This window comes from Silene latifolia, chromosome 3 (genome assembly GCF_048544455.1).
Source record: "Silene latifolia isolate original U9 population chromosome 3, ASM4854445v1, whole genome shotgun sequence".
Lineage (NCBI taxonomy): Eukaryota > Viridiplantae > Streptophyta > Magnoliopsida > Caryophyllales > Caryophyllaceae > Silene > Silene latifolia.
The window spans coordinates 28,435,645-28,507,733 of NC_133528.1; the positions used below are offsets into that span (position 1 = coordinate 28,435,645).

General features: G+C 36.5%; 1 long non-coding RNA gene across 1 annotated transcript; it reads left to right on the forward strand.

Annotated features, from left to right (window-relative positions):
• The first annotated feature begins 40,236 nt into the window (after positions 1-40,236).
• On the forward strand, positions 40,237-41,826 carry LOC141646011 (uncharacterized). The gene is made up of 2 exons (XR_012545274.1): positions 40,237-40,747; positions 41,448-41,826. It is a non-coding gene; the product is annotated as an uncharacterized LOC141646011 (long non-coding RNA).
• The last annotated feature ends 30,263 nt before the right edge of the window (positions 41,827-72,089 follow it).

The window sequence follows — 72,089 nt, forward strand, 5'->3', positions numbered from 1 at the left end:
CGGGCCATGTTGCTTTAGACAACATGCGGTTTACTACGCTCCTACAAGCATTGGGGAACAACCGTCTAATCAAACAAGACCAAGGTTTTTGAAAAGGTTTTGACTCAAAAGAAGTAAAAACAAACTCGAAAATTACAACTCGATAAACAAACTATGAATTACAAGCTACAAAACAAACAAAGAACGAATGATAAACAAGGAAAGAGAAACGAAATAAGAAAGACAAAACACACGGCCCAAACCAACGGCCACCCTCACGGCCAAGACAAGGCCAACCTAGTTCCTAAGTTAGATTCATTGGTTAGATCGAATGATTGCGAAAAGGGATAAGAAACAAGTTAGAAAACGAGTTAGAAACGATGTTGATTGATTGTCGCGCAAGGGTGTGTTCTACACGGCCTAAAGGGTCTAATTAGGTTAGATATAATAAGATTAAAGCTTACTCGTCGAGTGTTAATAGGAAGGTGCTAATCACGCACTCCTATGCTAGCGAGAAATCAAGTGATAAGAAAGATGCGTTCAATTGTTTACAGAATCGTCGATTGATTTTATAACTTACGTCGAAGCCACCTATCGTGTCTAATTAGGTTATTGAATTAAATTAATGTCATCTAAATATGTCATAGGTTAACAATCAGAGGTTAAACTAACATACAACGGGTCCTAGGGTATGTCGATTTGGCCGAAATAACAAAGGGGTCAAAAGCGAAGAGCGAAGTTAGATAATTGTTTTATTTATGCCCTACCTTGAACACGAGGATATGTAAATGAGACGGGGGGTGTACGACCGACTGAAGTAGCGGTTTATTTTCCCATCTCAAGTCAACGCGGGTGTTCATGGCGGTACTTTAACTCATACTCGGACTAACTAATTTCATAGTTAATTAAAACAAACGATAAACAAAACGAAAACAAACAAAAAACAAACTATAAAAAAAAGCATAAAAAAACGAAATAAAAAAAAGGAGAGAGAAAGGGATTTGATGCACCCTCAACCTACATGTATCGTTGACACCGTCTTGGGTCGTAATCGATGGTAGATTTTATCTCGAGAGGCCGTCGTCGACGAAGAATAAAGCAAACACGCGTTTTGGAAACTTTCTGGACAGCGATTTTAAAACAGTGATATCTCCCTCGTTTCACGACGAAAATTCGATTTAAAAGATGTTTTGGAAACTAGAAAGAGAGGAGAACAGGGATCTTAAAGCAACCCCTGCTCGTTTTGGGTTATTGGGCACGAAAAACGAGCACAAACAGAACTGGACAGACAAGAAGAAACCGCGAAAACAGAGTGTTATTTCACTCTGTTTTTCGAGGGATTTCGTGTACTCTCAAGGGCAATTTGGCTCGTAAATCTTTGTCTAATGTGTAGATGGATGTTATGTGGTTAATTAGGAATAAGAAACTCGAGTTTTTATGGAGGTTTGATGGAGGAACGAATGGGTTTTCGAAGAGGACACACAAACAGTTTCAGTTTGTGTGTCGGTTTTGTTTAGGGTTTTTGAAGGATGTTTAGGGTTTGTTTCTGAGGTTTAAAGCTTGTGGGTGATGGTTGGATGTATGGAGAACTTAGAGGAATGAATGTATGGTGAAGGGGTGGTATTTATAAGGAGTTAAAGTAGGGTAAAAGAGAGGGAGAGGCAGTCGGGCCTGCTCACGCATAGCTGCTGTCCAGCAGCTTTTGTGAGGGTTTGAGAGGGGTTTTCTTGGTGATTAAGCTAGGGTAATATGGGTAGGATACTAGGGTATGGGTTAGGGTTAATGGGTACGGGTCTTGGTAGTGTTTGGAGCGGGTTTTGGGCTCGAGATTGAGCTGCCAAAACAGGGGGCTGCTCGGTTTAGTGCGGGCTGTTTGGGGCCTGTTTTGGACGAGAATTTGGGCCGTGGTTAGGGGGTTCGAACAAGGGTGGATGGGTAGAGGCTTGGGTTGGTTAGTGTACTCGAGATTCGTGCCAATTCGTAAAAGAAACGGGCTCAAAAACCGAGCTAAAATCGAGCTCAAAAACAAGTGTTCAAAACGAGTTCTTTTCGATTTTTCAAATCAATTAACCCATTAAAGTAAATGACTTTTCAAATCAAATATACTCATAAAATGATTTTTCAAATCAATTATTTATTTTATTTTCAATAAAATAAACTTGGGAAAATAAATTCAAAATAAAACAAAATAAATTGAATTCACCTCAAAAAAACCACAATTTAAATATCATTTAAAATAACAAAATGAACTCACTAAAAAAAACATTAATTTAAAAATCATTTAAATTAATAAAATGAACTTACTAAAAAAAACATTAATTTAAATATCATTTAAATTAATAAAATACTTCATCGACGACGCCCATTCTACCTCGTAAAACGAGCTCCAAATAATGACAATGACAACTAAAGAATACATGTGTCCTATCATCATCGGGTGTTTGTCGGGTTCTCTATAAATTCCAATATCGACGGATACGGGTATCTACAGAGCCCCCACTTTGACTGAGGCTTGGACAAGGCGAAAGTCAAAGTATACCCCAGGTCCCTTTCGACCTGAGGATTCTTCGGGTCGTTTATAGTCCATTAGACTTGCGTATATAAGCTCGCCAGCCATAAGAAGAGATCATACCTGAAACTTCGTTGGGGGATTGACTCTTGCTTCTGTTGCGTCGAATTATCGTCGTTGGTCATCGACCCATAAATTGCATAAATGGTGGATTGAGCCTTATCCTTAGGCGCCTACGTATCCGTTTCTGACGGAATCAAACCCGCGTCGTAGTTCGGCAACTGCTGACACATGCCCAAAGTTTATCATCTGCTGGCGTATGTCCAAAATTCATCATCTGCTGACATTTGCCCAAATGGGACGGGACTTTCCGAGGAGGTTGCCGTCGCTTTCATCATTTGCTTTCAGCTACGAAATTCTTCCATTTCATACTCTTGTATTGAATTGAATTCTGAGTGGATGTCATCCTTTTCATCTTGATAATGGTCTCTGAAGCCAACGACTTCAGAGCCCCCAGTTTGCAATGGCTCTAAAGTCGAAGACTTTAGAGCCCCCAGTTGAAGCATATCCTGCTACATTTGAAACATAGAAAACGTACTAGCAATAATCATCACATAAGCACATTTGGATCATCGATCCTAAAATTAGATCATTTGAAAGATTGGGTCATCGACCCGAAAATTGAATTTGAAAATTTTGAATAATTGGGCCATCGACCCGAAAATTGAATTTGAAAATTTTGAATGATTGGGTCATCGACCCGAAAATTGAATTTGAAAGACTGGGTCATCGACCCAAATTTTGAATTTGAAATGAATCACTTGGATGCTGGGTCGTCGACCCAAAAAGTTTTTGAAATTTTGAAAGTTTTTTGAAATTTTGAAATCGAACCTTGATGGGTGAGCATGAAATGCGACTCAGACATTCTATATGACTTGCGAACAACGTGGGCGTAGCCCGCTACCGCAAAACAAAAAAGAAAATAAAACCGTAAGTGTGCACGGGCTTTAATTCAAATATGGACTTGTCGAGGGTAGAAAATGTAAATCGGCCGTTCCGGCGCCAAAATATGGCAAATGGGAATCACAAGGTCGTCGAACTTGGGACGGAGATATCGTATGGCACGGGCGTGCTCCCGAGGGCACATGGGAATCAAGATCACTTGGCATTGACAAGGTGGGTTAAACTCACAGAGGAACAACGTTGGCTTCGCCCAGACACTAAACACAGGTTAATCTTATGAGAACACGTAGACATCACATAGCACTCTTGTTGGGAACATTCTGTCACTCTTCTCCTCGCCTCCTTTCTTTTCAGCGAGTATTCATCATTTCTTGCCACCGCCTTCTTTCTTTTCAGCGGGCTTTTACTATTTTTCTTCCACACCTTCTTTCTTTTCAGCGGGTTTTTACTATTTTTCTTCCACGCCTTCTTTCTTTTCAGCGGGTTTTTCATATTTTATGTTCCCAACACAAACCTACATCTATATGACTCGGCATCTTTGCCTAAACCGTTAGATAAAGCTCATTCCGAGACTTGACACTACTCATCTGAACCTATATCCTCGTCCTAGCCTACGTCGAGTGCTAAGACTGAGAAGACTCCTAAGACCGACTCACGGGCGCATGGTGTGTGGAAACGGTTGGGTTCAAAGGCACACTCGGGCTCAGCCTTAGAAGGGAGGCTTGGTCCTCGCTTGAGTGTGAAAGATAGGCTGGGCCCTCGGGAGGAAATGACAATCCCTCCTAAGAAGCGCGCTAGCCAGAACACCACTACCCCTCCTCCACAGGAGCCTCGGTCACGTGACCCAAAAGGCAAAGGGAAAAAGAAGATGTAGGAGCCTTCGACTCCAAATATATTATTTGATACTACTACTTATTATTTGTTGCTAGTTGTTTTCTTTTTTTTCTTTTGAAGGATGTAATGGGCATCGCCCGATCTTTAAAAGGACTTACTATCTATTAAAAGTTCCAGTTTCTGCATAAAATTTCATTTTATTCAAGGAAGGGTCGGTTGTACTCTTTTAAAGAGCTTCCTACGTATCTGTTATCAACAGAATCAAACCGAGCTCGTAGTTCCACAAAACAAATGCGCTACAATCATCGATTTATAACGCACAAAAAGCAGCGAAGCAAAAGTGCCGCGGCCTAGACTCGCTCACGAGCACTGCAATTCAAAATTTTATTTTGTGACATTGAGAATGAGTTCTACGGATAGTATTTCTTCATTGATCCAAATTCGTCGGATTCGCAAAGTCATTTCCATCTAGATGTCGATCTGATGCGCCTCCCGATAATATCTTCTTTACAGTGTAAGGACCGGCCCATTCGGCTTGAATTTTCCCCTCGGGTCAATTGGTAGTAAAGCGCGGACGGACTTTAGGACTAAATCCCCATCTTTTATTCCTCGAGGTTTCACCTTCTTGTTAAATGCCCTTTGTATCCTTTTCTGATAGAGTTGAACATGATGTAGTGCATTTAACCGTCGCTCGTCGAGCATGACCAAGGAATCATACGGCTTGCGGCACGGTCGATCCACCTTCAGGACCGACTTTCTAACAGGATCCTTAAAGAAGGTACCTCTAATTCGATAGGTGAATCGCTTCCATCCCATATGTTAAATAGAACGGAGTTGCTCCAGTGGCTGTGCGAATAGACGTTCTGTATCCCCATAGTGCGAACGGTATCTTTTCCGGCCATTCGCGATAATTGTCGGTCATCTTTCCGAGGATCACGGTGATTGTCTTGTTGGCGGCTTCCTTTGCACCATTTGTTTGAGGTCGATACGGTGACGACTTGTGGTGTTTGATTTTATACTTTTCAAGTATTACAGCGATTTGACTGGAAGTGAGTGCCATGATCGCTAATGAGCTCATGCGGCACCCCATATCTGCAAATGATTTCATTCTCGAATGAAACTTTGCTACCGCTTCGCTTGTAGGACCTTGTATGATTTCACTTCTACCCACTTCGTGAAGTAATCGATGGCGACCAGCATGAAACAATGCCCACCTGTTCCGGATGGGTTGACCTTTCCGATAATGTCGATTCCCCATGTTGAGAAAGGCCATGGTGATGTCAAAGTATATAACAATGATGGCGGCACATCCGTATGTTTGCGAAGATTTGGCAATTGTGGCAATGTTTGACATATTGGCGACAATCTGTCTCCATCGTTGTCCAATAATACCCTAATCTCATGATTTTACGAACCAAAGATATGGGCATTCATGTGTGGGCCACACTCTCCGTCATGGACTTCTTCCATGACTCTTTTCGCAGTTGGTGAGTCTATGCATCGCGAGAAGGACATTTTGCGCGGTTTTCTTGTACAATTGTCCGTCATTGGTTCTAACGAATCGAGCGGCTAGCATTCGAATAGCGCGCTTTCCGCGGTTATCCATGTCGGGTGGATACTCTCCCGATTCTTTAAATTTCAGAATAGCATGATACCAAGGTTCGGCCTCGGTTTCTTACGTGTCTTCGATTACATTAACATAAGCGGTGACGATCTTCGTTCGACACATATCGGCATAGTATCCATATGATCGGTATGTTGATCGAGCGGCTAGCTTTGACAAAGTGCATCAAAGAACTGGTTTTCGTCTCGGGGAGGTGCACGTACTTGACATCGGCGAACAACTTTTCTAGTTCTTCGATTTTTGCTTGGTACGGAGCCAAGCTATCACTTCGGGTTTTCCACGTCCCGGCCACTTGATTGATCACTAATGACGAGTCCCCATGTACTACAAGCTTTTTGATACCTAACTCGAGAGCACTGTGCAAACCGAGTAGGCATGCTTCATATTCAGCCGCGTTATTAGTGACGTTAAAGTCCAACTTGATCGAAATAGGAACATGTTCACCTTCTGGCGAAATGAGTAGAACTCCTATCCCGTATCCCCTATAGTTCGATGCTCCATCGAAATAGAGGTCCCACGTGTCATTGTCTATGTGAACGATATCTTCGTCGGGAAACGACCATGTATCCACAACCTCAGTTTCTTCTATCGGGTTATCCGCCAGGAAGTCTGCAACCGCCCTTCCCTTTATCACTTTTAGCGGTACATATTTCAGGTCGAACTCGGAAAGCATTAAAGTCCATCTTGACACTGCGTTCGTAATCGGCTTTTCAAACAAGTATTTGATAGGGTCCATCTTCGAGTGGATGCAGACACTATGACTGAGCATGTAGTGCCGTAACTTCTTTGTCGCCCATACTAAAGCCAAACATGTCTTTTCGAGCTGAGTATACTTGATTTCATACTCCAAGAACTTTTTACTAATGTAGTAAATTGCTCTTTCCTCTTTATCGACTATCTGCGCCAAAGCATTGCCCCCATTGCAAAAGATCCGTGATCGTAAGATACAACAAAAGTGGTAACCTTGACCGTTGGTGGGCGAGCACGGGAGGGGAAGATAGTATTTCTTTGATTTTATCGAACGCACTTGACAAAGTGATCATCCCATACGACGTGTTCCCGACCTTCAATTTCTTGAAAATTGGCTCGCATATCATAGTTAGCCTTGCCACGAACCGACTTATATATTGGATTCTTCCAAGGAAACCTCGAATTTCCTTCTCGGTTTTCGGGTGAGGCATTTCCATTATGGCCTTTATTTTCGATGGGTCCACCTCGATGCCACGGTGGCTAACGATGTGACCCAACAGTTTGCCGGATGTGACTCCGAATGCGCACTTTTGTGGATTCAACCTCATGTTATACTTGCGCAATCGTTCGAAGAATTTGCGTAGTGTACCAAGGTGGCCATCACGCTCCTTTGACTTGACAATCATGTCATCGACATAAACCTCGACCTCCTTGTGCATCAAATCATGTAACAATGTTGTCGCGGTCCTCTGGTATGTAGCCCCTGCGTTTATCAACCCAAAAGGCATTACGGTGTAGCAATAGGTTCCCCATTGCGTTCTGAACGCAGTCTTATGCATATCTTCTTTCGCCATCTTGATCTGATTATAACCGGCGTATCCATCCATAAAGGATAGTAATGCGTGTTTCGCCGTGTTGTCAACCAGGATGTCGATGTGGGGTAATGGGAAATCGTCCTTCGGACTTGCCTTGTTTAAATCCCGGAAGTCAACACAAACCCGAACTTTACCATCTTTCTTTGGTATCGGAACGACGTTAGCCACCCGGTCGAGTATTTCGACACTTTGATGAACCCGACTTTGAGTTGCTTGTCGATTTCTTCTTTGACCTTCAAAGACCAATCTGTGTGCATTTTGCGTAGCTTCGCTTGATCGGCTTATACCCGGCTTGATTGGGATCCCGTGCTCGCAATTTCCCTATCAATGCCCGACATGTCTTTGTAGGACCATGCGAAAACATCTTTGAACTCATGCAACAAATCAATGAACCCCTGTCTTTCGGTGGAACTTAAAGTAGTTCCTATTTTAAGCTCCTGTGGTTCTAAGGTTGTACCTACATTGATAGTTTCGGTATCTTCGATGATCGAAGTTTTCTGTTCGTACTCTTCCAACCCTTTTATCAACTGTAGAGGTGGTTCCACTGCTTCTCCTTCTTCTTCTTCTTCGACCAACTGTTCATCCTCGACCTCAGTCTCAATGTCATTATTAAAACAATCATTTTCAAAGTTTGAATTGCAATGTAAGTAAGACAAGTCGTAAGCAAACTGGTTCATATTATTATTGATTTGAAATTGCGCGAAATGCGCTAACATTTGAGCCAACCGATCGAACTCGGTGGCGAGATAGGGTATTCGGGATAGGCCCGGAATACCACCATTAGGAAAAGGTGCATAGGAAGGGAAAGCTAGGGGAGGGGTATTTTCAACACCTGACTCCTTAGACTCGATCTTAGGACCTATCTCAGACTCAGACTCCGACTCAGACTCAGACTCAGAATCGGTAACATCATTTGGCTTGAACATCTCTCCTTCTCCCGTTGTCAACTTGAAAAGAAGTCCTTTGTTGTCAGTCCACTTGATTGTTTTCCGCCATCCCGTGTTGGTCCTAAGAGGATCCACATCGGTGATGAGGGTAGATGGGTCGAACCGTTCGCTTCTCAGGATCATGCTTACCAAATCTTCGTTTGGTGTTGGTGATTTCTTCTCTTCACCGAAAAGGAGACCCATGGCGTTCTCGTCATTCATTGGATCCGGTTTGGTTTCTACTGGCATCACGGTCAGAATGTCTTTGGGGATGTAGTAGCGTCTTGGAATACTTCGATTCCCGGGACCATAAGGTTCTTCTTTGGGTCAAAGATAGGTTCGGGGAAGTCCATGCAAGGGAGTTCTTCCCCAGCTCTCACGAAGTGACCGTTTAGAGTTAGGTGATACGGTCCCATTTTAATATCTCGATCTTCGATCGTTCTTCCCCTCTTTTCCCGTAGATCTTTCTCAGTGGGTTCATATCCAAGCCCGAAGGTTACTCCTTTGGCTACGGGTGGTTTCAACTCGAAAGCCTCCTCCTTTCTAGGATATAATGAGAAACCGAAGTATTTCCCAGTTTTGAGAATCACCTCGCAGACATGACTTCCCGTATATAGATCCATATTTTCGGAGTTCAGCTCGATCATGTTGACAATCTCGAAACCGCATGTGTCATTGGTAGCTTCGACCCTTACTTCGGAAGTAATGTCTCCTCCTGCTACAGTAATTGGCGTGGCGTCAATGGTGACGGTTTTGCCATTGAGTGGGACCTTGATTTTTCGATGCAGCGTTGATGTTACGGCCTTCGCAGCGTGGATCCAAGGCCTTCCCAGCAGTAAGTTGAAGGATGAGCAAATGTCAATCACTTGGCAACTCACTTTCTTTTCCACTTGCCCAGTCTGTACTACTAGGTCGACAAGTCCACTCACTCGATGCACAGTGCCATCGAATGCCCGGACTGTCTGCGTAGTGGGGATGAAGTCATTCTTCTCCAAGCCCAGAATGTGCGCCGTTTTCAGAGGGAGTACGTTGACGGCCGATCCGTCGTCAACCAAAGTCATAGGGATATGCTTGTTGAGACACACGGTAGCAATATAGAGGGCCAGGTTATGTCGAGGCCCGAACGGTGGCAGATCTTCGTCGGAGAATGTCACACCGTTGGTAATCTGAGGCCGATTCTGGGCGATGTGAGTGACCATGTCCGCAGGAGTAGTATTCGACGACACGGTCATGTTCATCAAAGCTTGTAACAAAGCTTGACGATGCTCGAAAGAGCTCAGGATAAGTTGCCAGATAGATACGTCGGCCTTAGTCTTTTGGAGTTGCTTGATGAGGGAAGCCTCGGAGGTCGACCCTTCACCAAGAACTTCGACCACTACCGGCTCTTTGAGAGGTGCCTTACTCGGGATATCCTTAGCTTTCTCCACACGATATGGGCGCCCGGATCTAGTCAAATGGTTTGACTCTAGGGCATCTTGCCTCACCTTTAAGATTTCTTCTTGGGTGTGAGGAATTGTCGCACCTTTGACGAGGTAAACATCATCCTCGTCATCAGCCCAAACGCCATTGATCTCATTGCCGCTTCGGAGTATGTAAGGAGTACAATCAACAACAAAATCCCCGAATGTAATCTCGTTTCTCGAGCTTGGTAGGAATTCGGAGCAATCTACGAATATTCTTCCGACGAACACCCCTTTTAGACGACATGGGCGGATCAAGTGAGAGTAATCGACACTATCTTCGGTAGAGACAAAGTTAGTGTGGTCGCCAAACGGATTGGTGACGTTGTTGGGCTTTATGGCCGGGATTGGGAGCGTTCCGTTCTCAATCATATCTTGAATTTCGTGCTTTAGTCTAAAGCACCTTTCGCATCGTGTCCTTTCCTTGATGAAAGGCACAGTAGGCATTCGGTTTGTACCATTTGCCTTGTTGATCAGCAGGAGGGTCCGGAGTTGGACCAATGGGCTTCAACTTTCCTTGGGCCATGAGCCTTTGGAGAGCATAGGCGTAAGTGCACCCGATATCGGTGAATACCCTCGGAGCTTGGCGCGGAGGCCTTTTTGACTGTCCATCTAAGAGATTGACAGTTTCAACAAAGTGAGCCGCTGCGGGCGCTTTTGCTTTAGATGACGAAGCCCCTTGGTATCCCTTTGGCTTCTCGGCCAAAGAATTCGGACATCGTCCTCTACCTTTATCCCGATCCTTATCAATTCTTTGAAAGAACCAAAATTTTGGTATTTCAGAGCATTACGGTAAACAGGTCGTAAATTCTTCACGAACTTATCTACCATTTCAACTTCATCAGGCTTCTTAGCTAACTTCACGCTTTCAGCGCGCCATCTTGCGAGGAATTCAAGAAAGCCCTCTTTCTCCTTTTGTGTCATAACCTCCAAAGTTCTTATGTTGGTTTGAATCTCAACATTGTCAAGCATAGTGCTTACGAGAACTCCACCGTAATATCTTCGAAAGTGGGGAAGTTCTTGAGGTCAAGATTGTAGAACCAAGCCTTTGGGTGTTCACCCAGAGATTGGGCGAAAATTTCAGAGAGCATATCGGCAGGTACTCCCTTGGTGCTAAGTACCCTTTATAGGCCTTAACATGGTGAATCTGGATCTTGAGTGCCCTTGAACTTGGGGATGTCGGTGAGTACCATGTTCGTGGGCAACTTGTCTGAATCGGGGCATAGGCCCTAGCATTCTCATAGTGGATGTTCTTCCCCGGGAGAGCTTCAAACGGTCCTCAATGAACTTGAACCGTTTCTCCGGATCGTCGAGGTGGGGTAGATGAAGCGGAGTCTTCACCTAGCTTGGATTCGATTGCATCCATTCGGGTCATCATGAGGTTCACGGCCTCAGTAAGCTTGTTAACAGCATCTTCCATTGCTTGACGTCGGGTTTTTGGCGGCCTTTCTACAAGAAAACCCCGTACTGAGTCAATATTTAAAGTAAGAGCCCCTGCACACTTAAGGACACGACCCCAACTTGACTCAAACAAAGACTCGACTTGAGATTGATTAACCAAAGGTTCGACTCACGGTTTGATTTAGACATCGGTTCATTTTAGACTCGACAAAACGACATGACTCAAACTGTCATAACTCGATTCTAAACTGGACTTGGTGTGACTAAACCCGTGATTGGGCTAACATAGCCCATGGGTTCGAGTGAAACGTCCATAAGGGCCTAGCTTGGACGTTTTTTGTGGACTATCCTAGACCAAAAGGTCGACCAACATGACTCAGAGCCCAAGAGGTGAGTTTGGGTGACCCAACAAGGTCGTGTTCTAGACTCTTAGAACGAAACAAACCCGGCCTAACACGGCCATGACCCGGACACGACTCGACGCATTTCATGCTTGGTTGAGGTTCGAGAAACATTTTGGATTGATTTTGAAAAACGAAGGATTGATTTGAAAATGAGATTTGAAATGGGCAGCATGCCGGCTATAAAAGTTTATTTTGGCCGAAATTTCTAGTCCTATTTGGGCAGCATTCCGCGTTTTTAAAACCATGCTATTTTGAAAGTAAGTTGTTCAAAAGTTCGGTTTTGAAAAGGACATGGGAATTTTCGAAAAAAATACTTGGGAAAACAAATTGCACATTGTCATTCTCATGTTATAAGGATGTATGCTCCTAGACATTTCTAAGTCTCGGCAAGTCTTCTACAAGAAGGTCTATGCCCTCCATCCTTTTGCGGTCTTATAGAGCAAGGTGTCTTAAGGTAAAGTACCTAGAAGATCGTCCCCACCATCAAGAACCACGCGAGGCGAAGTGGAAGCGAGCAATGTGCAGCTTCCTGGCATAGTGGGACGTCGCCCCCCACGCATCACGAAGAAACGCTGGGACGGCCCGGGCAAGTCCTTAAGGGTTTATGCATGAATCGTAGCACTATGAGTAATGTTTTACTTTCCAACACTTTCTTTTCAAGTTTCACCTCGGAGGAAAAGACCCTAGAAACACAATGTAACTAGTCCTCTTTTCCCCAGTGAGTCGCCAAATCGTGGACAAGGCCCTCGGGAAGGCTGCGTCCGCGGGATCCACACTAGGCATAATCGACTCGAGGTTCTTTCGAATCGAATTAAGACATATTAGAGTCGCCACCAAGTTTTTGGGAACTTGGAACCGTTCAAGTCAACTTTACACCTTTCATCGAAAAGCATAAAGCCAATCGACTACGAGTGATTAAAGATAAAGACTTGTACCCTATATCACTCGATTTGAATGACTCTCGTAATCCAATGGTATTTAGACGGATCCACAAACCATAGATCTTGAGTAAGGGGTGAAGGTACGTGTTGGGAAGCCCATAAGGACACCCAACCCCGCCCGTCAATAACGGCCTCTACTAAGTCAAGTATGGATTTCAAACAAGGTCATAGCTACTACGATGTATGATATGCAAACGTTGTTTTAACCCTATCATGTGACAACAATTTCTATGTCGTTTTAGATGCAACTAAACTAACTTTGTCAAAGTTGTAATTTAGCATGTGGGTTGATTGATCTAACAACATACAAAACAAAGCAAACAAGGCTTAAGGGGGAATGGGGGAGCCGTTGGGGTCTACCTATTACAAACCAGGCATTTCATGCCGACACAACAACAAATTAAAGATACAACTCGATCTAAATACAATTGCTACATACAACGCAATACATGACACCACACACGGCCGTTTGGCCTAGAAAACCGTGCACATGAGGGGTGGCCCACGGCTCACATGACCCACGGCCTTGGGTCACTCCTCGTAATGCGTGCTCGCGCTTAATCTCATCGAATTAGACATAGGGCTACGCACCAAAGCATGCATTAGCATAAACCGGGCCATGTTGCTTTAGACAACATGCGGTTTACTACGCTCCTACAAGCATTGGGGAACAACCGTCTAATCAAACAAGACCAAGGTTTTTTGAAAAGGTTTTGACTCAAAAGAAGTAAAAACAAACTCGAAAATTACAACTCGATAAACAAACTATGAATTACAAGCTACAAAACAAACAAAGAACGAATGATAAACAAGGAAAGAGAAACGAAATAAGAAAGACAAAACACACGGCCCAAACCAACGGCCACCCTCACGGCCAAGACAAGGCCAACCTAGTTCCTAAGTTAGATTCATTGGTTAGATCGAATGATTGCGAAAAGGGATAAGAAACAAGTTAGAAAACGAGTTAGAAACGATGTTGATTGATTGTCGCGCAAGGGTGTGTTCTACACGGCCTAAAGGGTCTAATTAGGTTAGATATAATAAGATTAAAGCTTACTCGTCGAGTGTTAATAGGAAGGTGCTAATCACGCACTCCTATGCTAGCGAGAAATCAAGTGATAAGAAAGATGCGTTCAATTGTTTACAGAATCGTCGATTGATTTTATAACTTACGTCGAAGCCACCTATCGTGTCTAATTAGGTTATTGAATTAAATTAATGTCATCTAAATATGTCATAGGTTAACAATCAGAGGTTAAACTAACATACAACGGGTCCTAGGGTATGTCGATTTGGCCGAAATAACAAAGGGGTCAAAAGCGAAGAGCGAAGTTAGATAATTGTTTTATTTATGCCCTACCTTGAACACGAGGATATGTAAATGAGACGGGGGTGTACGACCGACTGAAGTAGCGGTTTATTTTCCCATCTCAAGTCAACGCGGGTGTTCATGGCGGTACTTTAACTCATACTCGGACTAACTAATTTCATAGTTAATTAAAACAAACGATAAACAAAACGAAAACAAACAAAAAACAAACTATAAAAAAAAGCATAAAAAAACGAAATAAAAAAAGGAGAGAGAAAGGGATTTGATGCACCCTCAACCTACATGTATCGTTGACACCGTCTTGGGTCGTAATCGATGGTAGATTTTATCTCGAGAGGCCGTCGTCGACGAAGAATAAAGCAAACACGCGTTTTGGAAACTTTCCGGACAGCGATTTGAAAACAGTGATATCTCCCTCGTTTCACGACGAAAATTCGATTTAAAAGATGTTTTGGAAACTAGAAAGAGAGGAGAACAGGGATCTTAAAGCAACCCCTGCTCGTTTTGGGTTATTGGGCACGAAAAACGAGCACAAACAGAACTGGACAGACAAGAAGAAACCGCGAAAACAGAGTGTTATTTCACTCTGTTTTTCGAGGGATTTCGTGTACTCTCAAGGGCAATTTGGCTCGTAAATCTTTGTCTAATGTGTAGATGGATGTTATGTGGTTAATTAGGAACAAGAAACTCGAGTTTTTATGGAGGTTTGATGGAGGAACGAGTGGGTTTTCGAAGAGGACACACAAACAGTTTCAGTTTGTGTGTCGGTTTTGTTTAGGGTTTTTGAAGGATGTTTAGGGTTTGTTTCTGAGGTTTAAAGCTTGTGGGTGATGGTTGGATGTATGGAGAACTTAGAGGAATGAATGTATGGTGAAGGGGTGGTATTTATAAGGAGTTAAAGTAGGGTAAAAGAGAGGGAGAGGCAGTCGGGCCTGCTCACGCATAGCTGCTGTCCAGCAGCTTTTGTGAGGGTTTGAGAGGGGTTTTCTTGGTGATTAAGCTAGGGTAATATGGGTAGGATACTAGGGTATGGGTTAGGGTTAATGGGTACGGGTCTTGGTAGTGTTTGGAGCGGGTTTTGGGCTCGAGATTGAGCTGCCAAAACAGGGGGCTGCTCGGTTTAGTGCGGGCTGTTTGGGGCCTGTTTTGGACGAGAATTTGGGCCGTGGTTAGGGGGTTCGAACAAGGGTGGATGGGTAGAGGCTTGGGTTGGTTAGTGTACTCGAGATTCGTGCCAATTCGTAAAGGAAACGGGCTCAAAAACCGAGCTAAAATCGAGCTCAAAAACAAGTGTTCAAAACGAGTTCTTTTCGATTTTTCAAATCGATTTTTCAAATCAATTAACCCATTAAAGTAAATGACTTTTCAAATCAAATATACTCATAAAATGATTTTTCAAATCAGTTATTTATTTTATTTTCAATAAAATAAACTTGGGAAAATAAATTCAAAATAAAACAAAATAAATTGAATTCACCTCAAAAAAACCACAATTTAAATATCATTTAAAATAACAAAATGAACTCACTAAAAAAAACATTAATTTAAAAATCATTTAAATTAATAAAATGAACTTACTAAAAAAAACATTAATTTAAATATCATTTAAATTAATAAAATACTTCATCGACGACGCCCATTCTACCTCGTAAAACGAGCTCCAAATAATGACAATGACAACTAAAGAATACATGTGTCCTATCATCATCGGGTGTTTGTCGGGTTCTCTATAAATTCCAATATCGACGGATACGGGTATCTACAGGACACATTAAGGATAATGTTGTGTTTAGCTTGGGGGAGGGATTGCATTTGCATCTTAGTTAGTTCGCATTTTCAATTCAATAAAAATCTGAAATTTAAAAAATTTTGTGCTAGTTTTTGCTTCTTATGCTTTGTTTTCCTACCTTTTGTCATGGTCTTTATACTAATATCCCTATGCATTTCCTAATGATAGCTTAATACCTAATGACTCTTTATTATTAACGGGATTATTGCTTCAAGGGGATGTCTTGACATAGTAGGTGGAAGTTGGAATTTGAACCGAATAACCTTGATCTTGACTTAATGGTTTATTTTCGGATTATGAAATTGTAGGATTTAGTTGCTTTCTACCCTTGTCTTAAGTGCTTGCTTGAGGACAAGCAAGGGTTTAGCTTGGGGGAGTTTGATAAGTCCATTTGATATAGAGTTTAACTCCCTATTTTAGCTTGGTTTTATAGTACTATTGCACTTATATTAGCGTATTTGCGAGCTAATCCCGTGTTCTAGGTGCTTTGTGTGTATTCGTTACATTTTTTAGGAATTGGAGCTTTTGTAGTTTTTTCCCGTCAAAATATCAAATATCGGAGTTCACGAGGCTAAAGAAAGCAAGTTGTGACCATGCAAAGGTGTTTCGGGAAGTATAGGGGCATTTTGGGAAGAAATTGAAATCCCGAGCTCAAAACCAACTTGGGTTAGTGCAAGAACATTCAAGCCCAAATAAAGTCCAAGAAGTTAAATGAATTTGCATGAGTTTGGATATTACTTTGGATGCCAAATGAAGCTCTTAAGATTCCCCTTGACCATTTATCACGCATACATTGGATTCTACATTATCATAAAGCAAGAATTTAAGACGGAATTGAGAGAAGTGACTAAAACCACACAACCCCGATCGGGGTGTGGTGTCCCCGATCGGGGTTCCCTCCTTCTTGTCCGTTTACGTTACTCTCTTGGTCCTATATAAAGGGTGTTGCAATCCGTCATTTGTACACAATTCCCATTACGTTCTACTTCACAAAATCCTCTAAATTTCATATTAGTTTTAGTCTTTAGGTTAGTTTAGATTAGTTTAGTTTTTATGTTGTTTACATTTCCTTTAGACATTTCAAGTTATAATTCAATTTCCATTACAAGTTATTTACATTTCATTCTTTGTTCTTCATTTGCAAGTTCTTCCATTATCAAGGTAATTTCATTTCTTGCATTACTTTTATCATTCGCTTCTCATTAGATAATTTACATTATGCTCGAGTAATTTCCTTAGTCTAGGGATTAAGGAAGTCATGCTAAATAACTAATCACAATTGCTAAAATGAGATGTCACGATATCAAATAATTGTTTCTATAACATGTTTGCATTATATTGTTTAATCTTTGGTTATTGGCCGTAATCGTAGATTAAGTTTGTTAATTCGTTCTATAAGTCGAGAGGCACGAAATTGAATTAGACTAAACATGCTATAGTAGAACGAGCTAGCCATATCGAGAGATCGTTAGGACCTGAACTATGGTCGACGCTAATATCGAGAGATGGGTATTAAAGGCCTAAACAATTTATCATTATCAATGCATTTCTAAATTAACATGACCAATTAGTAATTTGCACATGTGACCCAATTTCCCTAGATGCTTTCCTTATTATTGTTTTCATTTTATTTGCATAACCAACCAACCAACCAACCAACAACTGATAAACCGACCTCGATAGAATTCAATCCATAGCAACTTATTTGGCAAACTCCCGTCTCCTTGTAGTTCGACCCCTATTATTACTACATTAATTTGTATCTAGCTAGGGAAATTTTCTTTGATTAGGTTGCGACAATCCCCGGCAACGGTGCCAAAATTTAATAAGATTGTCGCAACCTAATCAAAGATAATTTCCCTAGACACAAATGAATGTAGTAATAGGGGTCGAACCACAAGGAGACGGGAGTTTTCTAAACAAGTTGCTATGGATTGAATTCTATCGAGGTCGGTTTAAGAAGAAAAAGAACATGATTTGAAAAGGAAGAAAGAAAAGAAAGGAAAAGAGCTAATATCACAAATTATATAGACTTTATCTCCTTATTTTGGCTCTAATATATATGATTATTGCACTAACCTTAGTGATTTTATGAGTTAATATTGTATTCTAGTTGTCTTTGCATGTTTTGTCACATTTTGTAGGAAGTTGAGCTTTTAGAAGCTTATTCCATCACTTGTGCAAGTAACTAGAAGCAAGGTTAAGTAAAAAAGCAAACATTGGACCAACCTTGAAGTGTTACATGGATTTGCATGCATAAAGATGTGGATTAAAATGAGAAATACAAAATAAAGTCTTATGCAAAGTCAAGCCCAAGATTTGAAGTCCAACTAAGGTGGAAACTTTGGATGCTTAGTGAAGCTTAGGATGCCAATTGAAGAGCTTAACCGGGTGATTAAACAAGGCATTAAACACCAAACTTTGGATTTCTTGAGCATTAACTAGAGGAATTAAGAGGACCGAGCTGGAGAGCCACGACCCCGATCGGGGTTACCTTGCCCTAGGTGTTTACGTTTCAAGTCCTGGCTCCCTATAAATAGAGAGCTAGGTCCGAACTAATCTGCATCTCATTTTTATCATACAATAATCACATTTCTTGTATTCTTAAGGTCACAATTATTCTCTTAGATTTTCATGGTTAGTTTACATTTACATGTTATAAACAATTTCCTTTTTAATACAAGTTCTCATTCAAGTTCCATTTGGTTATTTCATTGTGTTTCAAGTTCAAGTTTTATTCCTTATTTGGTAATTCTAATTCTAGTTTATTTAGTTTACATTTCTATTTTTGTTATTACATAGCTTTATCATTAGTATTTAGTTTAACGTATTTTAATTCTATCACATAGTTAATTCTCATATTTCATAATTCACCCTTTAGTCTATATCATTTCTATAGTCATGTTTAGCATCTCATACATCATAGTTTGTAGTTTATATTTCAATATGAGTAGCTAAATTTCCTTAGTCTAGGGACTAGGGAAGCCATGCAATAACTAATATATGTAAAATGATAAATTAGGTTGATATAATATTGTCTAATTGTTTCTATCACATGTTTGTATCGTCACGATTAATCTTTGTTTAGTAGCCATATTCATCGATTAAGTTTGTTAATTCGTTCTATAAGTCAAGAGGCACGGAATCGAATTAGACTAAGCATGTGTAGTAGGACAAATTAAGTGACAAATTAATAAACATATATTCCCTCAACTTAGTGAGTAATATTTTATCATTATATCAACATATAATAGGTCCCATAATAGCTAGTTAGTTAAATTTGCAACCTCTTGTAAATGTAAATAACTAATTACCTCTACCTCGAAATATTTATAAAACCTCAACATAATTTAGTAATTAATATATTAATCCACTAAATCGAATCTTATTTAATCACATTACAATAAGATACAAAATCCAACTCATATAAATACGGGATTAATTAATCCGTATCAAATACAATTAATTAATTATTTATATGGGTCTCATCCTATATGTGTGACTTTCAGGGATCAACTGGTCACCACCGTCGAACGACAGTAATGTCAAACTCTAGTTAGCCAATCATTACTGATTAATGTCGATCAGTTGACTATATGAATGAATCATCCCTTACGTATTCTTAGTTCGAGATTTAAACATGTGATCGCACTATTGTTGAGAACACATACTCCAACAAAACTCGGAATAAGTAACATTGTCAATTGTTTAGGCTAAAGACACCCACCTCTCGATAATAGTGTAAACCATAGACCGGGTCCTAGAGAACTCTCGTTATGACTAGGTCGTCCTACTACACATGTGTTAGAATACATTGTGTTGATGATGCCAAGTCCCTTTGTTATTTGATTGTTTGTTCTTAGTTGAAATGATTAGTGATTGAAGCAATCAAATGGACTTTCAACAATGATTCAAGTTGATCAAGCTAATCAAGAAAGTCAAGACAATGATATTTTCTAAGCCTTAGTCGAAAAATGTAAGAGTAAGTGCAACATTCTCATTTAAATCAAGTAATGGCAAAACCATGCAACAGTACGCTGTACTGTGGTTTTTGGTACTATCATACGGAGGAGGAATTTCGACCAAAATGTTTTAAGTGTTAAAACTTTGCAAACTTCAAACCTTAAACATTTGAATTTTCAAAAGTTTGAAAATAATCTGAAATTTTGGAGTCACAAGCCCACTTGAGTAAGCCTCTAGATTTGTGCAAACACCTTTTACTAAAATGGCAAAGAAGACTTGTCAAAACTCTAAAGTAAGAAAAGCTTTTTACCATTTTGGTAAAATGTCACATGTTGAGTGTAGTAGCTTAAGTTTTCTGATTTCTTAAGCCCCAAGCCTATAGTCTAACACTTACCATCACTCAAGGCTATCATTTTAATATTGGATTTAATTTTTCTAAGTTGTACTTACCTAAGACTAAATCCTCTATAAATAGAGTGTCTTAGTCACATTTATTTCTTAAGACTTCCAAAGCATTTATTGTAAAAACCTTGCAAATCATTTATGCATTTAAAGTTTTGTTCTTCAAGTGTTTGCAAAACGTTTTTCTGATTTTAAAGTCTTCAAATTGCTTTTCGAAAAAGTTGTAAAACCTCCAAGTATCAGTTCACTGTACTGTGACATAATGAGTTTGTTCCATGATTTTCGTGTTAGATCTTCATTGTAATCTCCATGTTCATTTAGTGAACTCTTGAGATTCAAGATTTTGTAACACCTTGAGATAGAACCCATAAACTCTTGAAGCGGAGTAGCTTTAAGTTTGAGTGCAACCGGAGTAGGTTGGCGAGTTATTTTCATTGTAAGGGGTTTAGCAAGTTTGAGTAAATTTTTAAACAAGCAATAAAATAACGGTTGGACGTAGGTCTCAGAGTAGAGGCTGAACCAATTTTTAAAATGTCGTTTGTTTGTTCATTTACTTTTACGTTCTTCCACTTTGTTATTTCTCGCTTGTACCTAATCAAGTTCTGTGTCACAGTCACCTATATCTTGTGACATAGAATCATTGTACCTTCTTGTGAACTTACATTCAATTAAGTTTCTCAAGTCTTGTACTTCAATATTCTTTACTTAAGTTAATCAATTAACCAAGTTAAGGATAAAATTTTTAAATGGTACACCTAATTTACCCCCTCCCCCTCTTAGGTGTTAATCGTTCTTAACTCTTCAATTGGTATCAGAGCCTCGTGCTTTTGATATTGGTTAAGTCCAAAGAGTTGATCCTATAGTTATGGACGATTCAAAACACACAAAGTATCCCATTTTCAAGGGAGAAAACTATGCCTGGTGGAAACATCGCATGGAGCACTATGTCAAAAGTGCGGACTATAAATGTTGGTTAATCATTCAAAAGGGTCCCCTCAAAATCGAAGTGACTAATGCTGATGGCACTAGTTCCTTGAAAAGTGAGGATAAGTATGTTGAGGCCGACTATAAGAAAATCGAGAAAAACTCTAAGGCCATGTCCATTCTTCAATATGGGATCGGTGACCAAGAGATTAATCGTATATCCGGATGTGCTTTGCCAAAGAGATTTGGGACACCCTAAGCCTTGCTTATGAGGGAACGTCACAAGTCAAGAAATACCGTATTGATCTTCTCATGCAACAATATGAGATGTTCAATATGGAACGAGATGAGTCAATTAATAGTTTGTCTTCACGTTTTTCTGGTATTGTCAATGACCTTAAAAGTTTAGGTAGGAGTTTTCAATCCGAGGATTTAGTCCGTAAAATCCTTGGTAGCCTAACTGAAAAATGGCAACCGAAGGTTACGGCTATTGAGGAAGCTAAGGACCTTTCTTTGCTCACCCTTGATGAACTTATGGGCTCACTTATGGCTCATGAGTTAACTCTCATGAAACGTTCTAGTGAAAGCTCTAAAGGGAAAGGACTCGCTCTTAATGCTCTCTCAAGTGATGAGGAGAATGAAGATGACGAGTTTGCAATGTTCACTAGAAATATTGTTGGCATGATAAATGGTCGAAACTCTCAAAGGTATAGCAATAACTCTAGCAAACGTCGTTTTCCTAGGAGAAGGTCCAATTCCACAGTTGGTTGCTTTAAATTGGTGACAAAGGTCACCAAATCAAAGAATGCCCAAAGTGGAACGATATCAAATCCAAAGAAAAACGTGATTCCGCTAAACGTGAGTACAAAAACAAAGTAATGACTGCTATTTGGGGCATGTCTGATTCTGAAGAGGACGATGTCCTTGAGGATGAATTGGACGCCAAACTTAGCATCTCGTCTAGCTCCTCAAAAAATGCTTCCAAATCCTCAAAGAAAGAAGACATCAAGTGTCTTATGGCTCACTCCGCGGACTCAGACTCTGATTCAGATCATGAGGTAATTAAGCTCAAGAAAAAGGTTCGATCTTTCTCTAAAGACAAAGTTTGTCTCCTCCTAAATCAATTTATTGATAAATGTCGTGTCCAAACTAATAAGTTGGAAGCTATGCAAATCGAAATCGAGGACATAGCTGAGGAAAATTTCATCTTAAAAGAAAGTCTAAATGAGAATGATCAACCTAGTTCCATGTTGAGTCTTGAAAAGGAAATAAAAAAACTTCGAAAACAAAATCTGTTTTTGGCCAACAAAGTTGATGGAACGGGTGCAACAGACCCCTGTACTGTTACATCCAGTTCTAAAGGAAATGTGTCGTCACTAACTCAAGAACGTGACCAACTTTTGACTGACTTAGCTACTTGCAACAATGAAAAAGATGATCTCATTAAAATTGCTGAAATGTTAAATGATGAGTCTAGTCATGTCAAAAGCACCTTAGAACGAGCTCAAAAAACAAATGATGACCTTCTTGCTCAAATTGAGATGTTAAAAAGAGCTGAACAGACTCATGCCACAGAGGTCTCTACTGTGGCATCCGAGTCGAGAAAAGAAAAAGATAATCTCACTGAATTAGTATCTTCTTTAACTAAAGAACGTGACTTTCTTCTAGCTGACCTCACATTGTGTCAAAGAGATAATAAACAATTGGAACAAATTGGGATGCTACTTAGTGATGAAGCAAGACTTGCAAAACAAGCTTTCGATAATTTGGGTAAATTAAATCTTAATCATCTTGCTAAAATCGAAACATTGACTAAAGAGCTAGATGAGGCTAAGTTGTTCTACTTAAAATGGGAAGGAAGTCATAATGTTTTGGAGTTTCTCTTGAAACAATCACAAGAATATAAAAAATTTTCAAAGAAAGCTGGACTTGGTTTCAAATGCAACAGTAGCACACACTGTTGCACTCGAAACCAGGACCCAAGCCAAACTGACTTCCGAAGAAGAAAGTATGCTGGTCTTCCTGAGTACATCATCTGTAACTATTGTGGCAAAACATGTCATGAGTTTAATGGTTGTGAAAAAAGAGTCCATGACTTAGAAAGAATCGCTAAAAAGGCTAAACAAGTGTGGATCAAGAAAGAGGAAGTCAAAAAGGTCGTTGTCAAGAAGGAGCCCAAACTTGTTTGGGTTCCTAAACTAAATGTTTGATTTCTTATAGGCATTAGTGAGGGGCAGTAGCAATTGGTACTTAGACAGTGGATGCTCTCGTCACATGATGGGAGATGAAAACCAATTCCTCTCGCCATAAGCCTACGATGGTGGCATGGTGACTTTTGGCGACAACAAGAAAGGTGAAATCATTGGTATTGGAAAAGTTGGTAAGTCAAAGTCATTATGCGTGGACAAAGTGTTGCTTGTCAAAGGTTTGAAACACAATCTCTTGAGCATTTCACAACTATGTGATCGAGGTAATATTGTTGAATTTCTTGCTAGTGAATGTAGAATCATCAATGGAAAAACTAGAGAACTTATACTTGAAGGTAAACGTGTCAAAGATATCTATATGACTAACTTATATTCATTGTCGGGTTAATCACTATCATGTATGAGTGTTCAAAAGAACGACCCTTGGCTTTGGCACAAATGACTTGGTCATGTAAATGCTAAGACACTTAACACCCTCAAGAGACTTGATCTAGTTGACGGCATTCCTAACATTAAGTTTGAATTTAAATCACTTTGTGATGATTGTGTTAAAGGAAAACAAGTTAAATGCTCTTTTAAATCCAAAAAGGTTGTTAGCACTTCCTTACCTCTTGAACTCATTCATATTGATTTATGTGGTCCCATGCGAGTTGTGAGTAGAGGTGGAAGTCGTTATATTTGTGTCATTGTAGATGACTTTACGAGATTTGTTTGGCTTCTCTTCTTAAGTTCTAAGGATCAAACATTTGATGAGTTCTTAATTTGGGTCAAGAAGGTTCAAAACAAATTTGGTTATAAACTTGTCTCATTGAGATCCAACCATGGAACCGAGTTTGAGAACTTGTCTTTGAGTCTTATTGTAATGAGAATGGTGTTAGTCATAACTTTTCGGCCGCAAGAACCCCACAACAAAATGGGGTTGTGGAACGAATGAATCGAACTCTTGAAAATATGGTTAGGACCATGCTCATTAGCTCTAAAGTTCCTAAGAATTTTTGGGCCGAAGCCGTAAACACATCTTGTTATATTTACAACCGTGTCATGATTAGAAAAATCATTGAGAAAACTCCCTATGAACTACTACGAGGAAGAAAACCTAATCATTCACATTTAAAATGCTTTGGTAGTAAATGCTTTGTACACAATAATGGAAAAGACAACCTTGGCAAATTTGATGCTCGTAGTGATGAAGGAGTTTTTGTTGGTTATTCCAATCATAGTAAAGCCTATAAGGTTTATAACAAACGGACTATGAAAATGGAAGAAAGCGTTCATGTAATATTTGACGAATCTAGTCTTTTTGTGTCAAACACACAGGTTGATGATGAGGATGATGAATATGATGATGATTTTGAGATTGGTATGACATGACATGACATGATATGAATCAAGTGGTGGAAGAGGCTGAGCAACAGTTGGAGCCACTGTTGCATGAGGAGGATGTCCAAAATTCAGGGGGAACTAATCGTCCTCCTACACAAGATGATGCTACCTCATCCAGGGGGAACAAGGATGGTGAAGAACAGCCCAACATAATCATAAACGAACCACAATCACCTCCTTCAAACAATCCTCATGCATGCAATCCCCCATCATTGCAGGCATTTAACAAACCGAATCCTCTAACCCACTCATCCCCAAAAAATGGAAGCACCAAAGCTCACATCTTTATCAAATCTAACCAGTGACCTAACCTTTGGAATAAAAACCAGATCATCGCTCCAAAATTTCTGTGCACACAATGCTTTCATCTCGCAAATTGAACCAGACCATGTCACAGTAGCCTTGACTGATGAATGCTGGATGATAGCAATGCAAGAGAAATTGGAGCAATTCGAAAGGAACAAGGTATGACATCTTATCCCTAGGCCCTCCTAACGTACTGTAATTGGTACACGGTGGGTCTTTCGCAATAAGCTAGATGATGTTGGAGAAATCGTAAGGAACAAAGCTAGACTAGTGGTGCAAGGTTTTAACCAACAAGAAAGAATTGATTACGATGAAACCTTTGCACCGGTAGCTAGGCTTGAAGCCATACGAATGCTTGTAGCTTTTGCGTCTTTTCAAGGTATAAAGCTTTTTCAAATGGATGTCAAAACCGCATTTTTAAATGGATACCTTGATGAAGAAGTGTTTGTTGAACAACCTCCGGGATTTGTAAACAACGAGTTTCCCAACCACGTTCTTAAACTTGATAAATCACTTTATGGATTAAAACAGGCTCCTAGGGCCTGGTATGATAGGTTTTCAAAGTTTCTATTGGAAAATGGTTTCTTACGTGGGTCCGTGGATAAAACGTTGTTTATCAAGTCACAAGGAGATGAACTGTTGCTTGTGCAAGTATATGTCGATGACATTATTTTTGGAGCAACTAACAATGTTCTTTATAAGTACTTTTCTGATTTAATGACTTCCGAATTTGAAATGAGTATGATGGGAGAACTTGGATTCTTTCTTGGTCTTCAAATCAAACAATGTGAAAATGGAACGATGATTCATCAACATAAGTACTTAAAAGAAATGTTAAGTAAGTTTGGATTGACTGATTCTAATCCTATGCCTACACCAATGGTGCCTAAAATCAAGCTTCATAAGGACGAAAATGGTAAGAGCATTAGTGAAAAGGTTTATCGAGGTATGATCGGTTCCTTACTTTACTTAACCGCTAGTCGACCCGACATACAATTTAGTGTTTGTGCTTGTGCCCGTTTCCAAGCAAATCCTAAGGAATCACATTTCAAAGCCGTCAAACGGATTTTTAGGTATTTGATTGGAACACAAGGGCTATATTTTTGGTACCCAACTCACTACGAACTTGATCTTGTAGGTTTTTCGGATGCGGATTATGCCGGTGATACATTGGATAGGAAAAGCACTTCGGGCATTGCTACTTTCCTAGGTCCGTGTCTCATTTCGTGGGCTTCTAAGAAGAAAAACACCGTCGCATTGTCCACGGCCGAAAGTGAATATGTGAGTGCCGCTCTTTGTTGTGCACAAATTCTTTGGGTACGTCAACAATTGCATGATTATGGCCTTATTTTCGAGACAACCCCTATATTTTGTGACAATACTATTGCGATTAATATATCAAAGAATCATATACAACACTCACGAACTAAACACATCGACATACAGCATCATATTTTACGTGATCAAGTTGAAAAGGGAAATATATGTCTAAGCTTTTGTAAAACGGAAAATCAAATTGCGGACATTTTCACAAAACCGTTGGAAAGAGAACAATTCGTAAGACTTCGGTCGGAAATTGGTTTACTAGGTGACATGTAGCTAAAATAAACTATTTTCTTCAATGATTGACTAGAGGTTGGAATTAATATGTTGTTTAGCAAAATAAATATCATATGCATACAAATATGAACCGTGCATCATAATTTAAGATCCTTTAGTTGCATTTGAGTTTTTTCTTTCTTTGTGCATTGAGCCACTCCCACTTTATGTCCCATCAATCACCATTAAACACTCCACCTACCCTTATTAACCGTGCCCCTCACAAAACCACATTCAACTCTCTTTAATCCCACTGTACACATCATTGCCCTTCATGCAAACTCACAACCAACCCCTTTATCCACTAAATAATAAAAATCCTTTCAAAACTTTCTTTATTCTCAAAAGCCGTCCAAATCAATCCCTTTATACCCAAAGATGCCTCCAAAACCTCGACTGTCCAATGAACTTGTAAACCTTAAAAACACCTTTAATCCAAAGTTCATTGCAAAGCAAAACATGGCTCCCAAAACCGCTACAGAAACTATTCCCGTCACCACCAAAACCACCAAACACACCACCTCTGCTACCGTTAAACCTACTGTTACACGAAGGAAAACAACCGCAAAAAGAGGAGGTGGTCGAGGCAGAGGAGGACGAGGTAGGAGACCTCCAATCTCGCTACAGCTGGATGCCGAGGTTGACTTTGATACTGATGAGGAACCCGCCACTATGGAATCTGAGAAAGTTGAAACAATCGAAAAGGAGGATGAAATTGTGAAATCGAAAGAAAAAGGAAAGGAGGAAAGAAGTCATTCAAGTGAAACGAAAGAGGGGGAATGTGATGAAGACAAACAAGAAGAAGGTGATGATTTCAATGAAGTTGAGAAACAGATGAGGGAAGATGAAGTTGAAAATCAAAAGGAAATGCAGAAAGAAAAAGAGAGTGGAGAAAAATCAGAAAAAGAGGGAGAAATTGGTGAGAACAATGAAAAAGAGGAAAGGGAGAATGAAGAAAAATCAGAAAAAGAGAGTGAGACAAGTGAGAAAAAGGAAAAAGAAAAGAGTGAAGAAAAATTAAGTGAGGAAAAGAGAGATGATGGTATTGATGAAATCTTAAAAGACTTGGTGAATGAGAGAATGGAGGAAGATGTGCCGGATGAGACTGATGCAACAAAGGCATCAACTGTTGAAGAAATGATCAATGTTGAAGATTGTGATGTTGGGAAGGAAGTTGTTGATGGGCTTGATCCACTCTTTCCAAAAAGGTCCTCTCGGACACGATCCAAGAGAAAGATAATCGAAATATTTGGTGATGATGATGATGTAACACCAGAAGCATCCCCACCTAAACCTAAAGTCACTCAAAGAAGGAAGGGATCCGGTTCAAAACCCAAGGCACCCAAACGACCTCGGTATCATCGGGATCTGCCAAGTTTGGACACAATCGATGAAGATGAGACTATTGAGGAGAAGATTCCCCTCAATACATGCATGGATCTGATTGTTGCACCTCATTCCGATCAATTCAAAAATGATGTCTTAAATCATCTTAACTCCATTGACCTTCCCGAAGAAACATTGAAGCTGTGTCACGGTATTCTGCATTGTTGTTTTCATAGTGGCAAACGATACAAAAAATCCTGGTATGACTCCTCACCCGCCTTTAAATACTTCAAAGAGGCAATGGTAGCTCAGGGTTGGATAAATCTTTTGGACAAGTATAGCCATATTTACTTGTCCGAGATTATTCAATTTTATGCCACTGTCACGGTTAATGTTGCATCTGGTATTCTCTCGGCCTACATCAATCAAAAACCCCTTGTCCTCACAACTAAGCAACTTGCGACCTATTTAGAGATTAATGATGTTGGGCTAACCACCTTTCCAAAACGTGACTGGGGTGAGGTTGAGGAAGTCACATCTACCGAGGTTATGAAAGTTCTTAGACTTCACGAGGAACATGGTCCTACAAATGTCTATACCCTTGAACTCCCGACCCCAATTCGATTTATCTTCAATCTTGTCTTTAGGAATCTGGTACCTAGCAATAACAGTCGAGGGAGGTGCTCTCTCCTCGACATGCTCCTCATTCATCATATTGTCAAACATATTCCCATTAATCTTCCCCGTCTCATGTTCCACCGCATCAATGAGATAGCTGTCGAATTTCAAGATGGGAATTATGATAAGAATATCGTGGTTCCATATGGGATATGGCTTTCTCTAATTTTCGAGAAGGAAGGTTTAGTGTTGAAAGGGAGTCTCGCTGTTGAGAAGCTAAGTGATGAGATGACTCCGGGTCTCCATTACCGAATGAATATGGAAATTCAAAATGGGAAATTGACAAAGAAAATTCTGGGAAGAGGTGATGCCACAGTTCAAGCTTTTGTTGATCTTAGCCTTGTGCTTAGTAAGTTGGATCAACTCTTGGGAATGGTTAATCGCTTGGTTAAGGAGAATGCTAAGCTTCGGGATGAGATGAATGATTTGCGTACCATGAATGAGGATCTTCTTGAACGTCTTGACAAGAGGAAGTCATCCCGGTAACTTTGTTGTTGCCTCTCTAACCCTCTCTCTCCTTAAGCTTTTCGGCTCTTTGCTTTAGAAACTTATCTTGCAACTCTTGGATGTTTTTCTTTATGCTTGGACTTATTTGTGTGTGTTTTAACCTATTCTCGCTATCCTTGAACATGTTTTATCCTCCTTTGACGATGTCAAGAGGGGGAAGTAGTTTACCTATGTTATGTGTGATCTTTTAACTCTTCGGCCAACGTTCACCATGAGTATGCCTTAGCTTTGTAATACCCCGTATTTTATTTGAGCGAGATATTATTATTTAGTAGTATCGTAAAAGTAATTAATTGATTCATATTGTAAGACGAGTCGGGTTTATAGTTTTAGGTGGCATTTTTGGGTCAAGATGTCATAACCCATTTACCCATTTACCAAATGTTATAACCCATTTACCCATTTACCATATAACCTAATTTTAACCTAAGTTTAACCTAATTCTACCCTAACACAAAACGTCCTACTCCCTCAACCCGCCACCCTCATTTCAGCAACACCAATCCCCATCTTCACGCAATTCGAGAGAGAGTGAGAGGGCGTGGGCAGTAGCGGCACATCAGGGATGAGGTAGGGGCTTTTGTCGACGACTTTGGGTGGCCGTGGTGGCTGTTATGGCGGCGGGAAGGTAAGTACTCAACCCATTCCTCCGTTTTAGTATTGATGTCGGGTTTTGGGTGATTGTTTCGTGTCTTATTTTGGCGTCTATGGCAGTTGTTGACAGGGTATAAGGGTAGTGTGGTGAGAGACGAGTGACTTGGTGGTTGTTGGGGTGGTTGTAGGTGGTTAGGGTGGCAGAAACAGGCGGCATCGAGTAAGGGGGGCAAAACAGGTTGGTTATTGATTTTCAGACGGGTTTAGATGGGTAGCTTTGGGGTGGTGCCACCGTCGACTAGGGGGAGGTCGACAAGGTGGTGCTAGGTTGTCTGTGTGCGTGGGTTGGTGGCGAGTCGAATGGTGGTTGTTGGGCAGGGGGTAGTTGTGGGTTGCGGTGGTGGTCAGGTTGAGAACGAGAGGTGTTGGTGATGCGTGGTGGTGAACCAGGCCAAATGGCGGCCGTGGTTCACCTCGCCGGTGGCGATCGACCCAGGTGGGGGTGGTTGTTGGTGGTGGGTTGATGTGGGGACCACGACTGGTGGTTGTCGCGGTGGTTTAGGTGGTGCGTGAGGAGAGTGGGTGCGGGTGAAGGGGGTACGGGCTGTTTTGGTTTTTAAACGGGTTTTTCATCATTTAATCGTTATATTTCGTATCGGGTCGTATTCTAAATTAATTAATTAATTCCCGAGTGCATTAAAATAATTAAAGACGGGTTTGAGTCGGGATGTTTGAATTGTTTAAAGTTGATTCGGGTATTTCTTAAATCATATGATTCGTGTAATCTTTTATTTATCATATCAGTTATTTAATTTAATTCCCGAGTCTTTTAAATAAATTATTCCCGAGACATTAAATAATTTATTTAATTTGATCCCCGAGTCGTTTAAATAATTAGAGATGGACTTTGAGTCGGGACTGGTTAAAATGGAAAGTTACTATAAGGGGAAAGTTTCTATTTTGGGAGATTGCTATATTTAGTAGTTAGTAATTATAAATATTATAATTGTTTTAGGTGACGGATTCGTGAAGGATCGATAATCAGATTTGTTGCTTTATTTCCTGGACTGCTTGATCTACTTAATTGGAATTGCTGGCACCTTGAGGTAGGGAAATACACTTGACCTGTTATCGTGTTGTTGTATGGTGTTGACTTGATTCGTGGTTGTTGATTTACGTTATGAATCATATACGGGAAAGTGATTGACTGCATTGATCGTGTTGAGTTTGTTATCACAACATTCGTTAGCTGGCATGATTTCATTCATTAATATACATATTGTGTTGCATTATTACTGTTGAGCATTTCATATGCATTGGAGTTGGAGGATGGTGTAGGAGTGACGATGTTGAGATACGATGTGAATTGTGATAAGGCCCGGGCGGGTTCGCAGACTTGCCCTGGTGTCCTCAACGCGAGTGGCGAGATCGGCTACGGTCGATATATATATAGTCTACCGGGGATCGGTATGGCTGGGTTGTCCGGGTTATGAGATATGAGAAATGAGATATGAGATACGAGTTGAGATGGAGATGGAGGTGACGGAGGATCATGCATATTATATTTTGTTGTTTAATTGTTTTCCCTACTCGCCTTCGCGGTGACCCGTGTATTCGTGTACGCCTGTGATGATCCAATTATTGGGAGCAGATTGACAGTATTTCGTAGACCGATAGGAGCTGGCGGGAAGAGAGCTTGGATAACGGACGTAGTGCCTAGCCCACCTTAGTCTTATTAGTAGTTTTATCAGACTTCATCTTTTGGTCATATTTTTGGAGGCTTTGTTTTAATTCCAGTTGTAATCTCACTATAAGCATTTAATAAAGTATTGTGTTTCTTTCCTTCCTTTGTTATCTACCGCCTCGGGTTTCGAGATGGTAACACCGTCATTTATCCGAGGAGTCCTAGTTCAGGCCCTTAAATAAATGGGGGTGTTACAAAGTGGTATCGGAGCGAACGATCCTCAGGCCTAAACCAATGAGCCCAATGAACATAGGATGTGTCTAATTAAAATGAACCCGGGATAGAACTGTTAGGAGCACACTAAGGTAAGGTATGAGTTAGGGGCCCCCTCACACCGAACCAGCGGCCCTCTCGTTTGACCGGAAACCCCGAGTGTATATGAGAGAAAGGGTAGCAAAGTGGCTTGAGGTAGAGCATGAAATTCCTACATCGTTGTCTAAGTGTTAATCGATTGATACATTGATTATTGCATAATCGAGTAATGTATACCTTGCGACCCATATATTCGAACCATTCGCAGACAGACAATGCTACGGTAAGTATTTTGTATGAATGATGACGTGAGCATATGATGTTGTAGAAATGAGAAATAAAATTTTCGAGTTCGGTTAATAATCAATGAAGTGTTGTGGTAGCCGTGAGTATGAAAATAATTGCGAGTCGATGATAGTACCTAGTTGGATGTTGAATGATGTGTTGATTGTACTATTATGCCTAGTAATATGCGGTTATGTGATCCCGAAGCCATGCTAGTATAGTATTGTGATAGTAATTAGAAACACCGTTGAATTGCATGTTTTAGTCATAGCAATCGTGATTTAGATGTAAGGAGTAGATCGAGATGCGAAGGATTCTACGGGATAGAGGTTACGAATTGTACAAAGTGTGAGATTTAAGTTAGGATGGATTGGTATCGATAGTATAGTTGTAAGAATTGGGACATAGAAAATGAACGACATAGTCTTTGAAACTCGTTTAGTTTGATTTCACTCTTTAATTGACTTTCGCCATTTCTTTTCTATTTATTACCCATGGATGAAAATTTTATGAGAGATAGCCCCGTGAGTTAGTGTTCGTTTGGCGTTAGTTTCATGCTTATAGAATATACAGACTAGGAGTAATAAATATTTTAGTGAGCTGTGGTTAGGAAGTTCCTGTGCAGTAATGTTCGACCAACGATTCTGTGAAAATTCTCATTTAAATTGTATTAATAATTTTTACATAATTCCAACTCCATCGATCAAAAGAGTCGCATATGTTTTCAAATTAATAAGCCACGAAAAATCTTGATGTTTCAATATTAAATAATAAGTGTTGCAAACTGACCCAAGTTTTGGACCAATAGCTGTCACATGTTTGTTTGGACCAACTGAGTTGAAATTTTTTTTTTAAAATGGAATTCTTGTGCTTTAGACCTAATCCTTTTTCCCCTGTGTTTTTAACTCTCCGTATCTTATAAAATAATATGAATCAAGTTTTAATCGAACGGTTATTTATTCGTGATCCTTGAAAGTCACAACGTGAATCATGACTTGTAAAATGTGTATTCTAGGTTGAGTTTTCATACAATAGTTGGTTAATTCATGAGCTTTAATAATGTGAATTTATAATGTTTTATATGATGATAGTAGCACGCATGTTCAGTAGTTATGTATCTTAATCAGTGATAAAATTAAAACTTAGTTGATAACATTGTTGGCATGATAGTATGAGTAAAATTGGATAGCTTAAATTGATTTTAATCGAGGGTGAAATATTTGATACGAGTCCAGTTGTTTGAATATTTTATCTACATATGGCATGTTGTAATATCTCTAGTGTGTTCGTCATATTTGCATAGAGGTCGGATATATATAAATATAAAACTACAGTGTCTTATCGTGGTAAAGTCGATGGCGTTAAATGATAATTTGATTGTTCTAATATAATCGCATGAATTTTTATAATAATTATGTTTAAATGTTTACACATGGATGGTAATAATGAGTACGTTCAAATGTTCACACATGTAGGATGCATCTGAGTTCTAATGTCTTTCATATGAGTTGTGTGCCTATAGTTGTATTTATTACCTTCATCACATTAAGTTATTTCAGTTGGACCTAAGCCTATAACATGATACTAAACAACGTCGTTATTCCTCATTGAATATGTTCGTTATTACATTGTCATAAAAGGCTAAAGTGATTCTTGCAATTATATGGGCGTGACATAAAGGAAATTGTTTGATATAACCCGACATTTGACATATCTATATTCTCGAGTCGTCACTATCAATTATATTTTAATAAGATTGTTTATGATAATTATAATGACAATTATAATGGGATAACCCTTTGATGATTCACATGATATGCATTGGTTTAAATGATAGTCATTCTAGTTACATTTAATTGAGCCTACGAGTTGCCTAATTATTCAATCATGCAAATCAGAGAAGTTGTTCAAGTTGCTAATCTTTTATCATAGCTAGTGTTCTACAAAGTATATGATGGCAAATGTATATGTTTAAACTCTTTATACAATATCTCTTGTTTTCTTTGAAAATGAATTATACTAAGTTCTTTGGACACAATTGAATGATATGGTTGCTAAAATGTGAAACATAGGTGTGATATGGAAGTAATGTTGTCGTTGTCATAGATCATATGTAGTTACTTTTATTGGGAAACATGTTTTTTAATTGATATCGTGCAAACAATTTTTATAATTTAAGATATGAATTATGAGTATGTTGTTGATTGCTTAAATTCATCGACCTAATTCGTGACCTAAACCAGTGAGTGAGTAAAGGGTTGTATGGGCTTGTCAATAAGATCCTGTGATTGTGATAGATAGTAGTGGTAGATCTATTTCTGTGATATGTTTACAAATGTGAGAAGTTCTTAAATTGTTTTGTTGATTTTGCTCTCGCTCGTTCATAGTCTATAATTGATCATCAAACTTATTAGTTGTGAAACCGTGTAAACCATGATTCCTTTCGTGTTGTTCTTTTAGTTGATGTTGTGTTTTTAAGTTACACATGAGCTAGTAATAAATGTTACGTGTTGACAATCAGTTAATTCCTTAATAAAACCTTGTTTCGACCTTAATGTTGATGCGCAACCTCTTATCATGTATTCTTTCCTGTCACGTGTGGTTGATAATGATCTCGTTGCGTAGATATATGAAAATTTGAAAAGAGGTTACGAGGACGTAACCATGTTTCTAGTCGGGTAGGATTGTAAAATCTTAATGTTTATATTGCACTTATTTGTAGATGGTGGTTTTGATCAAGTAAATGTTTCGTTGTGGGGTACCTATGCAAATGAGTTCTATATGTTTGTTCCTACTCCTGTTAGTTGGTTGAGGTGTAAAAGAAGAGTATAGTTAAACCTTGGTATTGAGTTATGAGTGGTAGGGCCTTTTTGTGCCGAGTTACGTTTCTGATTCGGTGAAACCATGGTTATTGACTTACTTGAGTCCGTGATTGGAATTTAAATGGAAGATGACGGTGTTCTCGGATGAATATTTAGTTGTTATACTGATTTGTGTTCTCAGGTAGTTATTAGTCGTAGTTAATTGAGTTAAGTAACGACGAGTTAAACTTCGGGACGAAGTTTATTTTTAGGAGGGCAGAATGTAACATTCCGTATTTGATGTAACATTCCGTATTTGTTATGTTAATTGAGGTGTCAAAAGTGTGTGTTAACCGCGTTAGAAATGCGTGACGTCCGTATGTACGATATACAATACCCTGCTGATGTTTGAGTACGGGAGCGAACTTTGGGACGAAGTTCATTTTAAGGGGGGAAGACTGTAATACCCCGTATTTTATTTGAGCGAGATATTATTATTTAGTAGTATCGTAAAAGTAATTAATTGATTCATATTGTAAGACGAGTCGGGTTTATAGTTTTAGGTGGCATTTTTGGGTCAAGATGTCATAACCCATTTACCCATTTACCAAATGTTATAACCCATTTACCCATTTACCATATAACCTAATTTTAACCTAAGTTTAACCTAATTCTACCCTAACACAAAACGTCCTACTCCCTCAACCCGCCACCCTCATTTCAGCAACACCAATCCCCATCTTCACGCAATTCGAGAGAGAGTGAGAGGGCGTGGGCAGTAGCGGCACATCAGGGATGAGGTAGGGGCTTTTGTCGACGACTGTGGGTGGCCGTGGTGGCTGTTATGGCGGCGGGAAGGTAAGTACTCAACCCATTCCTCCGTTTTAGTATTGATGTCGGGTTTTGGGTGATTGTTTCGTGTCTTATTTTGGCGTCTATGGCAGTTGTTGTGATGTGGTATAAGGGTAGTGTGGTGAGAGACGAGTGACTTGGTGGTTGTTGGGGTGGTTGTAGGTGGTTAGGGTGGCGAAACAGCGGCATCGAGTAAGGGGGCAAAACAGGTTGGTTATTGATTTTCAGACGGGTTTAGATGGGTAGCTTTGGGGTGGTGCCACCGTCGACTAGGGGGAGGTCGACAAGGTGGTGCTAGGTTGTCTGTGTGCGTGGGTTGGTGGCGAGTCGAATGGTGGTTGTTGGGCAGGGGGTAGTTGTGGGTTGCGGTGGTGGTCAGGTTGAGAACGAGAGGTGTTGGTGATGCGTGGTGGTGAACCAGGCCAAATGGCGGCCGTGGTTCACCTCGCGTGCGGCAATCGACCCTGAGTGGGGGTGGTTGTTGGTGGCTGGGTTGATGTGGGGACCACGACTGGTGGTTGTCGCGGTGGTTTAGGTGGTGCGTGAGGAGAGTGGGTGCGGGTGAAGGGGGTACGGGCTGTTTTGGTTTTTAAACGGGTTTTTCATCATTTAATCGTTATATTTCGTATCGGGTCGTATTCTAAATTAATTAATTAATTCCCGAGTGCATTAAAATAATTAAAGACGGGTTTGAGTCGGGATGTTTGAATTGTTTAAAGTTGATTCGGGTATTTCTTAAATCATATGATTCGTGTAATCTTTTATTTATCATATCAGTTATTTAATTTAATTCCCGAGTCTTTTAAATAAATTATTCCCGAGACATTAAATAATTTATTTAATTTGATCCCCGAGTCGTTTAAATAATTAGAGATGGACTTTGAGTCGGGACTGGTTAAAATGGAAAGTTACTATAAGGGGAAAGTTTCTATTTTGGGAGATTGCTATATTTAGTAGTTAGTAATTATAAATATTATAATTGTTTTAGGTGACGGATTCGTGAAGGATCGATAATCAGATTTGTTGCTTTATTTCTGGATCGCTTGATCTACTTAATTGGAATTCTTTGGCACCTTGAGGTAGGGAAATACACTTGACTGTTATCGTGTTGTTGTATGGTGTTGACTTGATTCGTGGTTGTTGATTTACGTTATGAATCATATACGGGAAAGTGATTGACTGCATTGATCGTGTTGAGTTTGTTATCACAACATTCGTTAGCTGGCATGATTTCATTCATTAATATACATATTGTGTTGCATTATTACTGTTGAGCATTTCATATGCATTGGAGTTGGAGGATGGTGTAGGAGTGACGATGTTGAGATACGATGTGAATTGTGATAAGGCCCAGGCGGGTTCGCAGACTTGCCCTGGTGTCCTGTTCTGGTGAGCGGAGATCGGCTACGGTCGATATATATATAGTCTACCGGGGATCGGTATGGTGGGTTGTCGGGTTATGAGATATGAGAAATGAGATATGAGATACGAGTTGAGATGGAGATGGAGGTGACGGAGGATCATGCATATTATATTTTGTTGTTTAATTGTTTTCCCTACTCCTTCGGTGACCACCGTGTATTCGTGTACGCTTTGTGATGATCCAATTATTGGGGAGCAGATTGACAGGTATTTCAGAGACTGATAGGAGCTGGCCGGGAAGAGAGCTTGGATAACGGACTTAGTGCCTATCCCACCTTAGTCTTATTAGTAGTTTTATCAGACTTCATCTTTTGGTCATATTTTTGGAGGCTTTGTTTTAATTCCAGTTGTAATCTCACTATAAGCATTTAATAAAAATCTTGTGTTTCTTTCCTTTGTTATCTACTGCCTCGGGTTTCCGAGATGGTAACACCGTCATTTATCTGAGGAGTCCTAGTTCAGGCCCTTAAATAAATGGGGGTGTTACAAGCTTCCATGATTATAAGTTTTACCTTAGCCAAGCATGTTGCACCTTTCGACTACCTTGATCATGTCTATAAATTATGTTTATGTTGAAATGACCAAAGACCGACTAACCATGGGCTAAGGGGGAATATCACACATGTTTGGACTTGTCATCATCAAAGGGGGAATTTGTTAGAACACATTGTGTTGATGATGCCAAGTCCCTTTGTTATTTGATTGTTTGTTCTTAGTTGAAATGATTAGTGATTGAAGCAATCAAATCGACTTTCAACAATGATTCAAGTTGATCAAGCTAATCAAGAAAGTCAAGACAATGATATTTTCTAACCTTTAGTCGAAAAATGTAAGAGTAAGTGCAACATTCTCATTTAAGTCAAGTAATGGCAAAACCATGCAACAGTACGCTGTACTGTGGTTTCTGGTACTATCATACGGAGGAGGAATTTCGACCAAAATGTTTTAAGTGTTAAAACTTTGCAAACTTCAAACCTTAAACATTTGAATTTTCAAAAGTTTGAAAATAATCTGAAATTTTGGAGTCACAAGCCCACTTGACTAAGCCTCTAGATTTGTGCAAACACCTTTTACTAAAATGGCAAAGAAGACTTGTCAAAACTCTAAACTAAGAAAAGCTTTTTGCCATTTTGGTAAAATGTCACATGTTGAGTGTAGTAGCTTAAGTTTTCTGATTTCTTAAGCCCCAAGCCTATAGTCTAACACTTACCATCACTCAAGGCTATCATTTTAATATTGGATTTAATTTTTCTAAGTTGTACTTACTTAAGACTAAATCCTCTATAAATAGAGTGTCTTAGTCACATTTATTTCTTAAGACTTCCAAAGCATTTATTGTAAAAACTTTGCAAATCATTTATGCATTTAAAACTTTGTTCTTCAAGTGTTTGCAAAACGTTTTTCTAATTTTAAAGTCTTCAAATTGTTTTTCAAAAAAGCTGTAAAACCTTCAAGAATCAGTTCGCTGTACTGTGACATAATGAGTTTGTTCCATGATTCTCGTGTTAGATCTTCATTGTAATCTCCATGTTCATTTAGTGAACTCTTGAGATTCAAGATTCTGTAACACATTGAGATATAACCCATAAACTCTTGAAGCGGAGTAGCTTTAAGTTTGAGTGCAACCGGAGTAGGTTGGCGAGTTATTTTCATTGTAAGGGGTTTAACAAGTTTGAGTAAATTTCTAAACAAGCAATAAAATAACGGTTGGACGTAGGCCTCGGAGTAGAGGCTGAACCTATTTTTAAAATGTTGTTTGTTTGTTCATTTACTTTTACGTTCTTCCACTTTGCTATTTCTCGCTTGTACCTAATCAAGTTCTATTTCACAGTCACCTATACTGTGACATAGAACTGCTGGACTGTGACACAGAACTGCTGTACCTTCTTGTGAACTTACATTCAATTAAGTTTCTCAAGTCTTGTACTTCAATATTCTTTACTTAAGTTAATCAATTAAACAAGTTAAGGATAAAATTTTTAAAAGGTACACCTAATTCACCCCCTCCCCCTCTTAGGTGTTAATCGTTCTTAACTCTTCAACATGCTTAGTCTAATTCGATTCCGTGCCTTTCGACTTATAGAATGAATTAACAAACTTAATCGATGAATATGACACTAAACAAAGATTAATCGTGACGATACAAACATGTGATAGAAACAATTAGACAGTATTTTATCAACCTAATTTATAATTTTACATTGTCACATAATTATTCTTGTAAATGTACTCGTTCCTTTGAAGCTGATAGAACTTAGTTGTCCAATCACCCCCATTTCTGAAACATGAATCACATATTTCAGGTAAAAAAGCTGAAGGTAATAGTCAAAAACCATATATCATAGACGTAAAGTTACCAACTTAAGCGTCCGAGTGTTCTTTGAGTACATGGTATGAAGCAGCTTCACTTAAAACATGATGACAAAGTTGTACCTTCTTTGTTAATCTCTGCATAAGCACCTGATAAATATAGCTACCTCCTCAATAGTACGCTTTGTAACGATGTTAATTGTGGGTGAAGTAATATGAGAGCAAGTGGAGGAGAAGGGAAAATAAAGAATACATAAGAGGAGGATAAGGAAACATAGAAGGTATAGGGAAGGAGAAAGATGAAAGGGAAGGAGGACTACGAGGTTGAAGAAGAGAAGGTGGTTTAGGATGCGACGCCGTTGAAGAGAAAAGAGAGAGATAAAGAGGACGACAAAGTAGAGAGTAAGGAAGGTTGGGGAAAAGAAAAGGAAGAGGAGGAGTAAGGAAGGCTAATGTGAGAAGAGCGATTAGTATGAAGAGGAAGGGGAGGAGGAGGAGGTGTGATGTTTACGTTACTTCGCAAAGTACAATATAATACTAATGTCGTATGTATTTCATGTAATTGTGTTCTTTAACAATTAACCATCTAAGCAAAAAAGTGTATTTATATTCGGATATTCATGCTCTCAACAAAGTTAAATACAAATTATTTACGAATGATTTTAATTTTGTTTCCAATCGATTCAACCATCAAAATAATATAACAACAAGAGATTCATTGTGATCGACACTCAACATGTAAATGTACATGTACAAAAACCAAACAAGATCGTATATTCATGATTCCAACAAAGTTAGATACGAAATATTTACGAATGTGATCTTGTTTGCAGTCGAATCGAAAATCCAGAAAATTATAACGACAAGATTTTCATTGTGATCGCCACTCAAAATGTATAGAAAACCAAACTAAATCAAGATTCACTACTATATACATTTGAAACGTAAACGATTAAAATAACTTGAGGGACGGCGCGCACCGCGCGCCGTGCAACCAATTAGTTTATAATAAAAGAGAATAGGGGTGTGACACTACAATGAGTGTGCTTCAGTCCCTGTCTTACGTCATTATTACAAAAGAGCCATTTATTTGTCTTTTTACCTATTCCTACATCCTTCTCCAGTCTCTACCGCAATTTCCCTCAATACTTCACACTTTTTTTGTTTTTTCTTTGTTTCTTCATTGACTATTTTATTTTCCTACTCTTTTCTTATCTTATTTTGCATTGACACTCTCTTTTGCTCCATAATAAACCTTCCTAATTCTATTTATCTCCACTATTATCAATAGGTATGTAATTCAAAGTTTACTTGGAATTTCTCCCCATATAAAATGATGCGATATGAACATAATGAACTGGGTGATTTATTTACTTAAGCGAATTGATTTCCCTTAAGTAGGATTTTGTTTTGTTTGCTTGATGTCGATACATAGATTGTGGGATTTTTGAAAGATTTTTGGTAGAGGTAATTACTAAGCACAATTGTTGGTACACCTAATGTCTACCAGGTGTTTGATGAATTGCCCAAACTAAAACTTTACTGCTTTCCTTTCATATCTGTTCGTGTTGCTTCTTCTAAGCACAATTGTTGTAAAGATCATAAAATTGTCTTTCTTATAACCTTATAATAATAGAGAATATGGATGGGATTTTGATCTGTACACGTTACCCATTTTACTACATAGGTGAGCACCGAATTGTTTTTTTTGGCGTATAGAAGAACGATGTTCGGATTTCTGCAGTCACATCCGTGTCAAACGGATTGCTTTAAGTTAATTTGCATAAATATTTTACTTTTTATGAACTTTTTTTTTATAATGGTCTGCCCCACTGAAGTTGCCTAACAAATTGAGTTTTCTATCGTCTGCCATTGCTATTTTTGGATTTTCATTTTTTGACAAGCCATATATTATGGAATTTTGAGTTTTTACGGGTTTCGAAAATTTGTTATGGACTTTTTCCTAGCACGAATTGCTTTTCGAATGCCCATAAGGTGTTGATGGATTGTCCACACAAAAGCTGAAGTGCTCTTTCTTTCATGCCCTCTGTCCTTTTTCTTCCTCGCATTCCTTTTTTTGTCTAATGTTATATGTCTACGTCTGTCATTGTATACATTACAATCGTTTTAGATGAGTTATGTTTTCATGTTCATGTTTCACTCATAGGTACTCCCAGGAGCATATATGTTGTTGCTGTCACTGTTGATTTGTGGGATGATTTCTTGCCTTGGTGTTAAATGTCAGATATTATTCGTTACTATCTTGATGGATCAGTTGATGCTGTAATTAGAGATTGGTTTTACGTTTCTAACAGAGAGTTGAGTTTCACATGTTAGTGCTAGACAAGCCAAAGACGATTAAGGTGCGATCTTCGTCTATTCCATATTGTTTTGAATTTGAATTTTTTCGGTTTTTTGAAATTTTGTACACATATTTTATTATCACATATTTGGTTTCTGATTATGCTCATCATCTGTTAGGTGAATTTCCCCAAATAAAAATTGTAAGATTTTTCTATCAGGCCCCTGTCAATTTTTTCGCAAAATTTATTTTCTCTGTTCTGTTACATAGATTTAGTTATTCTTATTACCTGCTGATGTTATTCTCTTTTACAAATCTTTGATTTAGATGTGCCATCACCTATATATGTATTTCTAAAGGATTGTTATCAATTTTCGTAATGAGTTTGTCATTGATGATGACATTATCTTTTGAACATGTAAATATCTATTGTTTACTAAAGTATTGTCTAGGTCAAGGGGTATTAGACGGTTCTAATTCATTACATGTCTTCATTCTTTGTTGTGTTTCATGCATAATAATTTTAGCAAAAAATTTGTGTGACAGTGTAATGAAACCAACTCATTTACAATGTGTATCGTGAGAACGTCTGATGTAAAACTTGGTGACACTTTTTTCTCTTATTTATTTTATGTCTTTGTAACTGCATATGTAAAATCGAATTTATATTATGTCAGGGACCGTACATAGAAAAGATTCAAGAGTAACGATTTGTTATATCCTCCTCCGTTTTAAATGTTTCAGATCATTTTCTTGGTTTACTTAACTTTTCAATTTCACAAAAAAAGGGATTACTTGCCTGGATAATCCAATCTATTTGTTTCTATTGATTTGAGGAGATTATGTATTTCTTTCAAATATTGGGATATTAAATGGAGTAATCGTAGTTTATTTACTCTATTGAGAATGGGATTGCTTCGCAATTGAAAAAGGTTTCTAAAACATATGGACTTTATGACATCAAAGATGCGCTTCTGCCAGTTTATAGTTCTCGACAATTTACTGATAGTGGGATTTGTCGTCGTTTCCCAATTAAAAACAATTTATAAAACCCAATTAAAAAGTAGTATTTAATCGGGGTCGAACACAAAGATGGCGGGGGTTAGATACTTGGTTTGTTTAAGTCTTTAGTTTAGTCAAACAAATGAAAGAGGTAGATTAAATTGTAAACTAAGATGCAAATAAGATATCAAATTAAACTAAATGAAATTATAATTGAACAATATGAGAAAGACTAGAGTTTTCGGGTTCACTTGGGTCATTGGGCATAAAACAAGGTAAATATGGGAAATGGGAGACAAATAGTCAAGGAATTATACATAATGTCTTAGGACACCTAGAATTCATTAACCAACTTTCATATGATTAACTAAAACTCGTCACACACATACACAAAGATGGAATAGTCTACACACCAAGATTGTTCATCCACTAGTATAGACACCAAGATAACCAAACATGTGAGAAAATACTCAAACTTTCATAGGAGTAATTCTACAAACACTTCATGTGCAAGAATGTGACAACCATTAAAACACCCAAATCCTTATAATTCTAACCCAAAATCATACCTATTATAGACCCGAGACCCCCCTAAGCCCTAGATGAGAACTACTCACACATGCTTAGTAATGAAAAACCAACAATAAGATGGAACAAAACACAACGAAACATGATGAACATGGTAAAGATTACTACTTTGGATGAATAACAATTAAACAACATAAGAAATGTAAACAAATGAAAGTAATGTAAACAATAGATGAGAATTAATAACAACAAAAAGAAAAGGAACAAGCTTGGACAATAATGGAAGATGAATTTCTTCCTGTATTCCAAATACAACCCAAATATTAAATGTAAACTATTGAGGAAATGAAGAACTTGGATAAACTAAGGAAGAATTAAACTAATAATTAAAGAGAGATTATAACTTTTATTGAATAAAAATGAGAGAGTAAATATTTTAGAGGAAATGATGTAAGCTAGTCTAATTCTCATTTCTAATGTGGTGTGTTGTCTTAAGTTCTAATTTATATATCCTTCTAATTACTAACCTAATAATATACTAACTAGTTTAGATCCCGCGCGATGAATGCGCGGTATTTATAGAGTTTTTATTTTTAGAAAAAAAATAAACTATAAAACTAATGAAAAAAAATTATTTTTAAACAAAATTAATGAAATTGTTTATAATTTTTTATTAGTATATCTTTTAGTTACGATTTAGCATACAAAGAACGAATTTTTTATCACAAAAATCTTAGATAAAAATTTTAAATAAAGGATTATATTAAAATAAGAAAGTAAATAAGAGATTTTATCAAAATAGGAAATGTGTTTTAGACGGAAAAAATTGAAGTTTTTCCTATTCTTTTAGTATATATGGGATAACAATAATATTAATATTAATACTAATATTAATAATAATAATAATAATAATAATAATAATAATAATAATAATAATAATAATAATAATAATAATAATAATAATAATAATAATAATAATAATAATAATAATAATAATAATAATAATAATAATAATAATAATAATAAGGATTAATTATTGAGAATAATCTGTACTATAGACGCTCTTCCTATAATACTCCAAACTATGAATTAACCTGCTATAATCCTAACAATCCTACACATCTTCCCTTATTGCACTGAAGTGACTGGCTACCTGAATAACAGGTAACCCTTTTATCTAAGTAAGTTTTCAAGTCTCTTAGTCTTCACAGTAACACTTTCCTTCCTTCTTCACCATTAATTTCTTTTCCTATCATCCTCCTAAATTGACCTGTCACTATTTTTCTCGCCATTTATATCGTCATCAGAACATCAGAAACAAGAGCGTATTTTGGTCATACCTTGCTAGACTGCAACAACTTCAACCAATCTCAGCACAACTCCCAATAATGGCCGCCATAACTCCAGCCGCAACCGCCGCGAAACTCCATAACTTCGCATCTGCGACTCCTCTCTGCCGTCTATTCCTTCGTTTTTCTTCTCCTTCTCTTCGTCGTTCTCTGTTTACACCCTTAATCCCCTCTTGTCATTTTTCTAGTAATTTGATTTTAATCGGTAATCATTACTTTATTGTTATTAATATAATTGAAGTATTTGGGTATGATATTAAAGTAGTGATACGAGTTTAGTGAAAGAAAATCTTGTTTTTGCATGACAATTTGATTGTATGAGTTTTGAGTTGTGATTCTTTTTGTTCGTATTGATTTGTAGGTGTATTTGTTTGATTTTTTTCTCAATTTGTCGAGAAAATGTGGGTAATTTTGAGCTGCTTGCAAATGTCGTATAAGGTTACTTTTGATCCTTCATACATTCATTAGTACGCATATCTGTTTGATTCTTATCTCAATTTGTCGTAAAACTGGGTTTAATTTTGACATACTTGCTAATGTCGTGAACTCACATATGAGTCCTTCATTGTTTAAAAGGAAAAAAAGATGCATATGATAATTTGGATAAATAAATTAAGAGAGGAAATAACCCAGTAATGTAATGGAGAATCAACAAGAAGAAAGAGATTTGAAGAAGAAGAAGGATAAGAAGGCCTCCTCTTTAATTGAACAAAAAATAAAAGAATAAGATTTACCGGCATCAACAGGTGAAAAATTGGACAAGTCTAATATGGGAAGAGAGTAGGATAATTAGGATTATAATAGGTTAATTCATAGATTGGAGTAATATAGGAAGGACGTCCATAGTATGGATTATTCCTATTAATTAATCCTAATAATAATAAGAGCAAGTCCAATGGTAAGCAACAATCAACTAGCTTGGCAAATTCATAAGCTACAATCATTCTAAACTAGTAAACAATTCCAATGGTTTAGTTAGCTTTAATACTAGCTTAATGGGACCCACATGTCAAATTATTTATTGGAATAATTTTTTTATTGGTTGATTGATAGTTGTGGGGCCATATAAAGTATAAAGTAATTTAACGGTTAAATAAAGCTTAACCAAGCCATTCTTTATGGCGCTTCTCCAATGGTGCCAGAAGAACTAAACTTCGCGATTTTAAGAAATTGCAAGCAAGTCCTTAAGCTTCACCATTGGACTTGTTCTAATAATAATAAAACTCTCATGTCTCACCTAACAATTGACACACACGACACATATCAAAAGGGAGGGGGTGTTAATCGACAATCTTGTATACAACACGACGAAAAGGAGGCTAAAGCAAAGGTCTGAATCACGCGCAAATAGGGTGCACAGCCGGTCCACCGGCCGTCGGTTGTGCACCGGCTGGGGATCTCCTGTAAAATTTGAGTGAATTAATTAGTGGCGTGAGCCGGTTGGAGGTCAGCAACCGGTTGGCCGGCTGAGAGCCCATTTGAGATTTGCGCGAGTTGGGAGCCGGGCTGCCGGCGGCCGGTGGGCCGTCTGGGAAACAATTATTTCCATTTTTGATGATGAAGCATGATGATGGAAATGAGTCGTGGTTGCTGCTGCTGTTGTGTGCAGGTGAAGGAGAGTCAACCCGAGGTGATTCAAGGGTGGTGCAGTAGCGGTGCTCGTCGGAGATTCTGGTGATGCACGGCCGTGGCGAGGAACAACGGTGGTGTGCCGGTTGCGAATTGCTGGTGGTTGTTGTGGTGTGGGTTAGGTGATGGATGAATGAATTGATGTGGATTGGTGACGGCGATGTGGGTTGAAGACGGTTGTTAATGGTGATGGTGGTTATGAATCGTGAAGATGATGATGGTGAAAGTAAATGGTGATGAGGAGATGCAGGGTGTGTGAATGAAGATGGAGGTGAATAGACCGGTGATGATTTGGGCTTGGTTCGTTGCTTGTGGAGGTGAAAATGGTGGTTGATGGTGTATTGATGTTGGTGAGCACGGAGGGTGATGGAGGTTGATGGGCAATGACGAGGGAGGTGAAGGTGAGCTGGTGCGTTAATGGTGGTGAAGAGTAAATGAATTGTTGTTGATAACGAGCTTATACTGAATGGTGATGGTGAATGAATGCTATAGGATTTGGTTTGTTGAAGTCAAGAGTTGACTTGACTTCTCAACTCTACTTCATATACTTCACTCGATTGTTTAAACCCGTCTTGCTCATTAGCCTCTTCATTTTCCGTCTTTATTATCGACCCAAACTCAAATCTCAGCTTTGTTATTCCGCCTCACCTACAAATTATATACAACAAAATAATAGTTTTATTAATATTATATAAAAACCGACTAATTATTAAATTTAACTAATACGATGAATTATTATAAATTAGTTAATAAAGTGAGCTATCTAATCAATCAAGCACGCAAAATCGAGTCGGAATAAGGTATAAATAAGGGGCAAAAAGAGACTAAAATACTACTCATCATTTACATGACACACATAAAGTCTAACAAATTCAGCATGTTATTATGATGTTAATTCGAAAGCGTAAATAACATAGTTAAAATGAAACATCGTAAAAATGAATCTCAAACAAACATATCTAAGAGACAATTGGCAATGTCAGGTTTTCGACTTGTCTTTATATATGTTTTTCATGTCTATGAAATTCACAATTTTTATCACATGACTCATCTCCGGTAACTCAGGTTGATAAGGCTAGGCCCTCGAACTCCTCAATGGAAGTTCGTGGTTGGGACCAGCCAAGGACTCAACATTCTGAGAACCCCTCGGCTTATTTGGAGCATAACGAGGATGATGAGCCAAGTCTAAGTTCTAGTCTTCACGATCTCCCTGAGGTTCGGAATAAAATTATTAAGTTAACTAAGTCTTGTTTGGTTGGTCAAATGTTACAAACTTCAGTCGACTATAAACTTGTAATTGCGCTACTTAAAATCGAATGGGCTTTTGCTGCTGGTAGTATTGATTTTTTAGACATGGGTAACCAGTGGGTGCTTATTAAGTGTGCTAACCCAAATGACAAAGACCGAATTTGGCGGGATCGACCTTGGCATGTTCAAGGTGATCTCTTTGTCATCAACCCTTGGAGACCTATGTTTGATCCCTACTGCGAGTCTATCACTCATACTAATGTATGGGTCAGACTTCCTAGATTTCCAATTGAATTAGCTAGTTTTGTTCCTATTTGTAAACTTTTTGAAGCTAATAAATTTGGCAAGCTTATTAAACTGGATATTTGTATGGAAGAAAAATTTAGAATCAAATTTGCAAGAGCTTGTGTCTCGGTTAATGTAACTCTCCCTTTAGTCTCGTATGTAGAAACTGCTCGCATTGGTGGTCTTAATGACGCCTTTGTTGTCTGGTATGAGGATTTTCCCATTGGCTGTTCTTGTTGTGGGTCTCCATCTCATATTATCGATAATTGCCCCTTATTGTCTCTCCCGAAGGGGGAAAATAAATTTTTTATCAAAAAAGAGCCTAAAATGGTTGAACTTTATGAGTCTATTTTGGCGAAAGTCTCTTGGGTAGCATCCCATGGAATCACGGCCGAGACGGCTGATTTGATCCATGCCCCCAATGAGAAGTGTGCCTCAATCTAAAGCTAAAGTTACAACTAAGAAAGTACCATTATCTCAGTCGAATTCACAGAAAAAAAAAGCAAGCAGAATTTAGTTCCTAAAAACACAAAGAAAGATTTTGTTTTGAACAAAGGAATTTTTATTCAAGAGCCGTTTGATGTGCCTACTAAACTCCTTGTTTCTCAACATAAGAACCAGGGAAAAGGCAAAGAAAAAATGGTGAAAGAACTAGTGATGCACCAATGGTTTTTAAGTGTACTACTGAGTCGGCTTTAGTCCATACTTCTGTGCTACCCTATTTTTCTGAGAACTCTATCTTGAGTCATGGTCATAGTGAACCAATTTTAGATAAAAGTAAAGATATGGTTGTGTGTGAAGAACTGGTACTTTCTGATACAAGCCCTAATCCGCTCGCGTTAGCCATCATTCCAGCAACTATTCCAGCCACTATTCTTCCAGCACCTGTTATAGATTCTTTCTCAAAGGATATTGTTTGTTCCAACCCTTTCTCTCTTCTTGGGGAAGTTTTGGCTACAGATGTGGTAACCCCTGTTGGTATTCTGGCAGACTATATGTATGACGACGATGACTTACTTGATGACGAGGAGGCATTGGCTGTATGCTCCTTCAATTATATTAATTCATCCAGCTCCTTTATCCAGAAAATTGGCTATCTCGATGTGAAAAATGCCAAGTGCGCTACTTCATCCAAAGACTCGGGGTCGTCAAAGAGAAAGGTGGAAGACACGGAGGAAGTTGACTTGGCTTCAACTTCTTCCAAACGCCCAAGGGTCTGATGACTTCTATCTTTAGCTCCTCTCCCTTTCATTTTATTATGATAGTATTCTATTTTGTACGGTTGAACGTCATGAACTTGATCTCTAAAGTAACCGTCTGTAAATGTCTTGCATTTTGCCTTCCTTTGTTGTATCCGTCCTATTGGTTGTTGTTTTGGGGAGTAGCCTCGACTATCTCAAGGGAGAGAAGTATCTTTTGCATTATGTTTTATCTAGAGTTTGATTTTCCAAGGGTGCATCATGTTAATGCATTTGCCTTCCTTAGCGTTCTTCGGATTGTAATATATGGTTTCCCAAGAGAGTTCTACTCTTTTTGTTTGCCTTATTACTTCTACTGTAATTTTTTTTTTTTGCATAGGGGAGATATACTACTTTGGTTGTATCCCTCAAGTCGATTTTGCTTCAACAAGTTGGGTCCTGGAGAATGTTTCAATTCTGGACATTTTTTGGGGTGAAAGTATTGTTGTAACAAACCCCACTTTTGTTTCTCAGTTGTTGGAACTCTCTTCTGCCTTGACTATAACATTTGTTGGAAACAACTCGTCGTATCGATTTATAATGTGTAACTGGTGGTTTGGTTATACATTACTTAGTGCTAAAAATCTCTTTGACTCTATTTTTTATGACTCCCTTCTTTTAGCGACGTTTACAGATTATGTTGAACTTCTTAACCATCATTTGTGTTGGTGTTGGTTTTTTTATTGCCTTTTTTTTACCAAGTTTGAGTTAAATTATTTAATTTATATGGGAGGCCTATTGCCTTAGTTAGAATAAATTTTAGCTTCATTGCTTGTAAGATTATGATAATAAACCGCTACACAACTAACATAGCACATGAATTTGTTTGGCTTTGGTTGCTTTTATTTTTAGTAAATAAAGCATTTGTTATGTCGCATATGCATCATTTCTTCTTAGTGTATTTTTCATGAATATTGCCTTTTGGAATGTTCGGGGTACTAAAAGAAATTTTTTTGCCGAAGAACTTAATTTGTTCTACTCATCAAATGGAATTAAAATCATGGCCAAATTTGACACCAAATCGACTTCTAAGCCTGAACCTTGTTTATTAAATAATTTTGGGTTTAATAATTGCGACTTTATTCCTAGTTCAGGATTATCAGTTGGTATTTGGCTTTGCTGGAAAGAGTCTATCTCCATGACTTTTTCCTTAAATGTCACCACTAGATCGAGTAGATTCATTGCTTATGAAGTGTGTGACTTAACTAATAATGTGAAATTTTGCCTCATTTGTGTTTATGCTCCAGCTCAACCAACTGAAAAACCGGAGTTTTGGGATGAGATTCAAAATTTTGTCCTTAATCTTGATTTGCCTTTCTTATTATTAGGGGATCTTAACGAGATTAAAAATCCTAGTGAAAAAGAAGGAGGTGCAAAGGTCGCTAGTGCGCGCTGTTTAAGGTTAAATAATTTCTTAAGTAATACTAATTGTGTAGATCTCCCTTTTTTCGGGAATTTTTTTACCTGGAGAAAAAAGAAAACTGGTTCTGAAAATGTGTTTGAAATACTTGATAGAGTTTTAGCCTCCCCTAATTGGATGAGTATTTACCCAAATATGGAGTTTTTCCACCATGCTTTCACTAGCTCGGACCATTGCCCGATCTCTGTAAAGTTTCATAATCAAAACCTTTTTCACAAAAAAGCCTCTTCATTCCGTTTTGAACTTATGTGGACTCTCCGGAATGACTTCAGTAAAATGGTCAAAAGTTGTAGGCAATATCAGTTTTATGGATCGTACATGTTCTGTTTGTCTCGAAAATGTAAATTTTTAAAACAAAAGACTAAGAAATGGAACGAGTCTACGTTTTGTAATATTTTTAAACAACTTTCAATTGCTGAAAAAAAGTTAAAAAATATTCAAAATCAACTAGGCTCTTCTCATATTGCTGAATTAGAAAACGCGCAACTGAGATGGCTGGAAAAACGTGATGCACTCCTTGACTATAAACGCGTCTATTAGCAACAAAAATCTCGCATAAACAAAGCGAACTTTGGAGATAACAATACCAAAAAAATTCAAATTTATGCCACGATTAGACGGAGTAGAAATGGAATTAAGAAATTTATCAATAAAGACGGTGTTTGTATTACCGATAAAGACCTTATTAAACAAGAAATATCGGATGAATTTAAACTTAGGTTTACAAAAAACCAAAATTGTAAACAAGGATGAGGATTTTAAGTCTATTAAGGGTTTAATAACACCCGAAGATAACAAATTTCTTACGAGTGATATTACGATAAAAGAGGTTAAACAAACTGTGTTTAGTTTAGCTGCAAATAAAAGTCAAGGTCCTGATGGGATCCCCGGAGAGTTCTTCCAAAAGTATTGGGATATTGTAGGAAAGTCTGTGACTAAAGCAGTCTTAGCATTTTTCCATTCAGGTAAATTACTTAAATAAATTAACCATACTTTCATAGCATTGATTCCGAAAATTGACAATCCTCAAACAACAAACCATTTTCGCCTTATTAGTCTTTGTTCAACGATTTATAAGATCATTTCAAAAATCATAGCTACTCGTCTTCGCAGTGTCTTGCATAAGATTATCCACCCGTTTTATGGTGCTTTTACACCTAATCGATTCATCCAAGATAATATCCTTTTAGCGCATGAGATCTTCAACTCGTTTAAACGTAAAAAAGGCAAAGCAGGTTGGATTGCAATTAAACTTGATATGGAAAAAGCGTATGATCGACTAGAATGGAATTTCATTGAGTAAACCTTTAAACAAATGGGTTTTAATCATAAGTGGATTTCGTGGATCATAGAATGTATTAAAACTTCTTCTTACTTGGTGTTAGTAAATGGAACACCAGGAGACGTCTTTAGACCCACTAGAGGTATTTGACAAGGAGACCCATTTTCGCCTTATATTTTCATTATGTGCGCCGAACTTTTAGCAAGATCACTAAAAACTAATTGTGACATGAGCTCTAGTGATATTGGCATTCGAATTGGACCCGGGTGGAGAAAATTCCATTTCTCACTTTTGCGGATAACACTATTATATTTGCAAAAGCCTCTAAACAAAGTTGCAAGACCCTTAAGTCTATTTTAGACAATTTCTGCACGATTTCAGGACAGTTTGTTAATTTTGACACATCTACCTTTCAATGCAATAGAAATGTCGACCGTACTCTTCGTGAATCATTTAGGGGTATTCTCCGGATGAACGAGGAAGCTCATTTAGGTAAGTACTTAGGATGCCCTATAATTGACAGCAGAGTGACTAAAAATACGTTTGAAAGCATTGCTCAATCTTCTTGCACTCAATTATCTAAATGGAAAGCAAACTCATTATCTCAAGCAGGTAGACTAGTCCCGATTAATGCTAATCTTGCCTCGAAAGGAACCTTTCAAATGCAAAGCTTCCTTTTTCCCTCGTCAATCCATAAGAGGTTAGATAAGATCAATAGAGACTTTCTCTGGAATAAGAATCGTAACCAGCACTCCCCTAATTTGATTGGATGGCATAAAGTTTGTTTACCAAAAACAGTTGGAGGACTGGGCATAAAACCTTTCCAAGCAGCCAATAAAGCTCTTCAAATGAAACTTTTATGGAAAATTCTTACGGATAAGGAAAGTGTTTGGGTTAAAATGATATCTAAGAAATACTTGAGAAATTGCTCTCTTTTTTACCACAAGCCAAGTTCGGTCTCTTCGCGTAAACTTATGAGTCTTCGGTCTCTTTTTAGAAAAGGATTGAGATGGCAGGTAGGTGATGGTAACAACATTAAATTTTGGTCTGATAATTGGGTCTTTTCTCACCCACTTACTAGCAGTATGGGTGATGATGATAGTAACCGTGATCTTAATCTTTTGGTTAAAGATTTTATAACATCTGATAAACAATGGGATATTTTTAAATTATCTAATTTGGTGAATCATGAGATTGTAAATCAGATTACTAACATTCCACTGCCACAGAATGATATTCGAGATACCCTCCTTTGGGGGCTGTCTGTGAATGGAAACTTCTCTACCAAAACAACAACATGGTTAGCGCAAGGTTTGTTCGATCAAACTCGTGAAAAATGTGAATTTCAGTGGATTTGGAAAATGAATATTCCTCCAAATTTAAATTTTTTTCTTTGGAAAGCCTGTGTTGACAGCCTCCTAATTAAAGGTAGACTACTTAAGAGTCATATTAATGTCTCACCTGACTGTGTTTTATGCAACCATCCTATTGAAAACAAAAACCATTTCTTTTTCAAATGTCCCTTGATTGGTTCTGTTATGCAAGACATGAGTATTATTAGCTTTAACAATTTTTTGTCAAACTTTGATAATTTTACAAACCAAAGTTTTATAGTAAAACTCCATTATCTCAAAGACTCAGTTTTAAAAGTTGATTTCATTAAGATTATCTTTATCTGGTGGAATGCATGGTTTCACAAAAATGGTATTATTTTTAATAATGTTCGTATTAATATCAGCTAACTTAATCTATTATGTAAGAATATCATTAAGATGTGGAATGAGACTAAACACAGGGATCTCAACAACCCTGATCAAGACATATCAGTTAGAAACACTACTAATAGAGAAGAAATTTCATGGGAGAAACCTAGAGAGAGGTTTCTAAAACTAAATTTTGAAGGATCGAAGATTGATGGGAATAAAGCTGCTTTAGGATACTTCATAAGAGATCATAAGGGCAAAGTCGTGTTGTTAGGAGCAAAAAAAGTATAGATCTAATAGTATTCTTGTTGCGGAAGCCCTCGCCTTAAAAGAAGGTATTCTAGCAGCTAAATACTTAGGAATCTCAAAAATATTGGTAGAAGGTGATAACCTGTGTGTTATCAACTCTTTGCGCAATACTTGACAAGTTCCTTGAGAAATTTCTAATATAATAAAGGATGTGAAATTAGATCTTCATTTTTTCGATGAAATAATAATTAATCATTGCTTCTGTGAAGCCAATAAGGTTGTTGGCTTTATGGCTTCTATTCGACATGAATGTCCAACTCTTTCGAGGTGGTTTGATAGCCGGTGGCTTCAACTTACCCCCCTCATTCGAAAGGATGAGATAGGTTGGTCATACCCTCTAGAATCAACCTAGTTTTTTTTACCTAAAAAAAAGTATAGATTTTACATAAAGTACTAAATACAAATCCAACTTATTTTGGGGATTAGAAGCATATATTCATTTAAGGAAACTTCAAGCTTATTTTGGGGGTTAACAAATTCAACATGAAGTTTGGAACTTGTAAAACCAGTCTATTCATATGAATTACAATCGCATCAAATTTGCAAAAAAGCATTACAATCTAATCAACAAATATAAAACTGATGTTACAGAAAAGCCAAACTTGATTACTCCAGTGGAGGGAGCAAAAGCATTAAATCCTAATTTCAATTTTTGGAAAAGAAATATTTGAAAAGATCAACAACGGATATGCATTAAGCATTAAGAATTAAGATCAACAACCTTTAAATTATTCATAAACAAAAGGATGAGGGAATATATAAAAAGGGTGAGAGATTTTACGTAGTACAAACCAAGCAGTACATACAATACAATACTAGCATTAAATCCTAATATCAATCAAGCTTTACACACCGTTTTCCCAGATCATAAGAAAATCCATATTTTATCAAAAGAAAGTCCAATTTCACACACAAACTTCAGAAAAACTTCCACAATAACACTAATACTACTATACAAGGAAAGAAAACTAAACAAATCACTAACCACAACAGCTAACTCAAACAAGCACTAAAATGCTAAATGATACCAACACCCGTCAAAAATCTAAGTCACAAAATATAGAATAAGACTACTTGAACCCTCATTAACCACTACTCCCTTCCTTCAAATCAATCATTTCTTTACCTTTGATTAAATACTCCCACAAAGATTATAAAAGGTAAACAAATAATCGGGACGGAAGAAGTCCCAACAAGTGCTTTTATATATAAACAGACCGTCTAATACTGAAAACCTTCACCATAAATGAACAAAAACGCAACATTTTAGCTTTGCTCATTACTCAAGTACTCATAGTCATAAACTCATGCCATATGCTTTACAGCCGATCTAATGTCACTATCGGGCCTTAACTTATACTTCCTCCATTTCATTGAGTTGTTCACGTATTCTATTTTGGGACAAGTTATGAGCTTTTAAATGACCAGGGTGCCCTTACTTTTAAATAATTAAAAACTCAAGCTCAACCACTTCACCCCAACCCAACCTAACCATCCTAACATCGCATATCTATTCTGTCACTAATGATTTTAATGTTTTACATGTCAGTGCTTAAAAACGTACACCTTTTACAAGGATCAAGCGCGGAAGGATATGCTAAAAAAAGCTCTACTACAACTGAAATCATCACTGACTACTCAACAAATTGGGAACTTGGTCCTTATCCACGACTTTTGGCCGCAAGGGCCACCAAACATGCCAAATCTTCACCACAGTGAAACCTTAGACCATGATTTAATGGATCAGGTTTGTTGCTCAAATCACCCTACAAGTTATGACAGGCCACCACTAATTCTATTTGATAAGACGGTTTTAGTATGATATAGAAACGCCAATTTGGTTGACTATTGGTGAAATAAGTGAGTTTTTAGAGGTATAATTATATAAAGTCTCATATTACGATATTTATTGTATTTGAGATCAGTTAAGTGGAAATATTGATCAATGGAGTAATTTCGATGTTTTGGGCTCAAATAAAGACAAAAAAAATAGGTTGGTTACATGTTTTACTAACCCAAAATTACAAGTGAATTGAAGAAATAATCTGAAGAAAGACGAATGAGGCTACCAGTGGACATGAGCACATGGGCATGTCCCTCTTGATCCAACATCAAATTGGATACAAACAGGGAAAGCAAGATACTCCTGCAAGAGAAGACGGAGCAAATTGATCAGCAACTTATGCGATCCATAGGTGTCCGCGCATAGATGAGTTCGCAAGACATCCGTTTTGCACAATATTTCCTATTCTCAGAAATACCATATTTATTTTGGTTCTTATAATATTGGGCAGTCCGTCTTGCTTGTGACGGAGATACCCGTCGCAAGTTTGCGACGGATCGAATAGTAACGTTTTTGTACTAAATGGATAGACAGCCCGTACTGTTTATGAATAGTGATGGCTGACTGATAGAGACTAATTGGAAAAAAAATAAAAAAAACCCACATTTTCCGAAGCAATTATTAACCACACATCGGTTAACCTAATTTGATTCTTATCAAAATTATTTTTACCCCTTTTTCATCTTCCATCTTTTCTCCTTCTCTTTTCTCTTTCTCTCTTCCCTTTCAATTTTCTGTCTAAAAAACTTCCCTTTCAATTTACTGCCTAAAATACAAAACATTATCATAAAATATGGTAGCAAAAAAAAAAAGCAGTGAAGAAAAACACAAAAGCCACAAAGGCGGGTGATGATGTCGCTGAAGGTATGTCTTTACAGAGATTTTATTTTAATTTATTTGGTTAATGTTGTTGATTATTGAAGCTTGCGACGGGTATCTCCGTCACAAATGAGAATTTGTGAATATTGGGAGACTATAAAAAAAACCCTAATTATTCTAGATCCATTACGAGGAACTAATTCTTCCCTTTCTTGGTTCAAGCATTGAAGCACTCTAAATCCGGTTGTGAGTTTGAATGTCTTAATTTATCTTCTTGATTATTGTGAATTGCTTAACTCTTAATTATATCAATGTTGATTGATAATTGTTAGGTGCGCAACTAGTAGTCGATTTCTTCATTCTATAGTTAGTATTGTTAATTGAATAGGATTTATTGATTAACTTTACACTAGTAACATATAAGAATTAGTATTGAATGGGATACGTTGATATTAGTACTTAGAAGAGATTCACATACATATCTAAAGTGTAACTAGATTGTATGCGCTATTTATTCTCTATCGAATTCTCTAAATTATATTGCTGCAATTGAATTAAACCTTGAACTGGATTCTTAGGGTTGTTTAATTGTTAGTGTTGATTAAGAACAAGATTTAATTTAACTAGTTTTTGAACTCGTGCCAGCACGGGCGATTTTCAAAATTGAATTATTAAATAATATTTATATTATAATTGTAATTAACATAATTTATATATATAAAAACTCATTTATATGCCTTTAATCGGATATAAATAAACAAATAACTATTTGTATATACAACATAATATAATAAATAATATTTATCTTATAACTGAACTGAATCAACCCGAACTGAACTGGACTTCTAATAACTGAAATTAAGTCCAAAAGATCAGGACCTAAGTCACCATTCCACCCCTTTTAATTCCTTATTACATACTTTAACAGTCAACTCCTCAGGAACCCATATATGATTTTCTCCTCCAACTTTCTCAACATACCCCCTAATCACTTAATAATGACTGACCAACTTCCAACAACAACGCGTCCGTGACCCACAAATGACCATCCAGTCATAACCCACACCACCCGTCACCCATCACAACTCATGACCCACCATTCACTGCTCATAACGTATAACTCCCACAAGTCCACAACTCGGCTCTCATTTATCCTTTTCCATTTTTCGAGTTTCCTTTTCCTTTGTGGGCAGTGCGTGAGCCGTGAGGCGAGTTTAAATAATTGTGATTTTCTTTTAAAATCTCGGAAGTAACAGTTAATCCTTATCTTTGAAAATGGTGTAAGTTTCATTTATAACAATTAGGGCGCATAAATTTAACTAAGAGTAAAATGCAACCCAAATTTTTTTATTTCTCATTAAAGTGACACAAAAAACTTTATTTTATATTAACATTATACGACTTGTAGCAATTTTCTCGTAATAATTTCAGCGGTGTTAATAACATACTATACAATTAATTATTCATCTGAGAACACTTTACATCCTTTTATAATAAACAAAATAAAAATCTTATAAAACTTCGTGAAGAAGTCTTATGATGAAAAATGGTCTAAAAATTGTCTAAAATCAATAGAAAAGTTTCTTATTTTTATATTATTATAAAAGACATAAGATTGAAAAAAAATTAATTTTTATATTTGATTAATTTGATTTTAAAATGATCATTTGGTGAAATATTTATATTTCTCGCAAACTTTGAATTTTAATTCTGTGGTGACTCTTATTCTTATTGGATTTCGCTAGCTTGAACTCATAAGTTGTTTCTTATACTATACTCTTGTAATCGTGTTGTATGGGATCACATACGGAGTAATAACTATTACTCACTCCTATCCAAATTAAAAGTTACATTCACTTTTTGGCATCAAAGTTCAAAATTTTGACCATAAATATTTCTGAAAATATGAACTTCGAAAGACGAAACTTATAAATATATAGATTCTTTGTGAAAAAATATTTTATAAAATTTCCTTTTTTTATTTTTAAATTTGAACATCTTTTTATATTAGGTAACTAGTGTTTGTGCACGTGCAAAAGCACGGGCCATTTTAAATATTAAGGTGAAAGTTTGTATTTCGCAACTATAATCAAAGAATAACATATAACGTTTGAACTCATAATCCAAAATTTACAATACAAGTCATTTTATGGGGAAAAAAATACAATAAGAAATTGGTTGCATCTATACATTACATTTTGTGACATGTTGCCTACACTTTCCTCAATTTATAATATTTATCCCTCTATTAAGTTATTACAATAGTATGTCACAATTAAAAATGTTGACTCTTTAGTCGACTGATAGTAAAAAGCGCTTGAAATCGATTTCATTTCCCCTTCCTCTTGATTTTTTTTAATTTTGTCTATTTAAATGTTCATTTAATATGTAAATTAAGGGTGTATTAAAGAATCGAAAGAAAAAGGAGATTAAACTTCTTTTCTCTTTAACTCTCGCATTTGTTTTAGTGATCATTCGTGTGTTTTATTTCTATGTGTCTTTTCATATGCCTAATGTTAATTGGCAACTTGAACATTTACTTGTGCAACTTGTGAATATGAGAATACTTAAAATGATTGCATAATAAATAATTCAAATTAAAGGATTGTTAAAATGCCACGTGGATTAAAATATATTGCTTTAATTAACTTTTTAACTATATTATATAGATAATATACTCCGTACTACATATAAGATTAGTGTTGGGAAAAAAAGGTAAGAGTAAAATAAGGATCAAAATTTTGTAGGTGAACTCTAATAATAATTATTATTATCATTAGTTGTAGAAAATGAGCAAAACTTATTACACGTTTCTCGAAATCACTCAATTAATAGAGATTTATGCATATATGATTCCAAACATAGATGCTTCCTATTCGACCATTTATCCATAAGTATAATCAAAACAACATTATTATACTTCATACGAACTATTAGTCTTCCCTAATTCATGAGAAAATAAAATATAAACAAATCATGAAAAAAATATTTATCCAAAAAAATATTGTGAGTTATAGAATAATATATTTGATGGTAAATAAAAAAAACGATTTAATTGCTTGAAAGCATTGAAATTGGAAAACTGAATTAGAGAATAAGCATAAGTTTCTAACTAATAATCATGCAAAATATTTATTATGCATATTATAACACTATGATAAGATAAAATTGACATTCTTGAATCATATTTTTACACTTTGACTAAACAATTTGATTTGTAACCTGTTTAACAAAATAAAATAAAAAAGAACATAAATGTTAACACTGTAAACTAAAGTGTAGGAAAGAGGGAAAGACAATTATGTAACATGTCAACAATAATTTATCAAATATTCTTGCTACCATTCGATATTGCAAATATACCATTGTAGAAAAAGAAAAGTCGACAAAATGAAAGAGCCATTCAAACCAAGAAAAGAAATATGTAAAGAAGATTCATAGCCATTATTTCCAATCACATGCAATGCTATTTATATTTGACTATTTCATCCTCTTGTAATATTAACATAAATAGAAAAATAATAACTAATAAGATTCTAATAATTAAATTCAAAAAAATTTTAAAAAAAATTAGTTCTGATTTTCGGCTAAATTAAAACTAACTTTTACATATAAAACGCCCCGAAATGCAGATATATTATAATTAATATACAAAGTTTTTCTTACAAAATGTCTCTTAAAACAAAATATACAAAATGAACTAAAACTTTTACAAACACTTTAAATAAAATCTTGTCTTGAAATAAAATTCTTTTGAACTGCAGCGAAAGTGACCTGAAATAAAACCAGAAAATAGAATGGACCTACCCCCATGACGAGTAGCCCAGAAGAGAGAAAACACGTCAGCCGGAAAGCTGAGTAACAGATAATACCTCAATATAAGCAGAATAGTTTTTGGTCATAGCGTGGAAACACAGACATGTAAAAATAAAAATAAACAAACAGAATAATAAAAACACTCCCCGATAGCTAAACTCAAACTCAAACTTACTCCATAATATAATAGACACTCTTATCCTTATAATTAACTCAATCTCAACTCATTACTCCATCTCACTCATTACTCCGTCTCATAGTATAGTAACCAAATATCGTATTCTCATCGCCGACCCTAAGATCAAAGACAAGGGGTGAGTGAACCTGGCGGATAAAAACCGTAAAACAATATTTCCATCTCAATATCGATTCCAAACGATATAACTAACTCAATAACCATGGCCACACTGGACCGTAACTCAAAACTCGGTACAACGGCCCCAATAACTCAATACCAGTAACCAATATTCATCTCAATATCAATATCGTCAAATATTCCAATAAAGGAATTGCTCAACACTTAGAGTACAAGATTCTAAGCTACTCACCCACGATTAAGGTCAAAGATAAAGATGATTTAAAATACAATATAAGAGTCAACACTTCAATCTGCATATACATCACGTATAAAAGGCTATATAGCAAATTCTACCTTTGGATTATAAGATAAGTTCATTGTCAAAAACTAGCTCTCTTTTCCATCGTAATCAGTAGAAACACTGATATCACAATCTGCCTCTCCCTGATATTTGTCAACTCAATTCACTTACACTAAGCATCCCACGAATTTTACATTAATGCAAAATAGTCCAACATACAGTGATCATAAACTTTAGTTTCATGGCCCAACACTAATTACTCCTTAACCAAAATAAAGACTTTCCATTAACAATTCCAAATATGCCATCCGTATTTACCCGTTCTCACAAACGAAGATAATAGTAATATATATAATAAATTAATAACAAACCCAAGTTCATAAATTCCGTCATAACATCTCGAATAACACAAAAGAAATTAGCACATAAACAAACAACCTCGAACGATAGTAATAATATTAGGATCGGTAGAATCGTGTTAACTTATTTTATAAAGAAATAGAGAAAGTGAATAGAACGAATGAGTGTTGATCGCAAGCAATAACGGAGAAAGAGATCAAACAAGATAGTTAAGTACGTAGTAATGACAACTTTTGTTTGTTAGATCGGGATGTGATGATAATTCTAGAAGGTTTAGTGAATAGCAAGTTATAATTTGGTACTTAGCAGCACAATGAATTAGGCGTGGTGATGGTCGGCTTCTATCATAAAAAAAATTGCAGGTTTACTAATATTTATAGTAGAGAAAGGGGTTAATATTAGACCGACAGTAGGAAAGATTCTAAAACGAGTTTTAGGAAAACTGAACACTTTTATAAAATCCGTAAATAAAATAAAGAATCGAAAGTAGAAAATTTCTAAAAATATTTGGGATATTACAATAATCTTCCTTTGTTTTTCTCCCTTCTAATTCTCCCTCTTATTATTATTATTATTATTATTATTATTATTATTATTATTATTATTATTATTATTATTATTATTATTATTATTATTATTATTATTATTATTATTATTATTATTATTATTATTATTATTATTATTATTATTATTACTTTATTACTATTATTATTAAATACTACGGTCACTAAATAACACCGCCTTACACGCCTATTATCACTCCGCCTTATTATTTTATTTTTCTTATATTTTTTGTCTTATAACATAATTCATAAAATATAATATAAATACAATTTTATAAAATACATTTATCACATTTTACCGTTAATTAACCTTTGACCAAGCCTTAAAAATACGGGGTATTACACTTTCTTTATCCAAGTAATTTTGTTTATTCTATAGGTGTCAATCGATACGCATACTTCCAAGTCGATACGCATAATTTCAAGTCGAACAAGTGAGACTTAATATAAATGTTTTCACTGGTTTTGAATTTAAAAACTAGTTTTGTTACCCGTGAAATTCACAGGTCTAGCTATGTTGGGACGTTAGATTGTTAATGTGCTATCCAAGCTCATGTTTGCGATCGCACTGAATACTGAGGACAAAAAGGCCTTGTAAGAAAAAAATTCTATTAATCAATACGTATATTTGTATAATGTCACTAATATTGCTACGTTTATTAGTGTTTTTCCACGATTATTGTTATTATTGTTGTTGTCTTTGATTTTTTTTTGAAGTCTTGTTTTTATTAAACTCCCTCCATTCCAGTCATTTATTTTATTGTTATTTCATTAAAAACAGTTGAGCTACGTAATTAATTCAACCAAAAATATTTTTTCAAAATAGAAATATTTATATTTTTATTTGCGAACTACTCCCTCCTATTCTCTAACATCTTCCACATTTTCTACAACGACCAATGTATTAAGATCTTCCACTTTCTTTATTAGTCTATAATTTGTGATTTTTTAGGACTTATGACCCCACATTTTCTCTCTTACTTTCTATTTCCTTCATTTCCACCACAAATCTCAATTCTCTTAAACAGTTGAGTTACGTCAAACTTTTGTTTTTCGAGATAATGGCGGCCGGTATTAAGATCTACATCACAACAGAACCTTCCGTTCGGGAGAATATGAGTATCAAAGTGCGAATGAAGTGACGTCTCGAGTACCCCATAGTAATGATGTTTGACACGCTTGATCTTGCGAGTAGACCACGACCGCATTATATCCAAGTGTGTTTTTGTAAGCTAACACTCTTATGCATGTTATAGCAAGCCTCCACATATGCATCTTGAGTAAGTATCCCTTTGACACCATGTTTTCTCCACTGTTCAATGAGGAAACCCTCTACAGCTTGAGAAACATTAGCCCAACATAATTCAAGCTCATCAAACATTTCTGGATTTCTTTCTTTAAGCTGCAAAAAGAAAAAATGCAAAAATAAATGACCTTATAAAACTAACTTGATCCAACCCATTAAAATAACTCCATCTGACGAACTAATTGACCCGGTTTTACAAGTTAACTCCTATTTCAACATCTCCTAATTTTCAATTCTCCATCACAAACTACTCAAATACTCAACAAATCAAAGTATTATATACAGTAGTTTTGTACGTAGATTGAATGGCCAAAATAATTAATCCATTACGACTCTTCACAATCTTAAAGAAGGTAAGCGTGCATTAGAAAATAGAAATGAATGGCATAGAGACAAATTAAATGGGTCACGTAAATGGAATGAGGGAAGAATAGTGACGGGCTAAAAGTCGTATGCCTATCAAATGTAAAATAATCACTTACTTACTAAAATACTAAAACAGTAATATAGCGAAAGTAAGGGTCGAACCCACAAGGAAGGACTGAGTCAATTAAAGTGTCTAAAAGTATAGAGTAGAGTAACCAGTTTAGGGGGAATTTGATTTGGTTTGATTAATCTAAGAAACTAAGACTAAGAAAATAATAAAATAGACGGATTCAGATGATGTAAAAGGTCTTAGATCCAAGCATATATCCACACTCAATAACAATTGATCATTGTAAGACGGTTTCAATTATTAATCTTGATTACTCTATCGTGAATGTAAAATTCCAATTCTCCTTGCGAATAGTCAATCATATATTATATTCAAGCAGAAACCATCTGCCACATGTCATTAGCAGATGGCTTCTGCCACGTGTCAATTTCAGCATCATTTACACATTACTAAATAAATTGCTAATTAATAATCTAATTACTAAATTATTATAAATATAAATTACTGATATGATCACGTAAATTAAGTCCTATAATTTTGGTGCCTTATCATAAAAAAGGCAACAGTATTAAATTATGTTAATCAATTTTTCCAAAATTTGATTTCTAAAGAAACTGTTTCCTAAACAATAAAAAAAAAGATTTTCTAGACAATATAAAAAACTTGCCTGTTAATCTGTTATCTTTATTTAATCAATCAAGTAATTATAGAAGGTAAAATCAATCACCACAAAATCATATTAGTTATCCAAAAATACAATTGCAATATATTTTGAATAATTCAATTATCTTACACGTTCATGTACCAAAAAAATTATCTATACACGCATGACATTACACGTATGACAAATGAATTTCCAATCCATTATAGAAAAATTTGAATATTTAGAAAAAATCATGTACGACTAATATAATTCATTTGGGTTACATTATATAAGCATGAATGAAATCAACCCAAAATCTTTCTATATATACATATAATTTCTACATTTCTACATAAAATCTTGAAATAGTAACCAATATTAAGGCCACATACATAGTTATAATCCTCAATGCACTTTATCTACTAAGATCCTAATAGCAACGGATTTGAAGGTGGCCTGATGTTCGGTTAAGACATAATTAGGGGGCATGTTCGGAGAATATTATGATAAGCGGGATTAAGGAGCCAAACGAATTAATTGGAAAGGATATTAAATTAGTTAGAATATTTTTAGAGTACTTTTTAAGTAATATGATACATGATTGATTCACTTAAATTTGACTAATTAAGGAAATGATATAGTAATGTGTCAAAAACATCTACTAATGGCCCCACTTTGTATATTGTATAATCCTTAATTCCGGTTATGTTAATTTAAGAGCCAAATGAGTTAATATTTACCAAAATTATTAGCAGTATATTCAAACAAATGCCAATATTTGATTGACTGATTCTTATGCGTGAATTTAGCATTTAATGGTTTGGGAAATTATGTAGGATCTTTGAAACATGATACATCTATAAAATATAATTAAAAGGCTAGCTTAAAAATGTCACATAGACAATGTCACATGGGATGAAAAAATGCCACGTACACAATAACAATGTGACTTGGCAAACTAATATGACATGATTATCAATTTATTATTATATTGCATTAATTTAATTCACTTATTTCCTTTAAAAATTCATCCATATTCCATTAGATTTACACTTAATTAACTAAAAAAAAACCACAATAAAAAAATATGCATTAACTATAAGTTAATAATTTCAAGATATTTCATATGGAGTAGTATTATATGTATTCGAAATAAAAAAACTGAATACATAAGAAATTAAGAACGAAGATGAAGTTGAAAAAAAAAAATTGTATTGTCACTAATTCACTACTTTTTTTTGAAAGACATCAATTCACTATTGTTGTTATTATAACTTTGTTATATATAGAAGATGTTTTACAGAACTAATTAATCGACAAATGAGTATTAAAGATCATATAAAATATTTTCTTAGGAAAATATAAAATATATGGAAAAGAAAGTATTTATTTAATTTAAGTAATTTACAAACAAATTCTGTAAATACTTAAGTGAAATTAAACACTAGTAATAGAATTTTAAAAGGGTTGTAATACCGTGTATTTTAGTTCATGTAATTATTTCACGTAAAAGGATAAGGTTTTGTAGAATATAAAATATATGGAAAAGAAAATATTTATTTAATTTAAGTAATTTACAAATAAATTCTGTAAATACTTAAGTAAATTAAACACTAATACTAGAATTTTAAAAGGGTAGTAATACCATGTATTTAATTAGTTCATGAAATTATTTCACGTAAAGGATAAAATTTTGTAAAAAAAAATAAACAAAAAATTGCACTGTTTAGCAATATATTTAGTAAATAAAACTACAATAATTATATTTATAATTTGTGTTCATGGTGAATTTAAATGAGACCTTATTCATTCCATTTTTATTGTTTAATTATTCATTAAAATTTATTTCAAATTAATTATTTTTTTGAAATCTATACAATCTTATTAAAAGGGTACTTAAACCATTAATTTAAATGTGACGTGGCATGCGATATGACAAATAAATGTGACGTGGCAATTGTTTTATTGTTACATGATATTGTTTATTTAATTCACTTAATTTTCTACAAAAATCTCATGCTAGCACTAAGCTCTTTACTTATGCCTACATGAATTTCCATCTTCCAGTTTTACCTATTATTTAATAATGTATTTACATTAGTAGAAGTTCAAGAGATGCAAACCTAAAATTCATTAATCACATAACTAAAAATATTTATATTAATTTGACAAAATTTAATCTCATAAACTCATATAGTTACCTTACTCATTTTTATGTTTTGATATTAGAGAAGAGGAATTGTCATGTGTCAACATTATGCTTATAAGTTTAAGTTAATAAAATTAAAAATAAATGTTGTAAACAAATAAAAAAAAGTTATTGTAAACCATTGACCTCTTCTCTCATAATTTTTGTTATCCAATTACCTTATTTATTTAACATTTATTGTTTTTATTTAATGAGATGACCTTTTCACTTTCCTTTGACCATTACTAAACTACATATTTATGTTACCATATTTTTTTTTTATCTTCCTTTCATTCATAAAATTTTTCTTCTTCCCCCTAATAAACGGTTGAAATTATGATAGAATTAACTACAAAAATTTATATTATATATAAAAAATTTTCTTCTTCCCCCTAAACTGGTTACTCTACTCTATAGTTTTAGACACTTTAATTGACTCAGTCCTTCCTTGTGGGTTCGACCCTTACTTTCGCTATATTACTGTTTTAGTATTTTAGTAAGTAAGTGATTATTTTACATTTGATAGGCATACGACTTTTAGCCCGTCACTATTCTTCCCTCATTCCATTTACGTGACCCATTTAATTTGTCTCTATGCCATTCATTTCTATTTTCTAATGCACGCTTACCTTCTTTAAGATTGTGAAGAGTCGTAATGGATTAATTATTTTGGCCATTCAATCTACGTACAAAACTACTGTATATAATACTTTGATTTGTTGAGTATTTGAGTAGTTTGTGATGGAGAATTGAAAATTAGGAGATGTTGAAATAGGAGTTAACTTGTAAAACCGGGTCAATTAGTTCGTCAGATGGAGTTATTTTAATGGGTTGGATCAAGTTAGTTTTATAAGGTCATTTATTTTTGCATTTTTTCTTTTTGCAGCTTAAAGAAAGAAATCCAGAAATGTTTGATGAGCTTGAATTATGTTGGGCTAATGTTTCTCAAGCTGTAGAGGGTTTCCTCATTGAACAGTGGAGAAAACATGGTGTCAAGGGGATACTTACTCAAGATGCATATGTGGAGGCTTGCTATAACATGCATAAGAGTGTTAGCTTACAAAAACACACTTGGATATAATGCGGTCAGGGTCTACTCGCAAGATCAAGCGTGTCAAACATCATTACTATGGGGTACTCGAGACGTCACTTCATTCGCACTTTGATACTCATATTCTCCCGAACGGAAGGTTCTGTTGTGATGTAGATCTTAATACCGGCCGCCATTATCTCGAAAAACAAAAGTTTGACGTAACTCAACTGTTTAAGAGAATTGAGATTTGTGGTGGAAATGAAGGAAATAGAAAGTAAGAGAGAAAATGTGGGGTCATAAGTCCTAAAAAATCACAAATTATAGACTAATAAAGAAAGTGGAAGATCTTAATACATTGGTCGTTGTAGAAAATGTGGAAGATGTTAGAGAATAGGAGGGAGTAGTTCGCAAATAAAAATATAAATATTTCTATTTTGAAAAAATATTTTTGGTTGAATTAATTACGTAGCTCAACTGTTTTTAATGAAATAACAATAAAATAAATGACTGGAATGGAGGGAGTTTAATAAAAACAAGACTTCAAAAAAAAATCAAAGACAACAACAATAATAACAATAATCGTGGAAAAACACTAATAAACGTAGCAATATTAGTGACATTATACAAATATACGTATTGATTAATAGAATTTTTTTCTTACAAGGCCTTTTTGTCCTCGGTATTCGGTGCGATCGCAAACATGAGCTTGGATAGCACATTAACAATCTAACGTCCCAACATAGCTAGACCTGTGAATTTCACGGGTAACAAAACTAGTTTTTAAATTCAAAACCAGTGAAAACATTTATATTAAGTCTCACTTGTTCGACTTGAAATTATGCGTATCGACTTGGAAGTATGCGTATCGATTGACACCTATAGAATAAACAAAATTACTTGGATAAAGAAAGTGTAATACCCCGTATTTTTAAGGCTTGGTCAAAGGTTAATTAACGGTAAAATGTGATAAATGTATTTTATAAAATTGTATTTATATTATATTTTATGAATTATGTTATAAGACAAAAAATATAAGAAAAATAAAATAATAAGGCGGAGTGATAATAGGCGTGTAAGGCGGTGTTATTTAGTGACCGTAGTATTTAATAATAATAGTAATAAAGTAATAATAATAATAATAATAATAATAATAATAATAATAATAATAAGAGGGAGAATTAGAAGGGAGAAAAACAAAGGAAGATTATTGTAATATCCCAAATATTTTTAGAAATTTTCTACTTTCGATTCTTTATTTTATTTACGGATTTTATAAAAGTGTTCAGTTTTCCTAAAACTCGTTTTAGAATCTTTCCTACTGTCGGTCTAATATTAACCCCTTTCTCTACTATAAATATTAGTAAACCTGCAATTTTTTTTATGATAGAAGCCGACCATCACCACGCCTAATTCATTGTGCTGCTAAGTACCAAATTATAACTTGCTATTCACTAAACCTTCTAGAATTATCATCACATCCCGATCTAACAAACAAAAGTTGTCATTACTACGTACTTAACTATCTGTTTTGATCTCTTTCTCCGTTATTGCTTGCGATCAGCACTCATTCGTTCTATTCACTTTCTCTATTTCTTTATAAAATAAGTTAACACGATTCTACCGATCCTAATATTATTACTATCGTTCGAGGTTGTTTGTTTATGTGCTAATTTCTTTTGTGTTATTCGAGATGTTATGACGGAATTTATGAACTTGGGTTTGTTATTAATTTATTATATATATTACTATTATCTTCGTTTGTGAGAACGGGTAAATACGGATGGCATATTTGGAATTGTTAATGGAAAGTCTTTATTTTGGTTAAGGAGTAATTAGTGTTGGGCCATGAAACTAAAGTTTATGATCACTGTATGTTGGACTATTTTGCATTAATGTAAAATTCGTGGGATGCTTAGTGTAAGTGAATTGAGTTGACAAATATCAGGGAGAGGCAGATTGTGATATCAGTGTTTCTACTGATTACGATGGAAAAGAGAGCTAGTTTTTGACAATGAACTTATCTTATAATCCAAAGGTAGAATTTGCTATATAGCCTTTTATACGTGATGTATATGCAGATTGAAGTGTTGACTCTTATATTGTATTTTAAATCATCTTTATCTTTGACCTTAATCGTGGGTGAGTAGCTTAGAATCTTGTACTCTAAGTGTTGAGCAATTCCTTTATTGGAATATTTGACGATATTGATATTGAGATGAATATTGGTTACTGGTATTGAGTTATTGGGGCCGTTGTACCGAGTTTTGAGTTACGGTCCAGTGTGGCCATGGTTATTGAGTTAGTTATATCGTTTGGAATCGATATTGAGATGGAAATATTGTTTTGCGGTTTTTATCCGCCAGTTCACTCACCCCTTGTCTTTGATCTTAGGGTCGGCGATGAGAATACGATATTTGGTTACTATACTATGAGACGGAGTAATGAGTGAGATGGAGTAATGAGTTGAGATTGAGTTAATTATAAGGATAAGAGTGTCTATTATATTATGGAGTAAGTTTGAGTTTGAGTTTAGCTATCGGGGAGTGTTTTTATTATTCTGTTTGTTTATTTTTATTTTTACATGTCTGTGTTTCCACGCTATGACCAAAAACTATTCTGCTTATATTGAGGTATTATCTGTTACTCAGCTTTCCGGCTGACGTGTTTTCTCTCTTCTGGGCTACTCGTCATGGGGGTAGGTCCATTCTATTTTCTGGTTTTATTTCAGGTCACTTTCGCTGCAGTTCAAAAGAATTTTATTTCAAGACAAGATTTTATTTAAAGTGTTTGTAAAAGTTTTAGTTCATTTTGTATATTTTGTTTTAAGAGACATTTTGTAAGAAAAACTTTGTATATTAATTATAATATATCTGCATTTCGGGGCGTTTTATATGTAAAAGTTAGTTTTAATTTAGCCGAAAATCAGGGGTGTTACAATTATTCATCATCTTTTACTTGTCTCAAGGTAAATTTGTCTTAAAACCGTCTTATAATTAATCCACCTTTCAATTGTATTACAGTGTTGACCAACCCGTGACCTTGACCTGCCGTTGACTTGACCTGACTTCTGACCACCGTTGACCTAGTTGTGTAGGGTGGTTTGACCGAGGGTTTGACCTAGGGTTAAGATGGTTATTGTTCTTGATTGGACCATGTATAACAATGGTTTTAAACCCATCGTGTATGCTGTTTTGACACCGGATCTGGGCTGACTGACCGTGGGCCATGGGAGGTGGTTGCAGGGGGTTCTTCACCGTGGGTCAGGGGTGACCACGGTGGTAGTTATGGTGGTGTTCAGATTGTGAAACCACAGGTTATGCATAAGGGTGTAGTCGAGTGTTGTGGCTGTATTGTTGCGGGTTATTATTGTCTTTGGAGCGTTACTCCAGGGTTCTTCCAGGTTGTTGGTCTCATACCTGCTGGGCTGCTCATGTATGGGGCAAGTCAGAGTGCCACTCACCACGGGTAGGTGAGCCATGGTGGTGACTCACGGTGGTGTAGAAGGGTGGTGGTTGTTGGTTGTGTTTGGGTGTGTAAACCGTGTATAATGTATAAAGTGTGTTTGTGTTGGTTGTGATTTGGGCTAGTAGTTGGGGCCGAGTTTGGAGGTTGTTGTGGGTGTTGATCAGGACTGTTGGGACTGTGGCTGGGTATAGGTGGTGGTGGTTCACGGAAAACGTGGTGGCCATGGGTTGTGAATGTTGTCGTGGGTTGTTTGAGCGGGTTGTTTATGGGTGTTAAACACGGGTTTAACACACGGGGTTAGTCGTGTTTTTTGGGTGTGTAATGGTTGGGTTAAGACGGGTTTGAACATGGGTTTAGTTTTGGAGTTTTAAGACGGGATTTACTTAGACTAATTCCGTAATACTTGATGCGTGTCCTAAATATGATGTTTTACACCCTATTTTACACGCATTTCAGAGCTCAATTATGTAGTATATGCTACTATTTTCCCTATTTTCGTCTACTTTCGTGTTTTTGTGTAATATTGCAGAAATGGGAAGAATGCAGCGGAAAATGAGCCGAATCCGTCCCCAAGTACTAGGCATAGGACCTGACGTGAAGTAAAGACTCGGGAAGCGAACTTGGTGCGCGTATCAAGGCCTGAAAGATAGATTTCCGAGAGTTTCAGAAGCGGATTACCAGCTGACTTGGTCTATAGACTGACCTACATGGTCTATAGACTGTCAGAATGTTGAACAGTTTACTGCAGGAAGAGCAGTCAGTCGATCGACTGAGGTCCGTGGTCGATCGACCACATGAGCTGACGTGCAAGTTTTATTTTAAGTCAGAAGCTTCTGATATTCTCGGCCTTTGGTCGATCGACTGGTTGATGTGGTCGATCGACCACTTTTGCAACCTAACGAGAATTAAAAGATTTTTACCTAAGCCCATTTGTAATTAGGTTTGGAGAAGGGTTTTACGTGACACTTCTATATAACGTAACTCCTTCCTACTGCTTTATATAGAGGGATTTTGGGAGAGATTCAGATACACATGCCTAGTTTGTTCTACAATTTTCATTAGTTTTCAATAAAGTTTTTCTTTTGCATCCGGATTCATTTTCTTGCTTTCTCTATTTCTGGTAATTCTTGTTCTAATTTTAGTTTAATTTTATTCCTTCTTATTAGATTAGAATTGATTAGTTAGAACCCTTAAGCCCTAATTCCTTGTTTTATGCGGTTTTATTGTTCATTCAATTTAGTTATGAATTCTGTTGTTTTCATCTTTAGTTTCGTTATTGTTGTTAATTCCAGTATGAGCAGCTAAACCCTTCGTTCTAAGATGTAGGGGACCTGTAGTGTAGGCGGCGTAGATTTTGTAGACCTGATACCCTTGGTCGATCGACCGGCTTAGATGGTCGATCGACCGGCTCACGCAAGATCAGCTCCGTTTTAATTGATTAAA